The sequence below is a fragment of the Vicia villosa genome, linkage group LG1 (genome assembly GCF_029867415.1).
Source record: "Vicia villosa cultivar HV-30 ecotype Madison, WI linkage group LG1, Vvil1.0, whole genome shotgun sequence".
NCBI lineage: Eukaryota > Viridiplantae > Streptophyta > Magnoliopsida > Fabales > Fabaceae > Vicia > Vicia villosa.
This window is the reverse complement of record NC_081180.1, coordinates 4,331,725-4,392,672: the sequence shown is the minus strand read 5'-3', so window position 1 is coordinate 4,392,672 and position 60,948 is coordinate 4,331,725. Positions and strand designations below refer to the sequence as shown.

The window sequence follows — 60,948 nt, the reverse complement described above, 5'->3', positions numbered from 1 at the left end:
TAGTCAAAACACTTTTGTATATATACATGTTTATGCAATGAAATATGAAGGCAAATATTCTCTTAAAATTTTTTCGACTCAGAACTTTTTTCAGGAGTTGAACACCACACACAGTCTATTCAACATTTTAAGAGGTTGTCACCGAAAAATGATGTCTGTGCGAACTAACATGTACAATATCATGTTCAGAACTTTTGTCTTAGTAATAGTGCTATATCCACTAGTAAAAAAGTCCCTGAAAAATTGACTTTTCTTTTTGTCTTAGTAATAGTGCTACATCCTTTAATAACTAACATTAGAAAACACAGCAAGTTATGCTTTCTTTTTACAGTATTCTCTTTAATAAGATATATCAAGAGTTCATATGCTATGCTGTTTATCAATATTGGCTGCCTGCCTGCTGCAGTCAATTCAATGCCCTCGTTTACATTTTCAACACACAACACAAGTGCCATTGCCATGCATGCTATTTCAATTCCAATTCTATCTGTACAACCATATTTTTAATTTGACACAAAATAAATGTCTTTGCATTTGGGAACATGTTTTTTCTAAGCTGAGAAAATAATTAGTTTCTTACAACATCATCAATTCTTGTCTACTCATTTCCTTACAACCTGTTCAACATCATCAATTCTTGTCCATTCATTTCCTTACAACCTGTTCTAATTCCATGCAACATTAACTCATTCACTTCATTTTTTAATACTTAAAATATCTTATTTTATTCTTTATGTATAAAACTACATAACATTTATTATAGAAAAAGGAAACTTTGTTTAATACTCCCATAACTCTTCTACTCAAAATATAATAAAACTATAACTTTACAAGTTGCTATAAATATCCACCCTGGCACAATATTAAACCATAGAGTATATATATAAACCATTCCTCACTATTTTCTAAACACAAATCAAAACACAGCATACACGTAAAATTCTTCTTATATTTTCATGGCTTCCATGCACACCTCAACAACATTTTCTTCGAAGAGAGTAAATGTAAATGCCTCAATCCATGTGCCAAGAACCAATTCTGCTATTCCCAAGAAGAATATACTTTCTAAATCAAAGCTGATTGAAGGGCTAAGTACCTTCACAGACTCAGTTCCTTTATTATTACTTGAAAAAAATGATTTGTCCAATTCGACAATCTCTAACAACTCCACCATGCAACTCTATGCTATCTTAGAAGCTGTATCCGACAGAATCGAAATGCACAAAAACATAGGCGAACAGCGTCAGAATTGGAATGAACTACTTCTAAATAATATCAACATGATTACACTCACTGCTACAACTTTAACCGGTGTTGCAGCTGCAAGTGGTGCTGTTGGTGCACATTTTTTGGCTCTGAAACTATCATCCACTCTTCTGTTTTCTGCGGCAACTTGTATGCTTCTTGTCATGAACAAGATTCAACCTTCACAACTAGCGGAGGAACAAAGAAATGCTACGAGATTGTTTAAACAGCTTTTGACTCAAATCCAAACCAAAATCAGTCTTGGTAGTCTTATTACCGAGGAAGATGTGGAATCTTCAATGGAGAAAGTGTTGGCACTTGACAAAGCTTATCCACTTCCTTTGTTAGGAGCTATGCTTGAAAAGTTTCCTTCAAAATATGAACCTGCTGTCTGGTGGCCTGGAAAAAGAAGAGAAGGAAATTTAGCAGCAAGAAAGAGGGCGAAGAGGACTAGTAATAGTAGTAATGGATGGAGTGAAGAACTAGAAACTGAACTGAGGGAAGTTATTGAAGTTATGAAAAGAAAGGACATAGAGGATTATGAAAGACTTGGGAACATTGCATTGAAGATTAACAAGAGTTTGGCAATAGCAGGTCCATTACTCACTGGAATTGCAGCTATAGGTTCTGCATTTGTAGGAAATGATGATGGATTTTGGTCAGCCATGGTTCCTTTGATGGCAGGGTCAATGGCTTGTGCAATAAATGGTTTAGAGCATGGTGGACAAGTTGGAATGGTGTATGAAATGTACAGAAACAGTGGTGGATTCTTTAGGATGTTGGGAGAGAGTATCGAAAGCACACTTGAAGAGAATGATTTGGAAAAAAGAGAAAATGGTGAGATATTTGAAATGAAGATAGCAATGATGTTGGGAAGAAGTCTTTTGGAGCTAAGACAAGTTGCTTCAAAATCTGCTTCTTGCTGTATGGAAGGGATTGTTTTAGACGAATTTGCTAGCAAGCTTTTCTAAGATGATATACTCCCTATCTCCTAACTTATAAAATAAATCATATTTATTAAAAAGCAACATAATAATTTAGAGTATGATTTTTGTGTTCTTTTAGAATATTTTTTTTTATAGAAAGATATAAAATTAATTGTAATTGATTATTGATTACAGAAAAAATAAGCAAGAATAAATTAAATATAATTAGATTTGATCATGTTCTATTCCATAGAAACCTAAGAGAAAGAAAATAGAGGCAAGACCAATATGTTGGTGATTTTAGTATCATCAATGTATTTTGGTAGTAATGTGATTTACTATAGGCCGATGTAATTATGCGTTAAGCTTGAAACGAGTTAGGATAGTGCGGAGTAGACGCTCGTCGAGCCAAACGTGTAATTGAATACGAATAATTGAAACGGGGTTCCAAGGGGCGAAGCCCCTGGCGGGGTGCGGGGCAGCGCCCCGTCGGGGTCCAAGGGGCAGAGCTCCTGGCGGGGTGCGGGGCAGCGCCCCGTCGGGGTCCAAGGGGCAGACCTCCTGGCTGGTTTCTGTTATTGATCTCCTATATAAGGAGTCATTTGGCCTCGGTTTTGGTTACACGAAAAACCATACTTTCTCTCTACATTCCTGATCAGTTTTCTTTTGCCAGAAACAGATTGTTCTTCGAGAATTACCCCCACAAAGATTTCGTGAACCCAGACAAGAATATGGTCGAAATACTTTGTTCGGAAAGTGTACGAACACGATTCTTCGAAGTTATCCAGGATCATCATACCCAAATTTCTAACACAACAGAGGCAAATTGAGCTGGCAAATGAGCCAAATATTTAAAAGCTCTTTTAGCCTCACTAAAGCTCCGCTATATCAAAACCCCAACTAATAAGATTTTGACAATTTCCTTATAAATTTTCGAGCTTTGAACAATGATTTATAAATTTAACACCCTAATTTTTCACTTTTTACACTTTCACATCATCTTCTCCCTCTTCCACCTAATAATTCAATACTCATTCAACTTTTATTCACTACAATGATTTTTGTTTAATAAAATTCAACACCCTATCCCACCACTTTTTTTTCATATTCATATTTTCTTTTATGTTTTTGTTATTTTGATTATATATAATAACAATTATCATTTAAAATTAAATTAAAATAATTAAGAGTTAAATAATTTTTTTCTAATTTAATAATTTATTTGAATTTTATTTTTCTAATTTTATATTTTAGTAGAATTTTGGGTGTTAAAAGGTTATTATTGGAATCTATTTTACTAAAAAGATTGTTATGCTACAAACAAGATTTTACTTGAGGCTAAATAGAAAAATTAGAGAGAAAAATCTCAATTTTTTTCCGTGTTCAAATTTAATAAACCAAGTCTCTATTTATAGAGGAAAAAAATAATAAATTTTGATGAAAATAAAAATAAATAAAAAATTGACTTAAAATAAAATAATAATTTCAAATAATTAAAGTGAGATAAAAATCTAAACAATTACAACAACCAATAAGATTTTGCAAAATATTATAGTGACCCCCACTTCCTCCTCATTCAACATGTTGAATGTTTTCAACACAAATTAATCCACATCATTTTCAACACTTCATTCAACACTCTATTGCAACTATTCAACTATTGAATAATTTTTTCAACACCTCCATTCTACATAGTCTTAGCAATCCGTAGTGAAAGTTTTAAAATACTCCTATATTTCAGAAGTACATTTTCAAAGGTGTTTTTTTGGAAAAAAAAAGTTATTTAGGATGTGCATATCCGAAGACACATGTTTTTAAGAAAAAATATGACTTCGGAGATTCACTTCCGAAGACACTTTTTTTTGAGAAAGGAGTATCTTCGAAAATTATTAAAAAATTAAAATCAAGGTGAATCAATACAATTAATAGTATAATTAATTGTATTAGTTAAAATATATTATTAAATACATATTAAGATATAATAATAATATTAGCCTAGTAAATATTTTAATCAACACCTTCTTTTTATATATAAAATTAATAATAATAATAATAATAAATATGTTTATTTATTATTTATTGATTATTTTTATGATAGATAAAAAAATCATTTTATAAACTAATTTTCAAAAACAATTTTATAGTTAAAAAAAATCATTTTATAAACAAAATTTCCAAAACAATTTTAAAGTTAAAAATTATTTTATATATAAATGATTTTTTTATCATAATTAGTTATTAAAATAATTTTTATATTTGTGATTTTGATTTATTATTTTGAAAAGTTATCTAATTTGAAATTTATATTAAAATATAAATATACTAGTAAATAATTTTATTCTTATTTGATTTCTTTTATTTTAAACTTTTGTTGAATAATTATTAATGTATTTATTTTTTATATATCATAATTGTTATGTATTAGTCTCATCAAATAAAATAATCACTATGTCAATCAATACTAAACAATATATTAATTACATTGTCTTCTTTGAATATAAAGGAAAAACTAAAATATTTTTTGTTTGAAGAATAAATAAAAAATAAATTCAAAGTTAATTACTACCTCTAATTTATTTATAGAGTGAAGACCCATTTTGGTCCCTCACAAATATAACACGAGTCAAATTAGTCCCTCACAAAAAAATTGACCCAACTTAATCCCTTACGAAATTTAACCGGGTCATATTAGTCCTTCTGCTAATATTTTTCTCAAATCGGTTTTTTCCTACTTCTAAACCGGTTCTTTTCATACTTTTAAACCGTAATTGGACTGACACGTTGGATTTTTTTATTTTTTAAATACTAAATTAATTTTTGTTTTTAATTTCATTTTTAAAGAGTTATCAATGAATAATATCAAAAAAAGGCAAAATTATTTCTTATAAAGTAATTTTTAAATAAGTAATTTTCATAATTTCTACTAATGTTAACAATTTTTATCTATGAAGTCTCAAATCCAAGTCTTTCAAGTTAAATGATTTTCACTTTACAACTAGACAAATCAATTTATATCGTTAATAAAGTGACTATCATTTACAACTAGAAAAATCAATTTCTATTGTTAGTAAAGTGACTATTATTTACAACAAGACAAATCAATTTCTATTGTTAGTAAAGTGACTATCATTTACAACTAGATAAATCAATTTCTATTGTTAATAAAATGATTATCATTTACAACTAGACAAATCAATTTCTACGGTTAGTAAAATGACTATCAATAACAACTAGACAAATCAATTTCTATTGTTAGTAAAGTGACTATCATTTACAAATAGACAAATCAATTTCTATTTTATTAAATTGACTGTCATTTAATCTGAATAGACTTAGGTTCGAGACCATATTGATACAAATTTTGTATTTTTTTTTTAAATTTAGAATTGTTTAAAATTAACCACATGGGCCTTAGTTCATTGTTTAAAAATGAAATTAAACATAAAAATTTAAAAAATGAAAATAAAATAAAATCCAACGTGGCAATCCAGTCACGGTTTAAAACTATGAAAAAACCGATTTGAAAAAAATATTAGCAGAAGGACTAATATGACCCGGTTAAATTTTATAAGGGATTAAGTTGGGTCAATTTTTTTGTGAGGAACTATTTTGACTCGTGTAATATTTGTGAGGGACTAAAATGGATCTTCACTCTTATTTATATTTGTTGCTAAACATTCTAATTAGAGAAAGAGTTGATAAGTGATCATACCTCATTTTGGTATCAATATTCAACCGAAGAAACAATTAATAACAAAACTCGTTATAAACGATCGAAGTAGTCAAAAATCATTAAAAAATTTAGATAATTTCTTTACCCACCTCCTAAACTTCTTAGTCACCTCTCACGAATTTACCAAAATACCCCTTGTTTTGAAATTACATTTCCGAAAACGTACTTTTATTGAAAAAAAAAGGTGTTTTCGGAAATGCACTTCCGAAAACACGAAAAAAAGGTGTTTTCGGAGATGCATTTCCGAAAACACCCCTTTTTTGAATTTTCGGAGATGCATTTCCGAAAACATCCCTTTTTGGGAGAGGGGGTGTTTTCGGAGATGCATATCCGAAATATTCCAAGACCAAATTGGTCTTGTAATGTTTCGGATATACACTTCCGAAAGAATTCAATAATTATTAAAAAATTAAAATCAAGGTGAATCAATACAATTAATAGGTATAAAATGAAAGTGAATCAATAAAATGAAGGTGAATCAATAAAATCAAGGTGAATCAAAATTTCCTAAACAATTTTAAAGTTAAAAATTATTTTACTAACTTATATAAATAAAAAAAATCTTAATTTCATAAGTAAATTTTGAATTATATAAAATTAAATATAAAATTTATTCATTAAATAAAATTAAGACAAAATCTTTTTTTAATTTTTTTAAACTAAATAAAAAATTATAACTCATTTTTAATTATGAATCAGAATAGAAATATATAAATTTATAATCATAATTATTTATTTTGAATTATATAAAATTAAATATAAAATTTATTCTTTAAATAAAATTAAGACAAAATCTTTTTTTAATTTTTTTAAACTAAATAAAAAATTATAACTCATTTTTAATTATGAATCAGAATAGAAATATATAATCATAATTATTAATTTTGTAAGTGAAATATATAAATATATAATATATAAATATATAATAATTATTATATAAATATATAATAATTATTATAAATTAAAACACTCATTTTTTAAATTTTTATAATTATTATATAAATATATAATAATTTTTATAAATGTATAATAATTATTATAATTATTATATAAATATATAAATTAAAACACTAATTTTTTAATTTTTTTTATAAATATATAACAATTATTATAAATATATAAATAAAAAATTATAACTTATTTTGTAAGTGAAATTATTTTAATTTTTTTAATTAAAATTATTTTAAATTTTAAAATATGAATCAGGATAAAAATATATAATAACTATTATTCATAACTCATAAATTATATCAAAATATATAATTATTATTATTCATTACTCATAAATTATATCAAATTTATAATATGTGAATTAATTAATATCCTAAAATTAATTTTTGGGATTTTTTTAGATTTTTTTTTGTTGTTTCGGAGATGCATCTCCGAATTAGTCAAAATCTCAATTTTTGGAATTTTTTCGGAAATGCACATCCAAAGTCTGTAAAAATTTAGAAAAAAGCAGACTGTTTTCTTTAACAATGCAGCAAGACCAAGAGCGAAATTCCAATTATGGTTATTGTTCATGGGGGAGACTTCCTACAAAAGATAGATTGCAAAGATTTGGAATCATTACAGAATCCACTTGCGTGTTTTGCCCAGCTATGGAATCAATAGACCACCTATTCTTCCAATGCAAAGTATCGGCTGCAATTTGGCATAGGATGCTACAATGGCTCGGCTATTCACAAACGGTACAGAATTGGAATGTTGAGAGAGTTTGGTTGATCAAGGAATTGTCAAAAAAAGGATGGAGAAGATTGCTGTTGAAAATGATACTAGCAGAGACAACATATGCTATATGGAGAGCACGAAACGATATTGTGTTTAACAACACGCCAATGGATCAAGCTTCTATCCTGGACCAGATTCAGCATATTGTTTATATTCGTGGTAGAGGATATAAGAAACTCCAGGGCCATGTAGAGTCGCTGCGTAGGAATTAGGAGCTTTGATTTGATGTTTGTTGATTTGGTGTTTTGATGTTGTGTGAACTGTCTGGATCCTTTTGGATCGACTGTAATTTCTCTGTTTTTGTGGAATAAAATATCTATTCTCCAAAAAAAAAAATTTAGAAAAAAAAATATCTCGGAAATGCATTTCCGAAGCGGGGTAAAATGGGGTTTTCATTGGGGGTGACCCCATAGAGAAGTGGGTAAAGAAATTTTCAAAATTTAAGCTATAAAACTTATTTGAAGTTGAACAGATTTAACTATTCCATTTTTTGTATGATGTTACACATCAGTAGTTATAACTTATAAGCTTGAAGGTGTAAGGGTGTGTTTGGCTATAAGATGAAATTGAGAAGAGAGAAAGATGTGAGAAAGAGTGTGAGAAGAGAGAAATAAATGAGAAATAGAGTAGATTTCGATGTATTGTTTGTTATAAGAGAAGTATGAGAGAAATTGAAGAGAGAGAAGTGTTATTATTTTTAAAATGACAAAATTATCCTTACCTCTAAACTTTTATCAATACACAACTATATAAATTAATTAAATTATATTATTTAACAAATTTTTAAATATTTAAAGATTATTTTATTAAAAATAATAATAATAATTAATTATTTTTTTTGTTTATAATTAATTAATTAAATAATTAAATATTTATTTTATATTAGTTTCAGTATTTTATTTAATTTTATAAAAGAATCAATATTTGATTTCATACGCAATTTTTCATAGTTAAAATGCATTTTTTTAATCAAAATTAGTTTAAATTAATGAATATAATTTTCGTTAGTTAATTAGTTTAAACAAATAAATTAGTTTAAAGTTAATATAACTAATTTATAATAGAGTGTAAGTTGTTGTTAAAGTGAAAAAAAAAAATACCACTGATTCATTCAAGTTGGCAACATTAATTTATTATATAAGTTGAACAATGCAGAATGAAATAATCAAGGGTACATTTGGGAGAAAGACAACCATTTTCTCTCTCCTTCTTTCTTTGCTAAACAGCAGAGAAAAGAAAAGGTGGCGGACCCCACCATTTTTAATCTCTCTTTCTCATTTCAGTTGTGTTCCAAGCAGGAGAAGTATTTTATTTCTCCTTTAACTCTCTCGCCCCTATTTCTCTCTCACCCATTTCTCTTCAAACAAACACATTGTAAATGTTCACCACCTAACTAAGTTATCTTTGGAAATATTGAAAATGTCCAATTGCGATAGGTTCTGGAAAATTCCCACCGTATAGACGTGGTCATTGGCAAAATAGAGTATGCCACACACCAAGAAATGTCAGTTGCATAAGTGACATAAATACTATATACTATATCATTCATATGTTTGCGACTTAAACATTATATTATTCATAAGTATATTTTTCTTATTAGGGGCCGTTTATTTTGGCTTTTTAAAAAAATATTTTTATAGTGTTATCAAATTTTGTGAAATTTTTTTTATAAAGAAATTTTTTATAAAAGCTTCAAATGAAAATTTTGTTTGAATAGTTATTCTTAAAATGCGATTTTAGGTATTTTATTTATTTATGGAGAAAAAATTTGGATATCAAAATTTCAAAAAATCACTTAATTTTGAAGCTATTTCAAATAGATTTTCATAAAAATCATTTTTGAAATACAACTTTTAAAAAAAATTATGATTTTGACTAAGTTTTAGTCTTCAATTATGTATGCTTATGTTATAGGATGTCAAATTAAGTGTTTCATCTTAGAAAAAACGAATATAAAAAAACTTGTAATATTTTAAAAAATGGTTTTAGATAATTTATTTTCAAAAATATAAAGAAAAAATTCATTTTTTTAAAGCTGAAACAAACTAACCCTAGATCAGTAAGTCATTTTTATTGGATCAAATGAGATTTTTTTTAGGTATGATTATATATATATATATATATATATATATATATATATATATATATATATATATATATATATATATATATATATATATATATATATATATATATATATACCGCTTTATTGCTCAATCATGAATTTGAACTTCTTAAAAACTTAAATACCTCATATTTTTTATTGATTAGTAATGTCCATTGCTTTCTACTATGGTCATCAATAAATGTTACCAAGTATATATTGTCACCAAATGAATCTAGTTGCATTCGCCCATACACATAAAAATACACCATCTTAAGGTGATGTTTGGTTCTGCAACCTTCATCCTTGATGAATTTATTCTTGTGTTGCTTCACTTGCACATACTCTTCACAAATTTTAGCCGGTTTATGGATGACAACCCGGTTACCATTCCATTTTTTTCTATACATTAAGATCTCTAAAATTGAGATGCCCAAGATAGTATTGCCATATCCACTCGTCTCGACTAGCCATTGTAGCAAGATTATGCTACTTAACATTCAGCTCAGCCCTAAAAATTCTATTGACACTTGTTAGTTCCATGGTTTTGGGGTTGGCAACAATTTTGCTAAAGCCTGGTTCTTGACAAATGCTGAGCAAGATGTCGTAACATCTTGATTATACTGATACAACAGAGTTTGAGCTTACTGTAAAGAAAGATGTTCTACCGGATGTCATGACAACTTGAACCAGAACATTAGTATCGCGTGTTTTAAATCTTGACAGATTTGATTTGATTTTTTTATATCTCTTTTAGATATATCTCAATAATAATCGCAAGTCAAGAAAATTTAATCTAGAACTATAGAATCAAATCAAGACTGAATTAAATTTGCTAAAATTGGTTGATTGAACAATTTAGGAAACTTGAAGATTTGTTCCAAGATTCGAAAAGATTATTCTACAGATTTACTACAGCTCTCAATGTGTGGATCAAGTAACATTTGGAAAAAGGTTGCAAAGCCCATGGATTGCTGAAGATTATTTAACGAAAATCCTAACCTATTGTAAATGTAACTTTCACTATTGTAAATTAGGGGAAGCTTTGAGTCTTAGGTTTTGAGAGTCTCTTGCGTTTCAAGTCTCCCACATATATTTTGATATTGTGTGACATATTGTATGTTGCTTGACTGCATGTCAAGTTGTTTGTTTTCTCGCAGAAGCCTTTAGGTAATGCGTTGAGTTGTGTGTTCTAACTATTTAAGTTTTTAAGCAAAGAGTTGAGTATTGTTCTTGATTAAAGCTTTTTGCAAGATCAAGTACTGTTCTTAGTTGAAGTAGTGAAGCAAGACTAGGTATATTTGAATGGAAGTATAGTCTTCCTTTATCACTGGTTTGTGGCTTATTTATTTGAAAGCGTGATCTTTCTATTTGGGTTCCCTTGGTCACAGGGTGTGTGACTGTTTTATCACTACGATGATTGGAGGTGGGATGTCGACTTCTCAGGTCTAGATGTCGACTTCTAGGCAGAAGTAGCATTGGGTAGTGATTAGGCGATAAGTTGTAAACTAGGGTGTTCAGGCTTGGAACTAATACTGCTGATAGTCGACTTCCTTCCTGGCTTGGTAGCCCCTATATTAGGTGTTGTTGCACTTAACTCAGTTAATAATTCCTTATGCTATTTATCATTCTGCAATAGTTTTCTGCATATCCTCCAGTTTGGTAAATATGCGTTTTGTCAGCAGATGATGTTAAGACATTTGTCCTGACATTGTTGTTTAAGTTGAGATATTATTCTCAACCTGTGATTTGTGATGGCTGTCATTATATGATTTATCTGTGTTCAAAAGTATCAGGTGAATGCTATTATTCTGTATCAGGATCAAATGTTATAACATTTGTCTTGATGTTATGTTCTGATGTTGGAACATCAGTATCAACATGTACCTACCACTGTACCAGGGAAATTCCAGCACTCATATGAGCTTTAAGGATTAAAACCCTATTTAATTTGCATCAATAACGTGTATCATCTTGTTTTCCATGTTAATCTTGTATCCTTTCTCAAGCAATTGGCTAATGCTTAGAAGGTTACCTTTGATTTTAGGAATGTACAATACATATTTAATCAAGGAATGCCCATCATCCTTTTTCATGATCAAAACATCACTGGTACAATCAGCCTCTAAAGTAGTGTCATTCACGAATTTCACTTTATTCTTCACGACTTAATTAATTTTGACAAATCAATCCTTCCTCCTCGTCATATGAGTTGAAAAAACGGAGTCCAAATACCATTTCTCACTAGTTTGAACTCCCTCTTTCGCACTCATCATAATGTTTTCTAGTCTCTGCAACTGATTGTCGTCTTTACACAATCAATTACGGCATATTTTGCAGAGTTCCCGAAACTGCTGCTGCTGATGTCCTGTGTTGAAAGTATATTGGAGTACTTTTAGATTATCGTTTCCACAGGGATTATTGCGATATCACCGCCGTTCTATAGTTTATGTTGTTTTTTAGTTAAAGTTACTTTGGGTTTGGTAAAAGATCATTCACAGATTTAGTAGCAAAGAGTAAAATATTGGAAAGCTCTAAGTTTAAGAGAATGTATCAAGATTCGATTTCACCGACCTAACTTTGTATGTCAACCTATAAATATATATATATATATATATATATATATATATATGAACTTGTTAACGATCAATATAATAACGTATCGACGTCTATACCGTCCGTGTCCGCAACGATATAGCTAGATTTACCGTATTGTTTAACCGCCGATTTCTCCACCGCTTAAACAATACAAATAACGTTTTATAAACCGATACAAAGTAAATATCAAACGTTAAATCCATGTCTGCAATTTATAGTTTGATAGATGATGAAATTAGGTCAAGGTACAAACATTGATGTCTCAAACATTTATACCATAGAAAAGCTTTAATAAACAAACTAAACCATCTATATTGATCATCACTTGTTCATACATAATATTCACAAGAAAAACATACAAAAGTAAAGGAAGATTACATCTTATCTTGATACAAATGAGATTTAGCTATCCATAGACATGGTAGCTTGCTCAACAAAGAAAGGATGAAGAACAACAAGCATCAACGGTGATTAATCGACGATCAAAGCTTCGAATCTTCACTTCTCAGTTGCTACAGTAAAAAAATGGTGTATTGAGCTCCTAAAAGTTGAATCTCCCTCACAAATATCTGATTTGATCCTTATATAGCATTTCTCTTTTCTGTCCAGGGCGCTTCGCGCCCTTTAGCGCGCTTCGTGCCAAGTCACTTGCAGATTAAACCGCCCCAGCGTGCAACGCGCGCATTTCTCTGCTAGAAGCCTCAGAAATATCTAAAACAGGGCGCGGCGCGCCCTAATACCGCGCGACGCGCGTTAAGCTCTGCCAGCCAAACTTCAATCTTGGCCAAATCAAGCTCAAAGGTTCCAAAAATTGCCAAGACCTGCAAAATCATAACTAAAAAACATATTAACATGAAATAAAAACTGAATTTATAAAACTACAAATAATTATATAAAACTAAAAGGAATTATACGAATACTCGATAAAATCGGTCGAAAGGTGCCACAAACTAAACTTGATATTAACACAATTTGGCACCTAACATCCTGCATCTTGCTACTACTGCATTCACCTTTTATGATCATGACCAACAGTGTGTTATCATCATCAAAATCTTGCCTTGCAACCTTGCCTTCATCCGCTTGAGGTTCTTTCTTGTTCGCATTGCAATCTATTGCAAAATAACCGAACCTTCCTCTTGTCAAGTTTTCCCTTTTTACCTCTAAAGTTGTCTTGACCACCATTCTTGTTGCAACTGCTCTCACTCTTTTGACAAGTTGAATTCTTTAAATTTTAAGACTCTCTCGCTCTAAAATTCTGAAAAGTTCCCTTTACTCTTCATGGACCATTTTCCTTTTGACTTCTTGTTCTTCTCATTGAATGGAGCTTGCAAAGAGATCTCCATATTTTCCTTGTCGTTATTTCTGTCCTCCATCCTTTGCTCACGATCCTCAAGAGAGCTTTGAAGCTCCTCTTTGCTCAATGTCGCAAGATCCTTCTATTTCTCAATCGCCACCACAATATTGTAAAATCTTGCCGTTAAAGAATGCAAAATCTTTGACACAAAATTCCGCTAAGTAACAGTTTCTCCACAAGCCTTGATTTGGTTCACCAATTGAGTAATTCACATCATGTAATAGTTAATTGTCTCCTTTTCCTCCATTTGAATTTATTCAAGTTGACATTTGTGAGTTTGTAACCACCTTCGCATTATCAACTCCAACATATGTCTTTTCCAAAATTTTCCACGCTTGCTTTAATGATTCACAATCACCAACCTTTTTTAAGCTGTCACTATCCATACATTGATGGATCAAGAACAATGCCTTGAATTCTTTCTTCTTCTCTTCCTTATGTGTTGCTCGTTGTGCATCCGTTGCACCTTCGACAAGGGGATTCACCATGTTCTTGATCACTTTAAGAACATCTTGGTAGTCAAACAACACCTTCATTTGATTGTACCATTTATCGGAATTCTTCGCAACAAGGGTTGGTAGGTTTATATGGATTCTTTCATTGGAGAAATAATTCATGTTGCACACTAGGTGTTTGGTGGATAGAATCAGACTCTTGATGCCAAGTATTAGAACATTCAATCACAAGATTTGTAAAGAATGGAAGGCTTGAGTGTGTGAGGAAATAAAGAGGAGAGAGTTATAGAGAAAGATAATTGAGGGTGAATTTTTTGTATTTTATTCATTATTCAATACAAACATACCACTAGGGTATGTATACAAGCATTGGAATACATAAACATCAAGTCAGAAGTAAAAAAAAATTGTCAGACATGTAACTGGTTACATCAAACTTGTAACCGGTTACAACTGACAAAACTAAAACAATAATAATCATGTGTAATCGGTTACTGCGAATGCATAACCGGTTACGCCAACTCCAAAATCACTTTTCTGTAACTTATTTAATCTCTTTTTAATGTCTGTAACCGATGACACCCCGTGTTATCTGGTTAAACCAACTTGAATGATTAAAATCTCTTAACTTTTTGAGAGTTTAATTAGACTCAAAATTATAAGTTTTTTCAACTCTTATCAAATTTTTATTATTACACATTAAATTTAATAATATTAGACATTAGACATGAGCGAGGGGTGTTAAAAGGCACATGTGAAATATAGTTTGAAAAATATATTTATAAGTAGAATAATTTTCAATTTATAAATCAATTTTGTAAAGTTAAGTTTGACTCAACTAAAATTCTAAAAGATGTGTTTATAAAAACATTAAAATAAAGTTAAAATATCATTAAATTTTATGTTGGTCTTTTTAGATTATTTTATTTTCTCTTACAATTGAGAGGAAGAGGAGTAATAATACATATAAACAAATGAAAATTGTTGTGGTAGGTTGTGTATGGTGATTCTTTATATCTTTCAACAAGTTATGAAGTTGGTTTTAGTTTTACTATGTCACATTGAAACCTAAGCCAAACCTCTCTTGCAGAAAATTTTGAACATGACCAAGTCAATAAACATTGCTAAGTCTCATAGGTCTTGGTTTTGATTCTGACTTTTCCATTCTTTATAATAACATCATAATATTATATAAACACCACCACCTACACATTCTATATATCAATACCAAAACACAAATATACACATAAATAAACTATACCATTCAAATATTAATATTTTTCATTTCATGGCTTTGGCTTTGGCCTCCATACATACCTCAACATCATTCTTTTCTTCATCTTCTGTTCCTTTAAGAAGATCAGTAAATGCTTCAATTCGTGTCCCAAAAACCAATAATTTCTCAGTTCCTAAAATACCTACTAAGAACAATGTTGAAGGATTAACAATTCCATTGTTAAATGGTCAAAAAAATGTTTTGTCCAATTATGATATCACCATGCAACTCTATGCTATCTTAGATTCTGTATCCGACAGAATAGAAATGCACAACAACCTCAGCCAACAACGTCAGAATTGGAACAACCTACTTCTAAACAACATCAACATGATCACACTCACTGCTACAACGTTAACCGGTGTAGCCGCGGCAAGCGGTGCTATCGGAGCACCTCTTCTGGCTCTTAAACTATCATCCACTCTTTTGTTTTCAGCAGCAACAGGTTTGCTTCTAATCATGAACAAGATTCAGCCTTCGCAACTCGCCGAGGAACAACGAAACGCTACGAGGTTGTTTAAACAGCTTAGGGCTAAAATCGAAACCGGGATTTCTCTTGGAAATCTAACGGAACATGATGTGAGGTGTTTGGTGGAGAATGTTTTGGCTCTTGATAAAGCTTATCCTCTTCCTTTATTAGGTGTTATGCTTGAAAAGTTTCCGGAGAAATATGAACCTGCTGTTTGGTGGCCGAGAAAAAGAAAAGAAGGAAATACAGCAGAAAGAAAGATGAAGAAGAGAAATAGTAATAATAATAATAATAATGGATGGAGTGAAGAACTTGAAATGGAATTGAAAGAAGTTATTGAAGTTGTGAAGAGGAAAGACATTGAAGATTATGAGAGACTTGGAAATATGATATTGAAGGTTAACAAGAGTTTAGGAATAGCAGGTCCATTACTCACTGGAATTGCAGCTATAGGTTCTGCATGTGTAGGAAACAGTTCAATTGCAGCTATAGTTGCTGTCATGGCTGGTTCATTAGGTGCTGTAGTGAATGCTATTGAACATGGTGGACAAATAGGTATGGTGTTTGAAATGTATAGAAACTGTGGTGGATTCTTCAAGCTGTTGGAAGAAAGTGTTGATGATACGTTGGAAGAGAAAGATTATGAGATGAGAGAAAATGGAGAGTTGTTTGAAATGAAAATGGCTTTGATGTTGGGAAGAAGTGTTTGTGAGATGAGACAACTTGCTTTGAAATCTGTTGCTTGTAGAATGGAAGGAATTGAGGTTGATGAATTTGCTAGCAAGTTGTTTTGATTGCGTGTGATACAAGGAAACAGATGAAGCTGGATTAGATCTAGTGTTGATTCATTAACTTTATTTTTTAATTGTAAAGTAAAAACATGTTATTTTATTCTTTATGTACAAATATTTATTTGATATATATTCACCTCTATATATATATATATATATATATATATATATATATATATATATATATATATATATATATATATATATATATATATATATATATATATATATATATATATATATATATATATATATATATATATATATATAGGGGACGACTCAAGTGAGAACACTTGGTTATTATGAGAAATGAGAACAATGAATCACGACCATTAGATTTGATTTTAATGGACTGGATTGGTTTCTCTTTCCATGATCCTTAATATTTATTTTAAATCAACACCGAAAGAGAAACTAATCCAGTCCATTAAAATCAAATCTAATGGTCGTGATTCATTGTTCTCATTTCTCATAATAACCAAGTGTTCTCACTTGAGTCGTCCCCATATATATATATATATATATATATATATATATATATATATATATATATATATATATATATATATATATATATATATATATATATATATATATATATATATATATATATATATATATATATATATATATATATATATATATATATATGGAAAGGAAAGTTTAGTTTTAGATTGATAAATGTATATTTCCTTTATGTTTAAAGGAATGTTCAAAAGTTGGACTATTATGAAATATTAGAATTTATTTCTTTGGTATTCTTGAAAAATTTGATTGAAATTCATATATTTGACTTCTCAAGCTACAATATAAGATGGTGGAATTAGGTAGCTGCGACATAAAAGAGAAGCTATTTTTTTAACCAAAAAGTAATTGAATGAGTTTCTAACACAAATATGTCACTTATTATAATATTATTTTTGTTAAAACATGTTTAACTCTATAGAGTTAGATGGATTAGTTATGGTATTATGGTAGTTAAATAATGTTTGTTTGATGACTTTATTTAATGGTCTAATAAGAGTGCTAACCCATAATTGAGAAGATGATGAAGAGATTGAATCACTGGAGCACAAAACTTTTATCTTATGCAGGAAGACAACAATTGTTGAAAAGTGTCATCTTTTCTATTGCAAACTATTGGATGCAAATCTTTCCGTTATCAAAAAAGGTGATCACACATATTGAAGGCTTATGCAAAAACTTTCTTTGGACTGGAAAGGATAGTTACAACAGGAAGGCTCCAATTGCATGGGATCATGTCTGTGGTCCAATTGCTGCAGGAGGGTTGAATATCATATCCCTTAACACTTGGAACAAAGCCTCCATAGGGAAGATGTTGTGGAATTTAACAAACAAAAAAGATAGACTGTGGATACATTGGATACACGCATACTAACTGAAAAATGAAGACAGTAGAAATTATCAACCATCTTAGAACTGCTCTTGGATCATTAAGGCAATCTTCAAAAACAAAGACAACCTAATGGCTTCTGGTGTGTGGAATTCGTTTATACAAACAGGTACCTATTTCACTAAACTCATGTATGATATGCTTCGAGGCCCCAAGCTGAAGGTTTCATGGAGAAAACTGATGATAGACAATCTTGCTCGCCCACGAGCAATATTCTTGTTATGGCTCACTTGCCATGGGCGTATTCCAACTAAAGATAGACTGGCCAGGTTTGGAACTGTTAGTGATGGGCTATGTGTTTTCTGTGGCTTAATTGAAAGTATTGTAACCACCTGTTCTTTGGATGTGACAAAACCAAGCAGATTTGGATCCAAATCTTAGCTTGGATGGGCATTCACCATTGACTTGAAGAATGGCCTGCAGAATTGGCATGGATCAGCAACATGGTTAAAGGAAAAGGTAGCAAGAGAAAGCTGGTGAAGATGACATTGGCAGAGACAATCTACATGATATGGAGCCTTCGCAATAAGATTATATTTTAGAATGGCACACAAAAGTTACTACACAGTCAAGAAATTATAGATATTATATTATGGCGTGTGGATAATAATAAGAAATTGGCTAGATTTTGTAACAGAAACTAATTCACTAGTTTGGTTTGTAATGGTCATATAGTCCTTTAGTGGCCTGGATCTACGGATCAGCTTGTACCGCACTTGTTTTTTGGGAATAAAATTTCTATTTTTCTAAAAAAAAAGAAGATAAAAAACCGTTGAATTAAGACAAGATATCATCGAATATTACCATCCAAAGGTAGGTGTCTTAAAATAGAAAATTATAAAGGAATTTAAAACTTTAGAATCGAACTATAAAATCTATCGCATGCCTTAAAATTTAGGTACACATTTTCTAATTCAAAAATACCTATCACTTTCAATAATTGTTGACTTAGGTGTTGCAACATTTACATATACACCCTCCCCCAACATTGAACTAGGACTTCAGCGTTGCAACCATAACTCATAGTACACCATCAAATGTTAATCCATCGCTTCAATAGTGACCATCTTGAGTTCACACAAGATCATCGACATTGTTTACGGGAAACATTTTAACGACATTTTTCTTCTCTTTTATCTTATCTCAAACTAGTTGGTGAATTCAGGTGGAAGAAACCTTCAACATAGCCTCTTAGATATAGCGAGAATACAATGTAAACACAACCAAAGGAACTACCTCAGGCTGATAGAGGTGGATGGAGGAAAGCAGATTTGTCCTTTTTTCCCCCAAAAACACTCTAGGGGAATTTTCAACCAGTGGGGTGACATATGCATCGTAGCTTGCATCGATGGGAAACTGTGTACCATTTGGAAAGATTTACCCATTAAGTGTCCACTAAAATACAAGGCAAGAACTCAAATCCAATCCTTTATCATAAATGGAGACCATCCTCACTCAGAATGAAAACTCTTGCGAAGGGTGCCTTTTGAAGGATCATTGGCAAGAAAAGACCATAATTGCCATAATATGGTAATCCACTAGTTAGCTGCTCTAAAACCATCAAATACTCATCCATATAAGAGCATCAATGGAAGGGCACAAAGTTCAATGTGTTTTGATGTACCAAGGGAGCTCTCACGACATTAAGTAAGTGAAAATGTACATTAATTTGGGCCTGGAATCGATACTGCAACCCTATCACGAAGGAAGCCTCTAAAGTTTCCACGGTACTGACACAAAAACCCGAGGATATATTGAGATTCCGATGGCATTTGGGATCAAAAAGGAGAAAAGAATTGTTAAGGTAAAGTTATTTGTGATTAGGAGTGAGTTAACAAAATTCTAGAAAGGCTTACATTGGCCATCCTTAGTGTTATATACCATTGCGGACCATATCGTGGTGCTCGATTCAGACTTGTGTTAAGTATGCTTGGATCTCAATCCCAAAAGCTTTCTTAATAGGTGAGGTTTCTCTCACATATTTATACACCCAACAGTCCGGGAACCTAAATAATGTGGGACTTCAAACAAACTCTAACAAACACAAATACCAACTTCAACAACTTGGTCTCATCAAATTCATAGCTTTTGGCCCTTCTAACAAATTAACACTTGCTTGAGGAGGTTGCAGCCTCGGGTGTAAACCCCACATAACTGGTAGATCTAGACCCCTGCGAGGAAGAGAAACCTTCAAAGGGAATGGAGGGGATACAAACATCATAACTATGGAAAGAGATAAAAGAAGGAGAGGCCGAAATTCCTGGATGATTTTATTGAATGTTTCGTCAAAGAGGATCCATCGAAAGTCATCTGAATTAAGGCAGGGCTGCCCAAATACCACTACTACAAAACACGTAAACAACAATGCCATGGTCACCACGGTTTTTCACTACACCGTGGTGACATCTCTAAAATAAGGCGCTATCATATTATTTTTGTTTTTTGATTAAAAATTAATTGTATATAACAACTGTTGAGCAGTCAACCGTGGTAAAACCATCAAGCTTTCATGGGTTCGAACCCCAACGCCATCATATATATATTATTCCCTTAATGTTAAGGCGTGTCTTTTCTCTTTTATTTATTTTTATATAATAACTTAAAGGAATATGAATACGGTTGGTATGTTCCACCGTTGTGATATATTGATAATAAATAAACACTTATTAATACGGTTGGTAGATAACCATTGTGAAATAATTTTCCCATATAAGTGAATTTTCTCTCCCTTATTGACAGTAGCGTCGTTTCCTTCAAAGTGAAACCCTAGCACCCATTTTTCTCTTCTTCACCATTAGCCGTGAATCTTGTGCTTCATATGTTAAGGTATTATTCTTCTTACATCTTATTGTTAGATAGTTCCCCATTATCTCGTTTGTTGCATGTTATTTTTGTTGATTAATTGTTCTCATTTTTTCAGATTCGTCTTCACTACCTTAACAAAGACCATACTTTGACTATGGTACATATTGTTTGTGTAACTATGGGAAAAAGTACAAGAAGCATGAAGCTATGATGGAAACTTCATCCATCTTGTACTTCTTCTTCATAGCTTCACAAACAAGATGTTTTTCATACTCTGTTGACAAATAAGTTTGTGTTTTCACATGTGAATAACTTTCATGATTATTGTAGGACTCAACAAGAATAACACATTTTAGTTAATGAAGAAACAACAGCGATAACAAACTTCATCTAGTTTGAGATAGAATGAGAAGAAATATAAGTATGAAGTTGTTGTGTAAGCTTCTTCCTCCTTATATTTCTTCTTCATTGCTTCACAAACTAGATGAACTTTAGAATTGATTCCCGTTCAACGATTAGTTTCAATAAAAGGTGTGTCCTAGAAATTTATAATATATCTTTTTCATTTCTCACAAATTTATACTATCTTGTTTTGTAGTATGATGTTGTTTGAGTTTATTATATAATATGTAGATTGCTTGTTTTCCATACACCTGACTTAAAATACATTCATTTAAATTGACATAGATATTATAATCTGAAAATTAAATTGTATTTGAAAACCAACTTAAACAAACCATTGTTTTCGGACAGCATGCGTCTCATCGTTCATTTGATGTTCTTTTACATATAAATTATGGTATAATGACATGGCTCCTTAGATGCATTGTTGTCTTCGATTATAGTTAAGTTTCATTAACTACAAGAAATTTAACTATTATCGAATACAACGATGTATCTAAGGAGTTAGACCAATAGACCATAATATATATGTAAAAGAGTATGAAATGCACGATGAGACACATGCAATCAGAAAACAATGGTTTGTTTAAGTTGGTTTTCAAGAATAGCTTAACTTTCAGATTATAAACTTCTTCATCAATTTGAAAGCATGTATTTCTTTAATGAAGTGTATGAAAAACAATCAATTTACATATTATATAATAAATTCTAGACACTTCTCACAACAATTATATATTTTAGAAGATAAATAAACATTTTAAAAAGTATTATTTTTTTAGAGAGAAGATAAATAAACAGTAAATTAGAGCACACAGTGATGGGAGGATATTGGATATTTAATCTAATTTAACAAACAAAAGTTAACGTAACCATACTTGTAAGGGTGGGAATAGACCAGGCCGACTAACAGGGGCCTACGGCTCAGCCTACATAGGCCTAGGTCAGACCAGGCTTTTTAGATAAATAGAAAAGGTCTAGGCTTTTTTATAAGCCTATTTAGCTAAAAAGGCTAGGCCACAGGCCACATAAAAAGCCTTTTAAGCTTAAGAGGCCGGCCTATTTAAATACATATGAATAATTTTATTATTATTATATTATATTTTTTACTTTGAATTAAAAATATAAAAATAAATTTTAGTTATCTTGAAGAAATTATGAAAATAAGATGAAAAGAATCTTATGAACAATGTCATAAGTTGTTTCGATAAGTTCTCTCAAACAAATAATATCACAAAATTGATGCTACTAGGTAAACTCAAATAAATTAATGCAAACAAACCTTTAATCTCATTGATCTTTTAATTTGTTAGTCTATATAAAGACGAGTTGAATGACTTATTTACAAATGTTCAAATGAAATAGGCTTTTAAGTAGGCTAATAGGCCAATCAGGCCTTCAAAAAGGCCAGACCCAGGCCAAAAAAATAAGCCTATGATAGACTACAGGCCATACTTAGGCTTTGAATATTATAGCAGACCAGGTTCAGGCTTGACAAAGCCTATCTCGGCCCAGCCTATTCCCACCCCTACATACTTGTAGTGCAGTCAAACCTAAAGGGAATTAGAAGAGAGAAGAGGTACAAAAGAATATGATATACACTTTTCGTTGTTTTACAAGATATACGAAATATTTTCATATTATACCTTAACTATTATTAATATCTTTTCCTAATACTTGGAATAATAATAAGAGAGTAATGGATAACTTGTTGAATGTGAATTGAGCGATTATTAAGTCTATGTCAAAACAAATAAAATATTCAATGTACATGGATTCAAGAAAATGGTTGTAGAGTGAAAAAATGTTTCAAATATTAATTTTTGATATTTTTGTGCGCTAAGGAGAACAAGATGATAGCGACAAGGCTGATTAATATGAGGCAGTGCTGAATATGAATAGAATAATAATCCTGGTCTTCTTTGAGAAATGACTTTTTTAGTGTGAGATTAGTATGCAACTATTAATTCAACACCGCGTTTTTCACTCTATATTATAGAATTAAATATTGAGTCGATCATTGTCGAATCAGTTATTAAATCATATCGTACATAAACTAGAATTGACCAGGTGTATTAGCTCAAAAATTAGTAATTTTTCAATTTACTTTTGCATAAATTTAATTTTATAAAATCAATCTTTTTAAAATTAATTTTGATCCAAACACGTAGTCCTGGGTTTTAGACTGTTTGAAATAATAAATGTATAGGAAAGATAATACTAATGTGGGTTCTGTTTCTTTTTAATGCAAAAAGAATTGATTTCTGTTCTTTGACTTAAAATAAGAAACTACGAAACTATTAATTAAGATTTAAGATTATATGACCAATTTTTTCAAAGATGGACTTGTGGAGATATAACTTAACCTATAAGAATGAAATTTGATTTATGTTGGATCATCACGGGGAACTTACATATCGTCTTAAGAGCAATACACAAGTGAAAGAGACGCCAAATATTTATCCAAAATCTTAAAATGATTGGTGTTTGGATTCTTTCACTAATTATAAAGTGTTCAACCTCCACTTTTCTAAGCAATATGAGACTAACAACTCACACTTGTACACAACAATCTCCCCCTCGAGTGTGAGTTCATCCACTATGTTCCGCCTCAAGCGGAAGCTCTTTCATCCACATACACTTGTACCGTCGTTGCAGGCACATAAGCGGGACATGCCGCCTGACCACCACATTGTCAGGAAAACTTTCGATACAAGGAGTTGGTCCTTTCATTGAACCATTGGCTCTGATACCACTCTGATAGAAAACTAAGACACAATAATAAACCAATACGCAGTAGATATAGAATTCTCCACACTTGTAGGAACCTCGAGGATCAATAACAAATATAAAATGACAGGTCAAACAAATAAACGCACTAAAAAATACCGATATTTTTAACGTATGGAAAATCACTCAATATGAGAGTAAAAATCACGTGTCGTCCTGACCAAAGAAATAGCTTCACTATAATCAATTAAGCGTACAAGAGAGTCTTAATGTGATTCACAAACAATAGCTAACAGTGACAAATCACAAAGCAAAACTAACTTACAAGTAAGAATAAAAAAGTTGAAAAATAACCCAAATCTGCAGCTCTAATGCGAGACACATATCTCTCAATTCAGACCTTGTTTTCAAATTTTGAACGGTCTAAAGTTAGATACATGAGTTGTGAACATGCCCATAAATTTTCAGCTCGATCTGACGGTGAACGAATCGGGGATCTTCAATTTAGTGAGACTGGTGTAGAAAAAACAGGAATGAGTTTCTCTCCTCTTTTCTCTCTTTTAAATCCTTATTTTTTCTCTATTTCTCTTCACCCTAAATTGACACTCTCCACTTAAATAAGTGAGACAAATGGGTTATTTATATTTGACTTTTCTCCACATAGGAAGGGAACCCAAGCCCAACAAATCTCTTACTCACAACTATGTGGAGGAAATCGCCAAACCGGTGATATCACAACAAGCTTCAAACTTCCCTCTTGGTAATGTTTTAGTCATCATATCAGAACCATTATCATCTGTATGAACTTTAGCTAACTCGAACAACTGAGCATCCAAAACATCACCTATCCAATGATATCTCACATCAATGTGTTTGGACCTATTATGAAAAGTTGGATTCTTACCAAGAAGAATGGCGCTTTGACTATCAACAAATAACACATATTTGTCTTGAACAAAACCAAGCTCTTGCAAAAAATTCTTCAACCACAATAACTTTTTGCATGCTTCGATAATGACAATGAACTCAGCCTCTATAGTAGGACAATGCTACACACTTTTGCAATCTGGATTGCCAAGCCACAACTCCCACTGAAAATTTAATCATGTAGCCCGAAGTGGACTTTGTGGAATCAACGTCTCCAGCCATATCAGAGTCAGAGTACCCCACTAGAGTAGGCTTATCTCCTTCAAAACAAAGTCTCGTATAAGTAGTACCGTGAAGGTATCTTAAAATCTATTTTACAGCATTCTAATGCTCTCTACCTAGATTTGACAAAAATCTACTAACTGTACCAACATCATGTGCTATATCTGATTTTGTACACACCATTGCATACATCAAACTACCCACAGCAGACGCATAAGGAACATGTTTCATATCAAACACTTCATGGACTTTGATTAGAACTCAACTTAAAATGAGTAACAAGAGGAGTGCTTACTGCCTTAGAGTTTTCCATTTTGAATCGTTGCAACACTCTTTCGATATAATGTTCTTGTGACATCCAAAATTTCTTCACTTTTCAGTCACACATGAACCTAATGCCAGAGATTTGTTTAGCTGCTCCCATGTCTTTCATGAAAAATGACTCGACGAGGTGCTTCTTTAACCTGTCAATGTTAGAAATATCTTTCCCTATAATAAACATATCATCAACCTATAACAACAGGATAATGAAGTCATCGTAAGAAAATTTTCTAACAAAGACACAATGATCTGAAGTAGTCTTATGATATCTTTGATCAAACATAACAGACTCAAACTTCTTGTACCATTGCCTTGAACATCCATTTGCTCAAACTCTAAATCAAGAGTAGCAGCCAAATTCAACACGGTTCTAATTGATGACATCTTTACAACAGGTGAGAAAATATCATTAAAGTCAACACCATTTCTTTGAAGGAAACCTTTCACCACTAATCTATCTTTATACCTTGGATACTTAGAGTTGCTTTCCTGTTTAATTCTATAAATCCACCTTTTTTCCAAAGCTCTTTTTCCTTTAAGAAACTTCACTGAATCATAAGTGTGATTATCATGCAATGATTTCATCTCATAATGCATTGCATCCAACCAGATTTTATTTTCATCACTTTTCATGGCTTCTTGAAAACACTCGGGTTTACCCTCATCAGTCAAGGTCACATGCTCATCAGAATTATACCTTGTAGAAGTTTGTCTCTGTCTGTTAGACCTCCTTAGTTGAACTTGAGATGACTCTAGAGCTTCACCAAGATTCTCATCCTGTGACATATCTCTCCCCTTCATCATCATTAGTTGGAATATTTTCCTCATCTCTAACTTGTTGATCATCAACATAATCATATGGTTCATTATGCATACACCTCACTCCCTAAATTAGTGTTCGATTCATATCCTCTCTGCTAAACTATTCAATTGAGGAGTTTTAGGAGGAGTCTTTTCATTCGCAATATCATACTGCTTGCAATAAGAATCAAATGGTCCACAATAATCACCACCATTATTAGAACGAACACGTTTCAGCTTCTCGCAGGTCTGTCTCTCTACTAAAGCATGGAATTCTTTGAACTTCTCCAATACTTGGTCTTTTGTCACACATGCAATGAGAACACTTATCCAAATATGCATTCTTTAATCCAGGAAGAACATCTTTTTTGTCCAAAACATTCATCCGTCTTCACTAATATGACTAAGTCTTCGGTGCCACAAAGATGCTTCCATGTTGATAGCATTCAGAGTGTCCCTAGCAACCAAAGCTTTTGTCCTATACAATTTAGAAAGCTTCTCCCCTCTAGCCACAACGAAGTTATCTTTGTTGAGTTTCCACTTTCTAGAACCAAAGTGATTGTCATAACCACAATCATCAAACATATGCACAGAGATCAAATTAAAGTGGACATTTGGAGTATGTTTGACACCTTTAAGCAATAATTGCATTCTCATGTTGGTTTGTAAGCAAACATCACCAACACCAATTACTTTAGATGCACCATCATTACCCATCTTCAACACTCCAAAATCACCAGAAGTGTAAGATGTGAAGAAATTCTTCCTTGGTGTAACATGCAATGTAGCACCACTGTCAACTATCCACATGCTCTCGTCTGATACAAGCTTAACAGACTCATGATCACGAAGAATAATAAGATCATCACTAGTAGCAGTAGTAACACGATCATCATCATGATCTCTTTGTTTAGACTTACCTTTCTTGCCTTTGTTATCCCTTTACCATTGATAACAATATTTTTGTACGTGTCCTATTTTGTGACAATATTGACACTTTATATTCTTGTATCGTGGCTTGGACTTGCTTCTGCTATTCTCTCTACCACCCTTCGATTACTTTTTCCGACTTCTCCTCTATTTTCAATGGCAAGTACCTCTGATTGAGATGAAGAACCACGTACCTTCATTCTCATCTCCTCATTAAGAATATCATCCTTAGTCATGTTTAAAGAAACAACACCTCTACGAGCAGAATTTGTAATATAAATCCAAAACGTCTCCCAAGACTAATAAATATAGCAATAGAAATAGTCTCAAAAGTTCATCATCAAATTTAATACTCATTCCTGATATCTGATCAAAGAGCCCTTGAAATTCACTCAAGTGATCCGAAATAGAAGTCTCCTTCTTATACTTCAAACTTATGAAGCTATTCAACAAGAGCAACTTATTATTCCCTGATTTAAAGGCATACAATGACTCGATCTTCTCACCTATAATGTTTTTTCAACCTTATTATATTATTCAGATTTAGTCTTATATCATTAGCTACTATTTAATGAATGAAAAACAGGCCTCAAAATAGTCTTGCCTGTCTATAATATATTGTTCTACTTACTTTAGCACAGAACACACAGGAAAATATTGAAAAAATTCATGATAACATCAAGTTCAAGCAATACATGTTTGAAATGAAATTGAGTTATTAATCAAGATGAAGCCTTGTACTTGACATGAGAAACATAATAATGACATTAACATTTATGTAACACTCAGTTTATAGGAAAATTAGTCAAGAAAGGAGAAATGCTGCAGCAAACTACGAAGGCTTGTAGTATTTTGTGGGTACAAACGGCATTTTCGTGACAACTCCTTCATTCTGCTTACCTCGAATAACGATCTTTACTTTGGTACCTGCTTTGTGCAATCCAGATTTGACATATCCAATAGCTATGTTCTTCTTGAGACAAGGACTGAATCCACCACTGGTCACTTCACCAATGTTGTTGCCTCCTTCATCTTGAATCTCGCTGTGGCTTCTTGGAGGTGGACCGGAAGAAATGAAACCGACACGCCTAATGGAAGGACCATCTGCGAGCTGTTTCAGGATAACATCGGCGCCTAGGAAACCACCTTCTGCTCTCCTTCTCTTACCTATGGCCCATGTCAGTCCGGCTTCAATAGGTGTAATGTGCTGTTCCAAGTCATTTCCGTATAAGCACAATCCAGCTTCGAGACGTAGACTGTCTCTAGCACCGAGTCCTGTCAATCTTATTTTCCCTTCGGATTTTTCTAGCAGTGCCTTGGCAAGTTCAAGTCCGTGCTCTGATGGAACTGAGATCTCAAATCCATCTTCACCAGTGTACCTGATAGTCTCATTAAAGAATGAGTTATTATGTATGCATTGAACAGCCAATTGGATAAAACCACACATTTGAAAATGAAGCATACCCTGTCCGAGTGAGAAAGCACTGCGAGCCATTGATCTCCAACACACGGAACTCCCCAAAGTATAGCTTGCTCAAATCCTCTTTAGTCAGATGTTGAAGAACAGGAGCAGCAAGAGGGCCCTGCTTCCAGAGAAAAGAAGAAAACTTCATTAGTGTTAATTACGATTAGGTGCAAATCATTAATTTAAAACCCCATCAATTATTTGTCAACTTTAACATGGATACAAACCAGGGCGTCTTTGAGGGCGTGCAAGGCAGGCTACTGAATAAGACGCAATATTAGACATAGTTAAATCGTGGCTAAATAGGGCCTTATAAAATATTAGTCACGGTTAAACCATGGCAAAATAGGGCTCCTTTTGTTTTGCCACAGCTAAATTGTGGCTAACCTACATAGAGCCTTCGAAAACTTAAGAACCCTCGTACAAACCACCTGAAGAAGTGAATTAGAATCATTTTATGACCACAATAGACAATGTGCCACAACTATACTTCATGCTGTCAATCGCGGAATTACAAAAGTATATTAAAACTCCACTACGCAACATTGATATAGCATCATATTTGGTAACACTTCGTACCAAATAGCGTATTGCACAACAGTAGCATTTTGTTCAAATTTCACTATGTTCTATCCACTACTTGACAACACTAACTACACCAAAAGATACACATGGTAGTGTGCAGTGCAGGCCACATTACAGTGTATAGGAATAATTTCTAATGATCATTGTTTTAGTGTCTAGATTCTGGAACAAATACAGCCATTCCGAGTGACACGGGGAAGAACCAAAACATACAATGCTATAGATCTTAACAATTAAAATGCAGAAGCAAGAGATCGGTATTATATATCAAACAAACAAAACGAGTTAAAAGTGTGTGATAAATGACCTGCAGAGCAAGTAGAGATCTGTCATCGTGAATATGCCACGAGACATCACCACCTTTGGCCTTGAATGCCTTCATATGCTCCTCAATATGAGCCAAATCTTTATCTCTACACCCAGCATTGACAACCAAGTAAAGATGATCATCCGTCACCTTAGTAATCACGGAATCATCGATAGCCCCTCCCTTTTCATTAGTGAAAACAGTCAATGTCCCAGTTCCGTTAGCAAGAGAAGCAACATCAGCAATCACTAACTTCTCAAGGAATGAAATAACATCCTTTCCCTTGAGACTAAGACCACACATATGAGAAACATCGAAAAGACTCCCGTTCTGTCTACAGTTTAACGTCGAATCAATGATTGAGTCTTTGTATTGAATAGGCATACTCCAACCAGCAAATGGAACCATCTTTCCACCATGAGCAACATGGAAGTCATACAGAACTGTCTTCTTCAACTCAGATTCTGTGGCGAAACACCGTCGTACAACCTCTTTCTTATCTCCTCCATTGGCCAGACGGCGAGTGATCGATTGGCCAAGTTGCCACAAGCCCCCTCTCATTTTCTAAGCAAATACACAATAGACCAAGATTGAATCAAGATTGTTGTTCATCACATCACAACCAGAAACAAGACGTGATGCAGTGAGAATGTGAAAAAGAAAACTATAGCATTTGCGTAGATCTAAATTATTATATTGAAATTTATCGATGATGATGATGATGAAGAAGTTAATAGTAACAAGATATACAAATATAGATCAAGAAAATGTTATAGAAAAGTGGAATAAAATGAGAGTAATGTTATATAGAGCACTTACAGAGATTGGTTTGATGATTGAGTTGGGAGTGCAGAAACAAAACAATGTAAACTTGTTTGTGTTTGTGTGAAACACAGACAAGTGACGAGAAGAGAGAACCTCGTTTATCAAATGAATATGGACATAGATGAATAAATAAAATAAAATAATATATTTTTATATATTTATTTAATTTAAATAAAATAGAAAAAGAGGGAGTTGGTGGATGTGAGATTGAGAACAACTTAACCTCATCTTGATATTGAGTGAGTGCCCCCAAATCAAGAGAGCCTATGATACCCCATCCTTAGTGAGTGGTAGCAACATTACCATTACCTCTTTCCCATTCTTTTTCTTTTTCTTTTTGTCCACCAACCAAGTTTATATAATAAATTTATAAAAAAAAATCATTTTTTATAACATAGATATGAAGTATTATGTATTGCATTTGTTACACATCATTATATAGTTTTAATTAATTGATACTTGTGTATCTTTAGGGTTTGGTTTGTTATAACAAATCCATTCATATATTGTGGGCTTTCTGTTAAAGAACATGGATATATAATATAAGTAAGTCCACTAAGTTGTAATTGATAAGAAAATAATATAATTTTTTATTTCAGTTTTAATTATTTTTTTGTATTTTTTTCTATATATAAGTTATGACTTGGTTAAGGTGTTCAATCAGCTAGACTTAACATGGTATTAGAAGAATTAAACTCAGATTTTATAACTCTTCTTCACATTACTTTTCCTTTATTCTTGATCAAATCGAGATTTTTCACTACATGGGCTTTCCTCCACCATCACAATCTTCAATTTTCCTCTTTCAACCTCGATGTTTATACATCATTCCCCCACCACCACAACATTCATATTTGTTCTCTCATCTGAAACTTCAAACCCTAATCCACTAACAACAAAACCTTCATATTTTCCCTATCTTCTTCAACCTCAAGCTTTCCTTCTACGATAAAAATGACTTCTCTTGAACCCATCAACGAACCCAAACCACAAACCTCTTCCTCACCACATGTTTTCATTATCACCATTACACCTTATACAACCCCTCATAATCCAAAATAACATGCTACTTCATGCACCCCACCAATGACTAGGGTCTATATATTATTTCTCCTCTTCTTAACATTTTCAATTATCACTCATTGTTTGGAGCTATTCTCGTTGCCATGTGTTTCTAAAATAAGATATATTTTCTTGACGGAACCTTAGTGTGTCCTATTGAAGCTGATATACTTTTTCTTGCAAAGGATAAAATGTAGTATCATGGTTATGACGTGGATGACAAAATCCATTAACGACGATATAGCTCAAAGTGTCCTCTGAATGTACATTACACACGACATTGGGTGGAGCTTTGTGATCACTGTCATACCACAAATTTGTCCTACCCTTATACTTCTAACTGGCTTAGACTTTTGCATTTCATTTGCATACCTCCATTAGGTCATCTAACACATAATGCATCATTAAATCAATAAATGTAGCATCGGGATCAAGGGTGTTGAAGAGCTAGGATTTCACTGTAACTCTGAGATTCTCGGCTTCATTCAAGGCGTTCCTGTCATGTGTTCACCAAGGCAAGATATTTTTTAGGATTGAAGGGAAGTTAATATGGATTGAATTTAATGATTGAAGTGAAGAGTTTTAGCGCAAGATTGATTTAGTCTGATCACATGGATCCTTTGTTTGGAATTATCTAAGGAAAACTATCTAATGTCATGAACGCAAAGGGGTTCAAGCGTTCGAAGTTGGTTCATTCGGTTCTTGCAATTTGAAGTAACTAAGCATACAAGTCAAGGCTATTCAATACATACCAACCTCATGCTATCATTCTCAATATTCATTCAATCATGATCCATTCAAAATTCTAACATAAATCTAGAGTTTCTATTCAACTAAAACTCAAGAGACACAAAAAGATATACATCCATCACATTCCATCAAAATCCACTTCTTATTACAAAATCCAAATACAGTTACATCCTTATGCCATTCGAAGTCCATACAACATAAATCCAAGCTATCCATTACAAAAAAATCTACATCACTTACAAATTCAAACCCAAAGATTACATTCAATATTACAAAAAAGGGGGATCTATTCATGTTTCAATCTTCGGGCCTCTTGCGTCTTCAGGTAGAACCATCACCAAGCAGCAAGCTGAAGCAAATTCCTACGCACACAAACCATGAAAAATCTTGTTGCCTAATACACTTCAAGTCACCCAGAACCTTGAAAACTTGACCCTACAGCAACACCTGTATAAGACAAAGCAAACATCACCATACAGTCATAAACTAGCCCTGTATAAACAAGAAAAAAACTTATACATACACTTTACCATTCTTGCTAACATTAATTAACAGGTTCAGTCCTAAAACTAACAGAATTTCAGTCCTTTGTTCAAACTGACCAAAATAAGCAAACCTGATCCACACTCGAAACCATACACTAAGTAAAGACAGCCCTGCATACATTCTGTTTCAGCAATTCAGGCAGTTTACAAATCATTCAGAATTCCATGCGAGAGAAACAAACGAATTTATATCATGCTTTCACCAGTCCAGCATTACTTGGTTTATCATGATTGAGCAAAGAAAAATTCAGAATATATACACTCCAACAAGCACATCTTTCATCCAATTCCTTGCATCTGATACAACACATTACATACAGTCTTCCCAAACCAAAAGCCAACCATTGAAAAATTCAAAGCAAAAATATAGACAACATCACATATTCAAGCATCCATCGTACATTCCCATCGTGTAAACACCTTACCAGATATTGATTCATGAAACCACAAGCATTTCCATTCCATACATACTCTACATAAGCCATACCAGTGCAAGCTATCATAGCAAATTCACATTGAGATATGTTCACATTCTGTACAGACAGGCATAACTGAAAACAAAGAAAAAACCACATTCAGATTCAAGCTTTTTCAGTTCAGCCCCATTTCTAACTGAATTTTAAACCTGTCCTATAACTAACTCTTCCTCTTCTCAAGTAACTGCAAAACTCAGTTTCAAACAAATCATAACTAACTCTCCATCCCCTTTAACTAATCCCTAACAGAAAAACAGAATCAATAACTAACATTCCTAACAGTTTTAACCAGCCTAACAGAATCACTAACCCAGTTCCAACTCAGTCTAACTAACTGAGTCAACAGTCATAACTAACTGAGTCAGTTCTAACCAATTCTAACCTCTAACTAACTTTCATAACTACCAGCAACTAGTTCATAACAGAAAGAGGAGAAGAATTGGATTATCAGAAAAAGAGAAAATCAGAGTGGAACTAACCTTTCATCACAACTGACTCAACACCTACTTCAAATCTCTATATAACAGTTCATCACCACCACATCACTCCTTCCTTCTTCCACGATTCTTCACACTCTCTTCATCTCCACCATTTTCTCTCCTCTGAATTCAGGACCTTCATCTCTCCTTCACCCTCTCATAATCCACCTTCACCGCCTTCTTCACATTCAATCTTCATCACCATCTTTCATCTTCAACAACCATGACATCACCATGGTGATTCAACCATACACCTGCACACGGAAAACGTATCAGAAAATCACTATCACAAAGAGATCACTTCTCTCAACGGTTCTTTAATTGCGGAAGAATTTGCGCGTTCTTCATCGTCAACCACCGCTCCACAACCTTGAAGCTTCACCAAAGAGCATCTCCATCGATCTCCATCAACACATCAAGTATCCGCAATTCTGAGACGACATCTCCATCATCAATCATGTCATTGAATCACCTTCGCAATTCTTCAAGCAACATCATCATCTCCACACTCATCAACTACGACACAAACGCGGAATCAAAATTGCAGCAAGAAGAAGAGTAGAAAGTGAACGAAAGAAGAGAAGAACAGAGTCCTTACCTGGATTTCGCGGTGGTCGGGAATCTCCGCCACCGCACCGGAAGCTCAAGCCACCTTAAACAGGTTCTTTATGTGTTTTATATCTCTTAAGCTTCGCATTTTCATCAGTTCATAGATAACGTTACTTCAATTTTTCGAATCCGTGCCTGAATCTTCCAATTTAGTTTTTAGGGTTCCCAACTTGAACTCCTCGATCCCGCTTCCTGAGTAAGAATCTTTGAAATCTAGGTTCACATTAGTGTTTAGGATTAGATTTGAAGTAGCGTTGGTATGTAAATTTCATTGATCAGAGGTTAGGGATGGTGGTTCGTGGTGGCGCTTCGTCGCCGGAAATCGCACGCGAGAGAGATGAAGGAGGTCTGAGTTTGGATAATGGAGTCGAACGGTCACTTTTTTTAACCCAACATGAAACGCACCGTTTTCATTCATTTTAATTTTGTTTTTTTTTATTTTTATTTTTTATTTTCTTTTTGTATTATGGATGAATAAATGTTGGCAATAATAATAATGATGGTAATAATAAAAATGGACTTAGAATCTGATGAAGCTTGGGCCGTTTTTGTTCTTCACACCCCTCATAGGAGCCTAGGTATTTTTGGCATGCTGTGAAATTTGCAACAAAATAAATCTGTTTGGGCCATGCTTGGGCCCTGCGGCTAGAACTACTTCTTACACCATCATTTTCAGTTTCTCACCTCCCTGACTTACACCATTTCATATTAGAATTTAGGTTTTTAACATGGTTTTCTCTTATTATTTTTCTTGATAATAAAAACACAATAAAAATTGTTAATCTTCTTTTAGGCTTTAATACTCATTTTGACATAGAAAGGTACACTTTAAAAAAAAAAATATATTAGTTTTAGGCTAATTGTTTTAGTCTTTTTACTCGATTTGTAATCCAATTCATCTCATAAAAATCAATATAAAAATAGTAGTATTTTTTAGGTTAATTTTTGCACTAATGTTTGAATTGCTTTTGTATCATTCCCATGTTATTTTCGTATAATTGTTGTGTGATCATTGTTGCTCGCTTTTGGCCATATTTTTGGCCTACCTTGTTAATACCATTAGTTTGTTAACATTAGACTTAGATTATAATGACAACTAGGCTTAGAAATTAGGCTAGTCTCCCACTTTCTCATTCTTTTTCTTTTTCAACATAAAACATCTAATAAATGCTTGAATAAAATCCCCATAAAAAATACCAAGAAAACTCATAAAAAATGACTAATAAATACTTTGACTAATAAAAAGGGAATGGAAGCTTGTAACTTCTCTTGCTTAAGGGATGTTCGAGTGCTTGTGGCTCCCTTGCTTAAGGGTTCCATTCAGGCGTAAGTTCCCAACCTCTAAAAAACAAAAACCAAAGAGTAACTCGAGTTTCCCTTGCTTAAGGGATTTCCTCGAAACACTCAAACTCTCTCTCTTCTCTCGCTTTCTTAAGGGCACCGTTATTTCCGCTCCATTGCATCCTAGGCTGTCCCCTTGTGCAAGAGCGCGAACGTTAACGCCGCCCAACTAAAAAACACAAAAACAAACGGAAAATCGTTAGCCGAGCTACGGTAACTCTGATTCCTGAAAAGGATACGTAGGCAGCGGGGTAGGGCCCGTGCGAGTACAATTCTTTCTTTTCCCTACATTTTGCATTCATTCGCATTTAGACATAGACATAGTACACACCCTTTAGATAGAAACAAACATAGGTGGATACCATCGAGTACGATGGGCGCGAGGGGTGCTAATACCTTCCCCTTGCGTAACCGACTCTCGTACCTTGATTCTCTGGTCGCAAGACCCTGTTCCTTCCTTTGTTAGGTTTTCTGATATTCCTTTCCCTTATGGGATAAATATATTGGTGGCGACTCTGTTCATTTTTCGCGAGCGTGCGACAGCTGGCGACTCTGCTGGGGACTACCTAAGCAAGTCGATCCTAGCCTTTGTTTGTTTTATTTTATTGGGTGTTTATTTGTTTTATGTCTATATCTTGTATATATGTTTGCATGTTTATTTTCTGCTTGCATATCATGTTTATTTCTGCTTGCACATCATGCATATGGATTATATTTTGTGTTCCTTGGGGTCTTCTGTTCTGTTTTGCAGGTGGGGGGTTTGTATGAGGTAAAAGGCCCACTACCCAGGCCAAGTGACACATAGGATTAGCGTGGATGCTCATGTTGACTCCCGTAGCGCTTGCTATGGCTGAGATTGACATGGGGTACCACAACTGGGCGAGGTTCTTTCATGGAACACTGTGTCTGGCACGCTTGCTGCCTCAAACACTTTGTACCCCATGGGAACTGTAGACCCTAGTGACCATTAGGAACCACTTGTTCGTGTCTAGAATTCATACCCGTGAGATTGGGGTGGGACAGGAAACCTTGACTCCTACATACCTTTGGCTCTTCATATTTGAGGTCGGACCTTTATTTGGTCCGTTCTCATGGTGCTTGATATTCTGGTATTCAAAAAGGCGTCGAACCTTTGATCCCGTGATACTTGGCTTGTACAGAAGCTTCACATCAGTAATTCAGAGGATTGTGTGGTGGTTACTCAGATCATGTGGACCTTGATCCCATGCTTGCATTGCATAACATCATTGTTTTATCCACTTCATTTGCGAGGAATTCTAAAGTCTATTTCCAAAAAAAAAGAAATGAAAAGAAAAAGGAAATAGAAAAGAAGGAAAAAAGAAAACAAAAGATATGCTATAAAAAATAAAGCTTTGATTTCCAAAAAAAAAGAAAGAATGTGTGAAAAGACTTTAGGATTCCTCGGAAATGAAACATTGCATTCATATCATCATGCATTTCATGGTTCCGTATCAGAAGCTAATTGGGGTCCCTTCAACAGATTTCTGCTTCTTCAACAAATTTGACTTCCCTACATCTGTAGCATACGAGGATTTATCAGAAGAGAATCATGGACCGTCTTGAACAAAGCCAGGCTGCCCTCCGTAGGGACATGGATGTTATGGGAGAAAGGATGACCCAACTCTTTGAGACCCTCCAGGTTGTTCTTCAAGGACAAGAAGAGCTAAGACAAAGTGTTGCTAAGTTGGCTAATGGTACTCCGACTACTGTTACTAATGGAGGATCAAAACCTGTGCCTGTGGAAGTTCCTAACAAGGAGGATTTACACCATGAGAGCGATTCTGAACTCGAAGCTTTCAAGTTCCCAATTGAGGAAAATGAGAGGAAATTTCATCTCTTGGAAGAAAGATTGAAGGCTTTAGAAGGTCGAAGCTCCTCAGGATTAAATGCTATTGATTTGTGCCTAGTGCCTGATATCAGAATTCCTGCTAAGTTCAAAGTCCCCAGTTTTGAGAAATACAAGGGTACCACTTGTCCAATGAGTCACATCAAGGCATTTTGCAACAAGATGGCACCGTATGCAGAAAATGATAAGCTTCTCATGCACTTCTTCCAAGATAGCCTAAGTGGGGCATCCCTTGAATGGTATACAAGACTTGAACGAATACATATCCGCACATGGGATGAATTAGCAGAGGCTTTTCTCAAGCATTACAAGTACAACAGTGACATGACTCCTACTAGACTACAACTTCAAAGTTTAACTCAGAAGGTGGATGAGTCTTTTAAGGAGTATGCACAAAGATGGAGAGAATTAGCTTCCAGAGTCCAACCTCCTCTTTTGGAACGAGAGCTTGTAGACATGTTCATGAATACTCTGAAAGATCCATATCTGAATATGATGGTGGGATGTGCTTCCTCCGAATTCTCAAGTTTGGTTGTCGTAGGGGAACGAATTGAAAACGCCTTAAAGATGGGTAAAATCCAGGATATTGCTAATGTTTCCGAATTCACAGAAGAAGAGAAAAGCGAAGCATGTGCAGTTTCAGAGATTGAAGAAGAGGAAGTCCCTACTTATCCTCAAGTTCAGGTTCCTAACTATCAGATGGTATTAGTTTCTCCTGGCCAATATATTCCACAAGCCTTTGCCACCACTATCAATCGACAACCTCAGATGGTTCAACAACAACCAATTCAGTATTTGCCACAAGAGCAATGTGTTCCACATCAACAAGGTCATCCGAATCAACGCCAACCGAGAAGTAATTTGGAACGAAGAAATGCTCCTTTGGACCAGATTCCTATGACATACACCAAACTTCTTCCATATCTAGTTCAAAGCTCATTGGTGGTTCCCAAATCTCTAAAGCCTCCACCACAACCGTTTCCACCTGGGTATGACCCTAATGTGCAATGTGGATATCATGCTGGATCAATGGGGCACTCAACTGAGGACTGCAATGCTTTCAAAGCCAAAGTACAACAGTTGATTGATGGGAGGCATATAACCCTCCAAGAAGGAAACATATGGGTGAATGGAATTCCTTTGCTCGAATAAATGCCTAGACTTCAGAAAGTCTCCAGAATCAACAAATTCTTTCCTCACAACATATAGCTTTTCTAAGTTTGACGGCCATGCAAAGTTCCTCCATGTTTGACGGTGATTACCACTCTAGCAACTATGCTTGGGGCTCCCGCACGAGGGATAAGCAAGACGTACTCTTATCTTGAGCATTGCATCACTCGCATTGCTCGAATCCCTAAAGTAAGGCAAAAAAAAAATTACATCTCTTGGGTGACTATGTTGGAGTTTTCTTTTGAAGTAACCTGAAGTGTTTGGAAGGAATTTCAAAAAGTATTCAAGATCAACAAGTCCAGACGGAGTCAAGCCTCCTCAATTATGGCAATCATCAATTCATTTTTGCATTTTCATTTGTAATTTTCCTTGTTTTGTTAGATGTTTCTTCCATGTAAAACTTGTTTGTTTTTTATAAAAATAAAAATACATTGCATATGCTAGTTTCGAGTCAATCCATTCGTGTTCACTCATATCTTTCTGTCTATCGATATCAAACTCTGGTTTAAGCAAAAAAAAAAACATCAAAAGGAGAATGATGAAAAATAATAAAAATGCAACATCGTTAATTGTGTGCTTTTGAATAGAACCCTGCTGAGGATGTACAGGCATTGTTTCAAATCCCCAAACACTGGAGATATAAGGGAGATAGACCTTCGTTAACCCCTTTGAGCCTTGGAGTAGGAGTTCCTTTTCTATACAAAAAAAAACCCTCACATTTAACCCAGGGGCAGGGTAGCGTTCAACTAACCTGATCGAGCAATCAAATTCATCAGGAGTGTGTATCCAAGGATACAACAATGGTTATCCTTCAAAAGGTTGAGAAAAACCAATATCACAATGGTAACCCCTCATCAACCAAAGAATGAGGAAGTCACAATCACCTCCCACAAATCAAAGATTCAGGATCACACGACCTGTTCAAAAAAAAAAAAAAAAAAGGTGAATCAAAAAATAAAGTAAAAGAAAAAGAAAAGAAGAAGAGCCCGCTAAGTCAATAACTTGAAAACAAGTGACTTAGGCAAAAATTAGGACATCCCGCTGGACTCCAAAATAAAGTTCAAAAGAATTTGTCCAGGCAAAAGTTAGGGAAACAAAAAAAGGGAAATGCAAAAGCAGAAGCGAAAAACGAGGAACAAAGTTGTGTGATCAGACACCAAAAAACGAAAGGTAAAGTGACTGCCATGTCTGAATACTTCATTGATTCTTCAATCATGTCAAACTCCTCTTGAAGGATGAACGCTCATATCAGGTTAAGTTGAACTTAGGACTGGAGAACATCACGAAGAATGGGTGGGTTAGGTTAGACTTTGAGCCTTAAATCCTTTCTTTCCAAAAACCGTGAACCAGGCCACGTTACAACCCTTAAAAGACCTAATTGAAGCAGGGTTCATTTCAAAAGCAAGTTGTGTAAAACTGACTCCTAGATGTTTGCTTACCATTTATGTTGATATCGATATGACAAATAATTCAAACACTGAATGTCGCAACTTTGTTTTAATAACTTTGATTTCGAAGCTAACATAAGCATTGCATTAATATTAGCATCTTCAAAACAAATATCTTTTACTTGTGAATAAACACTTGACATCAAGGAAGATCAAACAATGAACAACTGCAGGAAGAGTTGATCGATTCTATGAGCCATTCACTTCAAAGGCTGACTACTCCAAGGGGCAAGTTGTGTGAAGACTCTGTCAACTGAGGCATCCATTCAAGGTTCCATCAATCTGGGGCAATCAAGTCGAGGAATCTCTCTTGAGTTCGACCAATCTGGGGCAGTTACGTCGAGATTCGACAAATCTCTCCAAGGATCATTTGGGGCAAATTCCCTCGTAGTTCATGAAGCTTGAGGCACAATCTTCTGAGTTGTATTGCTCTCCCCGATCATAGGAGTTTATTTCTCCTGGAACTTTGGCCTCTCCACATGAGTTTATTTCTCATGGGAGTTGTTCCGCTCCCCTAACCTGGTCTCCTTGTTAAAATCTCTCATCCTCAACATGGTGAATCGAGGGAATCTCCTCGAACTCACCATCCCCAAGCAGTTCAAGGTGTAGGGAAAGTCAAATGAAGTCACTTCCTCCCCAACAAAGCTACATTTCAACCCTCAGTGCAGTTGCTAAAGATCTTTGGTATTGCATGGTTTCCAACACCGATTCATATTGATAGCTCAAGACAACAAGCAATGGACTCCAATGATCATGCTTCTCCATCACTCAAACGCTTTATTTGGCACTTTGCATATAGTTTTCATTGCATATAACATTGCATCCTCAAAAGCGTAGCATATCCATCAAGACGGAGCATTACGCCATAGAAAAATTCAAACATGCATACAAAGCATAAGCCAGATAATACAAATCATCACTCAATCAAGACAATGATACTTCCCCACAGAAAAAATGTCCTTACAAACTCTGATTGATATCTGCTACTGCATTACAAAACTCTCCAAATCCAGTTCCCGTCCTGGTAATCACTTCAAAGCCCAATTCCCGCCTTGGCAAACTTTTTCAAGGACCAGTTCTCGCCCTGGCAAACCTTTCTTCAAAGTCCAGTTCTCGCCCTGGCAAACTTTTTCAAAGTCCAGTTCTCGCCCTGGCGAACTCTTTCAAAGTCCAGTTCTCGCCCTGGCAAACTTTTTCAAAGTCCAGTTCTCGCCCTGGCAAACCTTTCTTCAAAGTCCGGTTCTCGCCCTGGCAAACTTTTTTTCAAAGCTCGCATTGGCAAACTTTTTTCAAAGTCCAATTCTCGCATTGGCAAACTTTTTCAAAGTCCAGTTCTCGCCCTGGCAAACTTTTTCAAAGTCCAATTCTCGCCTTGGCAAACCCTTTTTCAAAGTCCAGTCCTCGCCCTGGCAAATCATTTCTTTCATTTTCAGTCCTCGTCTGATATCTTATGGTGAAGTCAGTTCTCGCCTGACAATCACCATTCATCCATAATTTCTTACTATAAAACCAATTCCCAATCCCCAGCAAGTCATTATTCTCTTTCCCCACTCAACCAAAGCATCCATAAATCATTCCACCAGAAAAAACAAAAATTCTCTCTCCCCAGCAGATATCAAAACAAAACAAAACAAAAATAAGAATAACACTTACACCATCTCCTCTTAGGACAAATTTCTGGTCTTGGTATTTAATCTTCTTCTACCTCGAATGTTTGAAAGGCTAACGCCAATCTCACATTCAGGTATGAGACGATTAAATAGGGGCAGCTGTCATACCCCAAATTTGTCCTACCCTTATACTTCTAACTGGCTTAGACTTTTGCATTTCATTTGCATACCTCCATTAGGTCATCTAACACATAATGCATCATTAAATCAATAAATGTAGCATCGGGATCAAGGGTGTTGAAGAGCTAGGATTTCACTGTAACTCTGAGATTCTCGGCTTCATTCAAGGCGTTCCTGTCATGTGTTCACCAAGGCAAGATATTTTTTAGGATTGAAGGGAAGTTAATATGGATTGAATTTAATGATTGAAGTGAAGAGTTTTAGCGCAAGATTGATTTAGTCTGATCACATGGATCCTTTGTTTGGAATTATCTAAGGAAAACTATCTAATGTCATGAACGCAAAGGGGTTCAAGCGTTCGAAGTTGGTTCATTCGGTTCTTGCAATTTGAAGTAACTAAGCATACAAGTCAAGGCTATTCAATACATACCAACCTCATGCTATCATTCTCAATATTCATTCAATCATGATCCATTCAAAATTCTAACATAAATCTAGAGTTTCTATTCAACTAAAACTCAAGAGACACAAAAAGATATACATCCATCACATTCCATCAAAATCCACTTCTTATTACAAAATCCAAATACAGTTACATCCTTATGCCATTCGAAGTCCATACAACATAAATCCAAGCTATCCATTACAAAAAATCTACATCACTTACAAATTCAAACCCAAAGATTACATTCAATATTACAAAAAAGGGGGATCTATTCATGTTTCAATCTTCGGGCCTCTTGCGTCTTCAGGTAGAACCATCACCAAGCAGCAAGCTGAACCAAATTCCTACGCACACAAACCATGAAAAATCTTGTTGCCTAATACACTTCAAGTCACCCAGAACCTTGAAAACTTGACCCTACAGCAACACCTGTATAAGACAAAGCAAACATCACCATACAGTCATAAACTAGCCCTGTATAAACAAGAAAAAAACTCATACATACACTTTACCATTCTTGCTAACATTAATTAACAGGTTCAGTCCTAAAACTAACAGAATTTCAGTCCTTTGTTCAAACTGACCAAAATAAGCAAACCTGATCCACACTCGAAACCATACACTAAGTAAAGACAGCCCTGCATACATTCTGTTTCAGCAATTCAGGCAGTTTACAAATCATTCAGAATTCCATGCGAGAGAAACAAACGAATTTATATCATGCTTTCACCAGTTCAGCATTACTTGGTTTATCATGATTGAGCAAAGAAAAATTCAGAATATATACACTCCAACAAGCACATCTTTCATCCAATTCCTTGCATCTGATACAACACATTACATACAGTCTTCCCAAACCAAAAGCCAACCATTGAAAAATTCAAAGCAAAAATATAGACAACATCACATATTCAAGCATCCATCGTACATTCCCATCGTGTAAACACCTTACCAGATATTGATTCATGAAACCACAAGCATTTCCATTCCATACATACTCTACATAAGCCATACCAGTGCAAGCTATCATAGCAAATTCACATTGAGATATGTTCACATTCTGTACAGACAGGCATAACTGAAAACAAAGAAAAAACCACATTCAGATTCAAGCTTTTTCAGTTCAGCCCCATTTCTAACTGAATTTTAAACCTGTCCTATAACTAACTCTCCCTCTTCTCAAGTAACTGCAAAACTCAGTTTCAAACAAATCATAACTAACTCTCCATCCCCTTTAACTAATCCCTAACAGAAAAACAGAATCAATAACTAACATTCCTAACAGTTTTAACCAGCCTAACAGAATCAATAACCCAGTTCCAACTCAGTCTAACTAACTGAGTCAACAGTCATAACTAACTGAGTCAGTTCTAACCAATTCTAACCTCTAACTAACTTTCATAACTACCAGCAACTAGTTCATAACAGAAAGAGGAGAAGAATTGGATTATCAGAAAAAGAGAAAATCAGAGTGGAACTAACCTTTCATCACAACTGACTCAACACCTACTTCAAATCTCTATATAACAGTTCATCACCACCACATCACTCCTTCCTTCTTCCACGATTCTTCACACTCTCTTCATCTCCACCATTTTCTCTCCTCTGAATTCAGGACCTTCATCTCTCCTTCACCCTCTCATAATCCACCTTCACCGCCTTCTTCACATTCAATCTTCATCACCATCTTTCATCTTCAACAACCATGACATCACCATGGTGATTCAACCATACACCTGCACACGGAAAACGTATCAGAAAATCACTATCACAAAGAGATCACTTCTCTCAACGGTTCTTTAATTGCGAAAGAATTTGCGCGTTCTTCATCGTCAACCACCGCTCCACAACCTTGAAGCTTCACCAAAGAGCATCTCCATCGATCTCCATCAACACATCAAGTATCCGCAATTCTGAGACGACATCTCCATCATCAATCATGTCATTGAATCACCTTCGCAATTCTTCAAGCAACATCATCATCTCCACACTCATCAACTACGACACAAACGCGGAATCAAAATTGCAGCAAGAAGAAGAAGAGTAGAAAGTGAACGAAAGAAGAGAAGAACAGAGTCCTTACCTGGATTTCGCGGTGGTCGTGAATCTCCGCCACCGCACCGGAAGCTCAAGCCACCTTAAACAGGTTCTTTATGCGTTTTATATCTCTTAAGCTTCGCATTTTCATCAGTTCATAGATAACGTTACTTCAATTTTTCGAATCCGTGCCTGAATCTTCCAATTTAGTTTTTAGGGTTCCCAACTTGAACTCCTCGATCCCGCTTCCTGAGTAAGAATCTTTGAAATCTAGGTTCACATTAGTGTTTAGGATTAGATTTGAAGTAGCGTTGGTATGTAAATTTCATTGATCAGAGGTTAGGGATGGTGGTTCGTGGTGGCGCTTCGTCGCCGGAAATCGCACGCGAGAGAGATGAAGGAGGTCTGAGTTTGGATAATGGAGTCGAACGGTCACTTTTTTTAACCCAACATGAAACGCACCGTTTTCATTCATTTTAATTTTGTTTTTTTTATTTTTATTTTTTATTTTCTTTTTGTATTATGGATGAATAAATGTTGGCAATAATAATAATGATGGTAATAATAAAAATGGACTTAGAATCTGATGAAGCTTGGGCCGTTTTTGTTCTTCACACCCCTCATAGGAGCCCAGGTATTTTTGGCATGCTGTGAAATTTGCAACAAAATAAATCTGTTTGGGCCATGCTTGGGCCCTGCGGCTAGAACTACTTCTTACACCATCATTTTCAGTTTCTCACCTCCCTGACTTACACCATTTCATATTAGAATTTAGGTTTTTAACATGGTTTTCTCTTATTATTTTTCTTGATAATAAAAACACAATAAAAATTGTTAATCTTCTTTTAGGCTTTAATACTCATTTTGACATAGAAAGGTACACTTTAAAAAAAAAATATATTAGTTTTAGGCTAATTGTTTTAGTCTTTTTACTCGATTTGTAATCCAATTCATCTCATAAAAATCAATATAAAAATAGTAGTATTTTTTAGGTTAATTTTTGCACTAATGTTTGAATTGCTTTTGTATCATTCCCATGTTATTTTCGTATAATTGTTGTGTGATCATTGTTGCTCGCTTTTGGCCATATTTTTGGCCTACCTTGTTAATACCATTAGTTTGTTAACATTAGACTTAGATTATAATGACAACTAGGCTTAGAAATTAGGCTAGTCTCCCACTTTCTCATTCTTTTTCTTTTTCAACATAAAACATCTAATAAATGCTTGAATAAAATCCCCATAAAAAATACCAAGAAAACTCATAAAAAATGACTAATAAATACTTTGACTAATAAAAAGGGAATGGAAGCTTGTAACTTCTCTTGCTTAAGGGATGTTCGAGTGCTTGTGGCTCCCTTGCTTAAGGGTTCCATTCAGGCGTAAGTTCCCAACCTCTAAAAAACACAAACCAAAGAGTAACTCGAGTTTCCCTTGCTTAAGGGATTTCCTCGAAACACTCAAACTCTCTCTCTTCTCTCGCTTTCTTAAGGGCACCGTTATTTCCGCTCCATTGCATCCTAGGCTGTCCCCTTGTGCAAGAGCGCGAACGTTAACGCCACCCAACTAAAAAACACAAAAACAAACGGAAAATCGTTAGCCGAGCTACGGTAACTCTGATTCCTGAAAAGGATACGTAGGCAGCGGGGTAGGGCCCGTGCGAGTACAATTCTTTCTTTTCCCTACATTTTGCATTCATTCGCATTTAGACATAGACATAGTACACACCCTTTAGATAGAAACAAACATAGGTGGATACCATCGAGTACGATGGGCGCGAGGGGTGCTAATACCTTCCCCTTGCGTAACCGACTCTCGTACCTTGATTCTCTGGTCGCAAGACCCTGTTCCTTCCTTTGTTAGGTTTTCTGATATTCCTTTCCCTTATGGGATAAATATATTGGTGGCGACTCTGTTCATTTTTCGCGAGCGTGCGACAATCACTACCATCAAGGGGTTGTGTTTCAAATTTCTGACCTTTAAGAAAAGATCTTCGGCCTCAAATAGGGCGATCAATCCATAACCCAATACTATAGGATGCTCAAGAAACTTTGACAAGAATTCGAGAACTTCAGGCACATCCTAACATGTTCTTGCACAACAAAATGCACTTGCAACGTTATCCCCTCCATTAAAAAACTATAAAGAAACTAACTATGTCACACAGTGTCTTAAAGGCCTCAATGATCAGTACGCATCAATTTAGTCTCCAGTTATGCGCGTGATCCCTTTTCCCCAAATTAACAAAGTCTTCTCCTTGCTCATTCAACAATAGTAGCAATTCACTTCCCCTATTTGTGACGAAGATAAAATTCACGCAAATTTTTACAAATTAAACAATCGTTTCCCCACCCAAGGGTCTACCACCAAAGATGTTTATTATGGTTGTGGCAAAGGTACAAAGATGTGTAGTTACCGCAACAAACTGAGGCATACCATTGAAGTTTATTTCAAAAGCATGGGTTACCTCTCTATCTCAATAAAAACAACATCAATCAAACATTCGCTCTCCCTGACAACCTAGATGAATTTTAATAAGAAGACGTAGAAGCTCCTTAACAAGTCACAACTATTTTCTTTTTCACTATTGAACAACACAAAACACTTCGGGCTCTCCTTCAACAATATTCGCCATCAAGTTCGACCAATATTCAAAATTTTCGGACCTCGATAAAAAATTATTCATGTATTCCTAATTCTCATCTCTTTTTAGAAAACAAAAACACTTAGATATTAGACGACATTGGGTCACATCTCATGTTTTCCATTATCAATCCTTCTTTGAAAATCTCTTTAGCACTTTCTCCATCTCATTTTTATAAAGAGCGCCAAGATCGAAAAATGAAAAACATGTCTACTTCTTATCATTAGGATTATCACAAATTTAATCGTAAGAAAGATAATCTAGATGACTTAATTAATACCGAACCTAAACTTATACAACAAATCACTATGTACAAATTAAGCCTAACAACATGTGATTTCTAAGAAAGCACTAAAAACCTAAACTTGTGACCTATGTAGAAAATTAAAAGGAGATGGGTAAAGTGAAGATTGCACCAAGATTTATACTAGTTCAACACATTCATCCTTGCTTTTGACCTAATACAGTCTTCAATGGCAAGCCATTGAAATTCCATAGTCTTCCACTATTTTGACAATTTTTACAATATGTGTTTTATACAATCAAGGAACCGCATGTTGAAATTAAAAAAACAAAATTAACAACTACAATTTGAATCTTTCATTGTTTTGTTGTACATAACCTACGTAGCTGAAATCCCAAGACCTTCACTCAGTCGTAATTATCCTCTTGCTCGTATCCATGATCCGCTCCAAGTATTCGTTCCCCATACATCTTTACTCAATCTTAAAGATCCCTTTTCCGAGCTCTTATCCTATCTGAAGGAATATTAACTCCCAACTTAATTTCGCATTAACCTTTACTCATTTATACCAAAGTTTTCAATGGAGAAGAAATTATTTCATTTTCCTTTTGCTGGATTGTCAATCCCAGCAACAACACACAATAGGAATCTTGATTTGCAACTAAAAAAATCACAAATATTAATGACAAATGAACCTCCTCTACATCGAACTCCCTAACAATTAAGAAGCAACCACATCATGGTAATCTTGATAGAGTTTAAAGATGAATTCAAATGCAATAGAAAATTGTGAAAAGGTGTACTTTGAAAGCTAAAACTTTGTTTTAAAAGAGTTTCAAACTTTGATATATATATATATATATGTATATATATGTATATATATGTATATATATATATATATGTATATATATATATATATATATACATATATATATATATATATATATATATATATATATATATGTATATATATATATATATATATATATATATATATATATATATATATATATATATGTTCTTGATATTGAACACTAAAAATGAGTAAAAACACCCTTTGATTGAGTCAAGAGAAAAGGGTATGATTTGAGTGAAATTAGAAAATGATTTGAATCAAGAACCTAAAACCAAGAAGTTTACCATTTGATTCAAATTAGTGATTCAAGCCAGTCATTCGATTCAAGGAATCATGTAATTTGAATCCTGCTGACATAATTGAAATCCAGGATTTGAAATGAATTTTTTATTCGAATCAACCTTTAGCTTGACTCAAATCAAGCTTGCTCCTGATTTGAATCAGAGAAGCTTGTGATTCGAATCACACTGGTAGTTGAAAACCTAATTTTCACATTCATTTATTGAATCAAATCATGCATAACCTTGTTACAAATCACACTTCACAAATTTTGTATTTTTAGAAAAATGAAGTGCTTGATTGAATATAAAGCTAGTATGATAGGAATCATTCATTCATGTGTTTCTTAACCCAAACATTAGACTAATTTTGGAAGCACTTTGCAACAAATTTTATCTCAGAGTTTAATTTATGCACGTAAAACTTGATTTTATTCATTACGCTCAATTCTATGATATGCGCAAAATCTAAACTAGAGGAGATTCAATAACAAAAAAAAAAAGATAAGCTATTAAATGAGACAAGCAACAAAATTAAAACCCTAGAGGGGCAGAGCAACTTCAATAAAGTATCATCTAAATTTTCTATATGTGGGGTCTTTAAAAATTTCGAAATGCTTCTTTTCTCCATTAAAACTTTTTTACAAAGACCACGACTATAGAAGAATTCATACATGTTACTCTTAATGATCTAACCCCTTTTATGGTAATGGTAGAATTATTTGTTTGTGCAAGTATTTTGAAAGAATATTCTTTTAGAAGATAAAGATCAAGACAAAGACCAAGATAAAGATTGAGATCAAGATAAAGGTTATCCCGAGCATTTATCCAAATGTTTTTTTATCGATAAGGGGAAATATTTAATTTTTGAAGAATTCTTTGGAGAGAATCTCAATAAGGAAGAAAGTAATTCCATAATTGCCTCTCGCGTCAAACAATTTAGAAAGCTTCAAAAGGAAAAAAATAAAATAAAATTTATTTACGGTCGGTAAAAACCTAAATTAATTTTTATAAAATAAACTCGAAAAACTTTGATTATTTCTCTAACATGTGCTAAATTATCGCATTTCTTTTTATTTTCACTAGTTGTGTGCTCAAGATGAGTTTTGTGAGAAAAGAGGGGCCAACAATCAAAAGGGGGGGAACTTCGGTACTTTCTTAGGTTAAAAATCAAAGGGAGGCTTTATAAATTAGATCCACTTAATGTATCTGAAATACTAAAATATATATAAAAATCTACATAAACAAATATGAAAAAGGTGAGCAAAGACTCCCGCTTAATAAACTGGTCTCAAAGCTGGATGATGCCATGTATGGAAGAAGTATGGTGTTATGTCCTGCCTAAATATGTCTCCATGTGATTATGTATCCACCTTTATAAGGTGACTAATTACCTTTATATGAGCTATTACATTGTGGTATATGTGTTGTTTCTTTATCCACCTTTTTGATAATTCCAAATAGAGAGAAGTATACTTTTAGAGAGAGTAGAGTATACTCTCTTTAATTGTAAAGGAGAGTTTTACCACTCCAATCTTTCAATCTATATTTTTTTTGTTTTGCCACCTCTTGAGAATCATGTTATCATCATTAAAAACAATGAGAATATGGCTCTATGTGTTGTACAAGTATAATCGTCAGTTGGCTTTAATGATGACAAATGATGAAAACTCTCTAGTAGATTAAAGAAAATAGCTCCATAAGTCAATCTGCTTTTGGTATCGACAACCCTTTCAAGAGTTCTTTGTGACGATTTCTATAAGTTCTTGATGATGGCGTCTAATTAAGAAGAAAATATCTCAAGCCTCATCAGTCAAATGATTCAGGTTCCAATTGAAGTGCTAGACAATGTTGAATCAAGCAGTGGATTTGAAGTCTTAATAGTTTGAAAGTGTAAACGCTTGTATGGTCATGTTCTTAACGCTTTAGATTGATCAATTTATAATAAAAGGGACAAGAGTATGTATTAAGGTAATAAGACAATGCACACGCACACACACACACATAATGTTTTTCAAACATCTTCTAATTTTATTAATGTTTTAAAAATCAATCTAGGAATCAATTAAAACGTGTTTCAAATCAATTGGAAAAGCTAACTCACTGCCTAATCAATTAAGGCTTTAGTCAAATAGTATAAAGAAAGTATAAACACCTTATAATCAATTAAAGTATATAGATGTTTTATGTTTTCCTTTTTTGGATTAGGGTTTCTATTTTTAAAGTAGTTTTAATTGATTAAAAGCTATTTTAATTGACTACTTCTTTAATTTTGTCCATGAACTGTTTCCTTTTTGAGCTATATCATTTACTATATAAAGAAGGCTTCTCCTCATTTCATTTTACACCATATTTAAAATAATAAACCTCTTTAATATTTTCTAGCCTCTGCCTTTCTAATATTCTTTTTTCCACTAGAGTTGCCTTAGTGCCAAGAGAGTGAAAAATACTTTTGAGAGTTGTGTTGTACACGTGCTATACTTAATTTTTTTAATTCAAGATTATGATTCTCTTGTGTAATATCTTTGTAAAGGATTGAAGGTTGCAAGCTTAACCTAGAAAAAAACTTAGGTGAAGGTTCATGAGTTAAGCCCATAAAAAAGCCTAGTTAGCTGGTTCTTAAGCTAAGTTTGTGTAAAAGCTCTGTTTGTTGTTAGAAGGTTTGTGGGATTATCATGTGTAAAATATCAAAGTGTTTTTAAATTTTGTTTGGGATGATCCTATAAAAGTTCAAGGTTGATTTTATTGAAACTCTCCAAAGGAAACTCTTGAGGACGGGAGTAAGTTGGGTGGTTAAGTTGAACTTGAATGAATCGTTACCAAGTCTCTCATAATCTTCTATTTCTTTTCTCTTCACAACTTCAATAACTTCCCTCAGTTTAGTTTCCAGTTTTTCACTCCATCCAAGTGCTGAAGGTTTCGATAGATCACAATGTTGCTGATATGATCATCAAGTCATTACCGAGTTGCAAGTTTTTCCACTGTATGCAGTTGATAAAGCTGCATGAAGAAAGCTAGTTTGTTCCCTTGATGTTGTAGAGTTAGATCCAAGGTGGAGATTTGTGAGATATTGGATCGAACTCTAGTATGGTCGAAGGGTAGTGTTGCACCCCAATTTTTGACCTCTGAGATCCCATCATTTTTCTAAGTATCATGATCATTATCATTATCATTTATCATCATGCATATTTTTATTTACTAACAAAAAATAAAAAGAAAAAAAAGTTTGTTGCTTGTGTGTTAAAAAGACAGGAGAATGATCAAGAGAAAGCTGAAGAATTCAGGGTTTTGAGGCCCACAAGAGGTTCAAAATTCTCTCAAGATTCAAAGGTTCCTTCAATCAATATTCAAGTCCAAGGATGGCTCAGTTTAAGGCAGACAACTCTCAAGATCGCCAGAAGCGCCAAATTAGGGTTTTTGTTTTTTTTCCAGGAGAACGAGTTTTTGAGACCTCAAATGGATTTCATGGATCTTCATATGTCTCAAAGTACCACCAGACAAATTTTCAAACTTCAATTCGCTGGGACGCACAGTCAACAGCTCAAACAGTCAACAGACGACCAGTTTGACCAAAAAGTCAACAGACAGTCAAAAATGCAATTTTTTGTCAACATCCATATTTTGTCAAAAGATTCATCATGTGATCAATGGTTGATCATAATTCATCAAGAAAAGTTCAGAAATCGACAAAACTCAAAATTGCAAAATTAGAGTTTTTTACCTAAAAGTCAACTGAACTTTGACCGACCATAACTCTCTCATAATTTATCAGAAAAATTCCAACCAAAGCTCATTCTCAAGGAAATTCAATTCTCTACAACTTTGATGTTGGGACCAAGGTCAAGAAATGCTTCCGCCTAGGAGATATAAGCCAAAACATTACAGGTCATTTTCAAAGTCAACAAAAAGCAGTTTTTTGTCAAAGCCCATATCATCAAGATAACTTCTCCAAATGCAAAAACGCTTCCAAAGTGGCTTGTAGAGGACATCTTGGGCTTTCCAAAAAGTACAAGAACACTTTCATAGGATCAAAATTGAGGGATATATGCCTTGATGAAGTTGACCTTTTTTGGAAGAATGCATGAAACAAGTAATGACCAAAATTTGATTTTTTTTCAAAAAGGCCAATTCTTTTGTGATTCAATCTTGATTCTCATATGTTTAAAGGGCATCCACGACCCATCCATGATTCATGACATTTTTATTTCATTTTAATTAAATTAAAGTGAGATAATTCAAAGATATTATCAAAGATGCTTATGGTTGCCAATCAAGACCAATTCAAGATGCTTAAATATATTATTGCAAGGTTGAAGAGAATAATACTTGAGTGTTTTAACCATGGTTAAGAAATACACTCATTGAAAATATTCCATTATCATATTTTTTCCACAAAATCAATCATGACAATTTCCACTTGCAAGGCTTCCAAGATCAAACTCTTTGCCTATAAATAGAACTTCATTTTCTTCATTCAAGGAGAGGAAAAAAAAGGGAGGAACAAGAGGAGAGCACAACAACAAACACCAAAGCCATAGCATAAGTTTTATATTTTCCAAAAGTTTCAATAAACTTGTAAAAATCAAGGCTCATTCAAATAGCCACTTTCAATCAATTTCAATCACTCTATTCCACTCTTGGGACATCATAGAGTAAGTACAATGTAATTTTTAATATGTAGTAGTGTTAGGAGTTCATGAATTAAAAACTCCATATTTATGCATATTTTCAATTTCTCAAAAAAAAATGTTTTAATTTTAGTTTTAAGTTGATAAAATGTTTATTTAATTTTCAACATAAAAATATTTTATTTCTTTCCATAATTAATTTATCTTGCTTAATTAATTAGTAATTATGTAAATATTGCTTTTTAATTATTTTTAACCAATCAAAAAACTCCAAAAATATTTTCCTTTTAGATTTAGGTTTATATTTTTTATAATCTAATTTTTGACATATAAAATAATATTTTTCTTGTTAAGTTTAATTATTTGTATAATTATTTGTTTAATTAGCTTGTTAATTAACTTAAAATCAAATTCCAAAAAAATCACAAAAAGAATGAATTAAGTTTAATTTGTTTTATATTTATTTTTGTATATTATTTGATATTATTTCTTATCTTTTTCTTTGTCCCGAATTGGAATAAAAGATCAAATATGGCAGAGATTGTATGCAGTTGATTTAAGACTTTTAGAAATTTATCGTGTAGTCGCTATGATTCTATCAAGCTTCTGATAAATTTCAATTAACTTTAAATCCGAGATCATCATTCACTCACCATCGATCTTCACTAACATCGTGGATATACTTGACTAGCTTCAAGATGATTCGCGTGCTAACATACTAACAATTGACTTTAATTTCCGCATTTTATTATATTGTTCTTTATATTTCTTGCTTTATGCTTTATTTTATTATTTATTATTTATGTTTCTGTTATTTTTTCTTTGTCCATTTGGACATATTATTTATATTTCTGCTATTTTTTCTTTGTCCATTTGGACATATTATTTATATTTCTGCTATTTTTTCTTTGTCCATTTGGACGTATTATTTATATTTCTGCTATTTTTCTTTGTCCATTTGGACATATTATTTATGTTTCCGCTATTTTTCTTTGTCCACTTGGACATATTATTTATGTTTCCGCTATTTTTCTTTGTCCACTTGGACATATTATTTATGTTTCCGCTATTTTCTCTTTGTCCATTTGGACGTTTATATTCCGCTATTTTCTCTTTGTCCATTTGGACGCTATGTTTATGTTTCCGCTATTTTCTTTTTGTCCACTTGGACCATACTTTACTTTTATGCTAAAACACTAATAAACAACAAAAAACTAAAAAAACGCTTAAGGTTCTCTCTTGGACTACTGGTTACTATCCCTAGCATTTTGGAGATTCGGACTTATGGACTTAGTGCCTCTGGACCCTTATTCTGTTATTACTCTGTGGTTGTTCTGTCTGGCATTGGATTGTTGTCTGTTTGCGTATACAGGTATTTCCTTGAAAGTCCTTGATGGTTAATTCCAAGGCATTGAGATAAGGATTTTACCCAAAAACAGCCGTTACTCTGCCCGATTTTCATCAAAATTTTAATGTGCTTAATGCAAAGTGGTGCTAAAGATAATAAGTTCATCTGGATCCCCAAGTGGTAATGCGTCGGTCAACTGTTGGTTTCTTATTTTGGTCAGATCATTCTCTCCTTAAACTTTTATTTTATGCACTAGGTTAGCCTCTTCATCTCCTCCACTTCTTATATTTTCAAAATCTTCTTCCTTTTTTTTTCCAAAATCTTCTTATGTTTGTAAAACCTTTTTTTAAAACCTTTCTTAAAAATTTATTTTGCCCTTAGTGGCTTTTCTGCAAAAGTTTAGACACGATTAATTATTGTAGTGAGTTGCGATACCCCACGATTTTGAAATTGATTGATATAATGAGATCTTTTCTGCGTGAGAGAGCTAGTGGCATACTCGTTGATTTTATCCGAGTTGGAGCCCTTCTTTCATTAGCGATGCAAAGAACTCATTTGTTCTCATGCTCAAGATCAATGGCCGAGTATTTCTCTCCGACGATGATAAAGTGTTTATTCGTTTTTTTTAAACCGTTTTTCCTTTTAAGCGGAACTAAATTAGCTCTGACTTCTCCATTGCACCAAGGAGGTATGTAGGCACAAGGCTTAATGTCTTGCCGAGCTTATTTTAAAAATCAAACAAGAGCAAAAGTGATCTAAGCAAAACTAAGAGCCCATGGATAACCATGGATACAAAGGGTGCTTAAAACCTTCCCTTTGTATAACCAACCCCCCGAACCCAAAATCTGTCAAAAGGTCTTTCCTGTTCTTTTATGCCTTTCCTAAATGTTGGATAAAATAAAAGTCGGTGGCGACTCATGCAAAAAATAAAAAAAAATAATCAAAAAAAAAAGAGCAAGGAGTCAGTTCGCCTAAAAAAAACCGAGTTTACAGAACTGGCGACTCTGCTGGGGATTTGAAAAATCTTTTTTAAGAGGGGTTACCTTAGAGTTTTTGATCACTTTAATATCTGCTTATACTTGGTTATTTTGTACATACTTGTTATTTCATGCTATTCTTGATATATGTGTGGTTCTGTTACAAGTGATACATTATGGACAAATCCTAACCCGGATTAAGTACACATAAGAATTAGGTGGAGGGTATAGTCATGTATGGCATACAAGGAGTTCAGTCCTTAAAAAGCTGGCATGAGAATCCTTCCGCTCAGTGGAGGTTCCTGGTTGGTAGTATATGTTTAGCAAGTTCAGTTGCGAAGACATTATTGCTTTCATTGAACTGTAGAAGCTGAGTTGGCCGTAGAACCCCAACCCATCCTGGCCTTATTAGGTTGTGGCGCAGAAACTATTCAGGTGAAGACTTGGATTAGTTGTCATGCGGAGAGCCACACTCAGACGAGTTTTTCTTGAGAATATTGCTAGCTCACAAGTTCAGTTGTGCAAGCCGGTAATATCCGAAAGAAGAATGTGGACTCTGACGTATCAGTAGAACATGTTGTGCAGGTGATTAACCCTTAGTACTATCCCATGTTTGGTTCTTTAACCTCATGCTCGTGACGTTGAACTTTGGAACCTACCTTATGTGCACCATGTTTGTGTTACAATTTCTGTATATGTGGCATTCATGCATTCATACATTCATAAAAATCTTTTCCTTTGATTTCCAATGAACTTAGAGGTCTTTCTTTGTAAACATCGTAAGTTTCATCAAACTCAATGGATCTTGGGTGTTGATGGGGTGAAAACTCTAATCCACCAAAATGGATGATTGATTTTGATGATAACTTGATCAATGTTTTAATCCAATGCTTGAATGTTTTCAAATTAATATCTTAAGTTCTTTGAAACTAAATAAAAAATAAAAACAACAATTGCATCATTTGCATACATACATCCAGGTTATCCATGAAACTTATCATTGTCTGTCTCCATCCTCAAAGTTGTCTGTCTACCATCGAGCTGATTCTTCCTCCTCGGAATCCTCTTCCAAAAGGTTTTAGGTCTGATCTTCATAGTCCTTTCCATCAAGGGGCAGCGGGCCATGATTTAGAAAGATGTTTCCCTACTGTTTGCATTTCCTCAGTCGTATTGTTTGCTTTTAAACTTTGTTTATTCCTGAATGTTAGTTTTAATGAAATGAGCATCGTATGTTTGAATTCATTTTCATCTACTATGTCTATGTTTATGCTTCTTTTACAAAAAAAAAATAAAAATTCTATTTTGCTTTCTCTATCAAACTTGTGTTTTATGCAAAGATTGGAGGGAGGATGATGACAACGAAATACCCAGGTTGTTGAACTGTATGCTTTCAAATAAAACTTTGCTGACGATGTACAGGCATTGTTTCAATTCCCAAACACTGGAGAAATAAGGATGATAATCCCTCGTTCACCCCTTTGAGCCTAGAAGTTGGTGTTTCTTTCTGTACGAAATAACCCATATTTTAACCCGGGGCAGGGTAGTTCCCAGTTAATTTGTTTGTGCATTCTATTTTAAGAGAATCATTCAATGCACCTTTTAACAAGTGTTTTAATCACAAGCTTTCCCCCGCTTACATCAAAGAAGTACTGGAGATGCCAATCAAAAGCTGATAATGGTTCATTATAATCATTAAGCAAAGTAGTCGCTATCTTTCAGGAAAAAGTATCGAAAAATAAAATCGACGAAAAGCCTGCTAAGTCAAAATCAAAAAATGACTTAGGCAAAAATTAAGGCATCCCGCTGACTGTAAGTTCAAAATAAACAGTTCAGGCAAAAGTTAGGGATATCAAAAGAAGGAAAATAGAGAAAAGTCAATAAATTCTTGAACCACAAAATGTTGTGACTATCAAAAGGAAGAAGTGACTGCCATCACTAAGTTTGCTTGGCTTGTGAACTATCATCATCACAACAGATAAAATTGCAGAAGTCTCTTAGAACCTGAATGCATATTTTGAATTAACTGGGTTTAGGAATGAAGATCATCACGAAGATGGGGTGGGTTACAAAAAATTTTGAGCCTTATACCTTTTATTTTTTAAACCGTGAACCTGACCACGTTACAACCTTCAAAAGCCCTAATTGAAGCAAGGTTTATTTTGAAAGCATACTACAACAAGGTTGCGTAAGCTGACTCCCAAGAGATTTACCAATCATTTATGTTGATACCATATCTTTGCTTTATCTTTCACGTTGATTGTTTTAACCTTTATGTTTTGAACAGTGATTCCATTTTCTTTACAAAGTGACTTTGATTTCAAAAATATATTTTGAGCATTGCATTAAAATTACCATTCTTGAATGAACATTTTATTTGCAAGTAAGCACTCATCTTCTAGGAAGTTCAAACAGTCGAGAAACTTGGTCAGTGATCCTATCAGGGGCACGTTACTTCAAGATCCTGTTGTTCATATGTTTAATCAAGATTTGTTGATCAGAATATCCTCTGCAAGATGTATACTATGGCAAGTCTTCCCAACACTCATTTCAAGAGTTGAATCCGTGATCAGTTTATCCCCAACATAGTTCAAATGAAGCCATGATCAGTTAACTTGCAACAATTATTCAATCAGGGGCAATCTTCTTCAGCAATACTCAAGCCTAGTTTATCAGTTATTCTCAAAGGATCATTTGCTTGATACAGTTATCAATGTGACAAGAAGTTTGTTCAAGCATCTTCTTTCCAAGCAGAGTTTTCAGAGTTCCCGTGTTAAGGAATCAAAGCTCCAATCTTGCCTCACAAAAGAGTCAATCCCAGTTGTCATAAATAACTACATTGCATTGAGCATTCATCATGCATAGAAAACTTTAACATCATGCATAGAAACAAAATCATGCTCATTAACATTCTTCCAAGGTCCTGTTGTTGTCAACATCTTACCTTGAGATCAAAGTCCAACTTATTGGCAACTACCAAAACAAATTTATCCTTTTGATTCGTTTTGTCTGTATCTATCTGATATTCTTCATGATATGTCTTGTTTGTTCTGACAATTTTTCAGAACTTTGTCACCTTTTATTCAAAGCTTCTATGGATGTCCCAATTCCCAATAAAGTGTTATTACCTCATTCTAAGTCACTCTTGAATATCTCTGAGTTCAATCATGTTTTATCTTGATTGTCGTTTGATGCTGCTTCATTCATGGTTTATCTTAAAACGCTTTTGATATTTTCTTCTTAAAGTTCAAATCATGTTTTACCTTGATTGACCTTGGTGTTCTCTAATCATGTTTTACCTTGATTGTCACTTGGTATTCTCTAATTATGTTTTACCTTGATTGTCATTTGGTATTTTTCAATCATGTTTTACCTTGATTGTCATTTGATGTTATCCAATCATGTTTTACCTTGATTATCCCTTAATGACATCCAATCATGTTTTACCTTGATGGATCTGTGACGATTATCTAATCATGTTTTACCTTGATTGTCCGTTAATGATTATCCAATCATGTTTTACCTTGATTATCCTTAATGACATCCAATCATGTTTTACCTTGATGGACCTGTGATCATGTTTTACCTTGATTGTCATTCGATGTTGCCCAATCATGTTTTACCTTGATTGTCATTTGATGTTGTCCAATCATGTTTTACCTTGATATTCATTTTATGTAGCCACATTCATGTATGCCTCAGATATTCTCTTCTCAAAGTTCAATCATGTTTTATCTTGAAAGCTTTTGTCAACTGTTTCTTTCTTGTGTGAAGTCTGATTCTATTCCTAGATGACGTATACCTTTTCCCTAGCGGAGTCTGTTTACTTCTCCCCATTTGTGTCCTGTTTCCATCTCGTGGAAATCATATGCATTCATAATCATAAGCATTACATTGCATCTCAGGTTCAAAAATTGTGTTTATATATATATTTAAGTCTCTTCAATCACGTCGAAACGAAGATTTACAATCTTCACATCTCCGGATAGAAGAAACTTAAATAGGGGCATCTGTTGCACCCCAATTTTTGACCTCTGAGATCCCATCATTTTTCTAAGTATCATGATCATTATCATTATCATTTATCATCATGCATATTTTTATTTACTAACAAAAAATAAAAAGAAAAAAAAGTTTGTTGCTTGTGTGTTAAAAAGACAGGAGAATGATCAAGAGAAAGCTGAAGAATTCAGGGTTTTGAGGCCCACAAGAGGTTCAAAATTCTCTCAAGATTCAAAGGTTCCTTCAATCAATATTCAAGTCCAAGGATGGCTCAGTTTAAGGCAGACAACTCTCAAGATCGCCAGAAGCGCCAAATTAGGGTTTTTGTTTTTTTTCCAGGAGAACGAGTTTTTGAGACCTCAAATGGATTTCATGGATCTTCATATGTCTCAAAGTACCACCAGACAAATTTTCAAACTTCAATTCGCTGGGACGCACAGTCAACAGCTCAAACAGTCAACAGACGACCAGTTTGACCAAAAAGTCAACAGACAGTCAAAAATGCAATTTTTTGTCAACATCCATATTTTGTCAAAAGATTCATCATGTGATCAATGGTTGATCATAATTCATCAAGAAAAGTTCAGAAATCGACAAAACTCAAAATTGCAAAATTAGAGTTTTTTACCTAAAAGTCAACTGAACTTTGACCGACCATAACTCTCTCATAATTTATCAGAAAAATTCCAACCAAAGCTCATTCTCAAGGAAATTCAATTCTCTACAACTTTGATGTTGGGACCAAGGTCAAGAAATGCTTCCGCCTAGGAGATATAAGCCAAAACATTACAGGTCATTTTCAAAGTCAACAAAAAGCAGTTTTTTGTCAAAGCCCATATCATCAAGATAACTTCTCCAAATGCAAAAACGCTTCCAAAGTGGCTTGTAGAGGACATCTTGGGCTTTCCAAAAAGTACAAGAACACTTTCATAGGATCAAAATTGAGGGATATATGCCTTGATGAAGTTGACCTTTTTTGGAAGAATGCATGAAACAAGTAATGACCAAAATTTGATTTTTTTTCAAAAAGGCCAATTCTTTTGTGATTCAATCTTGATTCTCATATGTTTAAAGGGCATCCACGACCCATCCATGATTCATGACATTTTTATTTCATTTTAATTAAATTAAAGTGAGATAATTCAAAGATATTATCAAAGATGCTTATGGTTGCCAATCAAGACCAATTCAAGATGCTTAAATATATTATTGCAAGGTTGAAGAGAATAATACTTGAGTGTTTTAACCATGGTTAAGAAATACACTCATTGAAAATATTCCATTATCATATTTTTTCCACAAAATCAATCATGACAATTTCCACTTGCAAGGCTTCCAAGATCAAACTCTTTGCCTATAAATAGAACTTCATTTTCTTCATTCAAGGAGAGGAAAAAAAAGGGAGGAACAAGAGGAGAGCACAACAACAAACACCAAAGCCATAGCATAAGTTTTATATTTTCCAAAAGTTTCAATAAACTTGTAAAAATCAAGGCTCATTCAAATAGCCACTTTCAATCAATTTCAATCACTCTATTCC

At 33.8% G+C, this 60,948-nt stretch overlaps 3 protein-coding genes and 1 pseudogene across 3 annotated transcripts; 3 read left to right on the top strand and 1 right to left on the bottom strand.

Annotated features, from left to right (window-relative positions):
* Nucleotides 1-956: 956 nt before the first annotated feature.
* Nucleotides 957-2,190, top strand: LOC131609996 (probable F-box protein At4g22030; annotated as a pseudogene).
* A 5,192-nt stretch (nt 2,191-7,382) lies between these two features.
* On the top strand, nt 7,383-7,847 carry LOC131601493 (uncharacterized). The gene has a single exon (XM_058876669.1). The coding sequence runs from the start codon at nt 7,383-7,385 to the stop codon at nt 7,845-7,847; it is 465 nt and encodes a 154-aa protein (XP_058732652.1).
* A 7,533-nt stretch (nt 7,848-15,380) lies between these two features.
* Nucleotides 15,381-16,720, top strand: LOC131599885 (probable F-box protein At4g22030). Its single transcript, XM_058872129.1, has one exon. It carries the CDS (start codon nt 15,438-15,440, stop codon nt 16,686-16,688), a length of 1,251 nt encoding a protein of 416 aa, XP_058728112.1. The 5' UTR covers nt 15,381-15,437; the 3' UTR covers nt 16,689-16,720.
* Nucleotides 16,721-27,889: 11,169 nt separating this feature from the next.
* LOC131626915 (aminomethyltransferase, mitochondrial) lies at nt 27,890-30,567 on the bottom strand. The gene is made up of 4 exons (XM_058897754.1): nt 30,411-30,567; nt 29,592-30,155; nt 28,699-28,817; nt 27,890-28,613 (listed from the first exon to the last, which is right to left on the bottom strand). Exons 2-4 carry the CDS (start codon nt 30,150-30,152, stop codon nt 28,067-28,069), a joined length of 1,227 nt encoding a protein of 408 aa, XP_058753737.1. The 5' UTR covers nt 30,153-30,155; nt 30,411-30,567; the 3' UTR covers nt 27,890-28,066.
* Between the last annotated feature and the right edge of the window lie 30,381 nt (nt 30,568-60,948).

Coding starts and splice junctions, on each gene's coding strand:
- LOC131601493 (XM_058876669.1), top strand. CDS start 7,383: ATGCAGCAAGACCAAGAGCGAAATTCCAATTATGGTTATTGTTCATGG.
- LOC131599885 (XM_058872129.1), top strand. CDS start 15,438: ATGGCTTTGGCTTTGGCCTCCATACATACCTCAACATCATTCTTTTCT.
- LOC131626915 (XM_058897754.1), bottom strand. CDS start 30,152: ATGAGAGGGGGCTTGTGGCAACTTGGCCAATCGATCACTCGCCGTCTG. Junction 28,818..29,591: donor GATCTCTACTTGCTCTGCAG/GTCATTTATCAC, acceptor CTCTGGAAGCAG/GGCCCTCTTGCTGCTCCTGT. Junction 28,614..28,698: donor TGCTTTCTCACTCGGACAGG/GTATGCTTCATT, acceptor TGAGACTATCAG/GTACACTGGTGAAGATGGAT.